The sequence below is a fragment of the Triticum urartu genome, chromosome 7A (assembly GCF_056163025.1).
Source record: "Triticum urartu cultivar PI428250 chromosome 7A, HENAU_Tu73, whole genome shotgun sequence".
NCBI lineage: Eukaryota > Viridiplantae > Streptophyta > Magnoliopsida > Poales > Poaceae > Triticum > Triticum urartu.
In genome coordinates this window covers 140642664-140714752 of record NC_141879.1, presented here as the reverse complement: position 1 = coordinate 140714752, position 72089 = coordinate 140642664, and the positions used below count along the sequence as shown (strand labels likewise).

General features: G+C 47.5%; 1 protein-coding gene across 1 annotated transcript; it reads right to left on the bottom strand.

The window, feature by feature from the left end:
* Positions 1-15320: 15320 nt before the first annotated feature.
* On the bottom strand, positions 15321-59468 carry LOC147958609 (uncharacterized). The gene is made up of 3 exons (XM_087532213.1): positions 59322-59468; positions 38014-38663; positions 15321-15327 (listed from the first exon to the last, which is right to left on the bottom strand). Exons 1-3 carry the CDS (start codon positions 59466-59468, stop codon positions 15321-15323), a joined length of 804 nt encoding a protein of 267 aa, XP_087388339.1.
* Positions 59469-72089: the final 12621 nt, after the last annotated feature.

Genomic DNA, 72089 nt, shown 5'->3' with positions numbered 1-72089 from the left:
CTGCAAGACTGTTTGCTAAGGCTTCAAAGCCAAAATTCTCAGATGCTGCACTTAGACTTATTGCTTCTAAGCCACCCTTGAAGATGTGGGTGGTTAAGAAAGCTTAACTCTCTTTTGCAGGCAAAGGTCTCCAGCAGAAAAACAAAATCTTCTGATGCTATTGCTGGGGACCTTAAAAATCTTGTAGGGCGCAAGATAAAATGCCCGAATGGCATCATTATGTACTTCGTTCCTGAATCGCTTGCTACTCTCCCTATTAGTCCTAATCTGGATCTAAGTTTTCATAACCCACTGGTTCGTCAAATGTTTTTGCTTCACAATTCTCTTCGTGAAGCCTATCCCCCTAACTGCACTGTAGGGTACGACACCAGCGTCTTCAAAGTCTTCAGAATGGATTATTGACAGTGGGTGTACAAATCACATGACTGGCAAAAGAAGCCTTCTTATGGACTCAACCTTACGGCCATCCGACAAGAGCCACATCACATTTGCTGACACTGGTAAAAGTAAGGTATTGGGTCTAGGTAGAGTTGCAATCTCAAAGGATCAACACATGGATAAAGTCATGCTTGTTGAATCCCTTGGCTTCAACTTAATCTGTCTCAATGCTTTGCGATTTGAACATGATCGTAATGTTTGGAAAATATCGTTGCCTAGTACTAATGGAATCTGACAAGTCTCTAGTGTTTGAAGGGTATCGAAAAGATGATCTGTACGTGGTAGATTTCTCAGCAGGGCCACAACTTGCAGTATGTCTTCTTTCAAAAGCTTCAGAATGCTGGCTTTGGCATCAGAGGCTTGGGCATGCTGGCATGAGGAACCTCCACACCCTTGCGAAGAAGAAGCATGTCATATGCATCGAGGGCGTCAAGTTCAAGAAAGATCACTTATGCGGTGCCTATGAAGCAGGGAAGATGACAAGGGCAAAACATCCTTCGAAGACAATCATGACTACTACTCAACCCTTCGAACTGCTCCACATGGATCTTTTCGGTCCCACTCACTACTCAACTTTTACTACTACTGCTTGCCTCTATGGCTTTGTCATTGTTGATGATTACTCTAGATATACTTGGGTGCACATAATCCTTTACAAGACTGAAGTGCAGGATGTCTTCAGACGCTTCGCCAATCGAGCTATGAACAATTTTGGTGCCAAGATAAAGCACATCAGAAGTGACAATGGCACTGAATTCAAGAACACTGACCTTGATACATATCTTGATACCTTGGGCATCACACATGAATTCTCAGCTCCGTACACGCCACAGCAGAATGGCGTCGTCGAACGCAAGAACAGAACACTCATTGAGATGGCCAGAACAATGCTAGATGAATACAAGACTCCAAGAAAATTCTGGACTGAAGCCATTGACACTGCATGCCATACAATCAATCGTGTTTATCTTCACAAGCTTCTGAACAAGACATCTTATGAACTCCTAACTGGCAAGAAGCCAAATGTCAGTTACTTCAGAGTATTTGGCGCAAGGTGCTGGATCAAGGACCCACACCACACCTCAAAGTTTGCACCAAAAGCACATGAGGGCTTTATGCTTGGATATGGAAAGGATTCGCACTCCTATAGAGTCTTCAATCTCTTTCATTATAAAGTGGTTGAAATAGTGGATGTGCGGTTCGATGAGATAAATGGTTCACAAAGAGAGTAACTGCCAAATGTGCTAGATGAAGTTCCAGCTAGTGAATCAATCAAGCTTATGGGAACTGGAGAGATTGTACCTTCTGAAGCTCATCCTGAAGAAGAACTTATCATCTCAGCACCTGATCAACATGAAGACAATGCTCAGCCTAAAGACATTCCTCCCAACAACAACACAGATCAGCAAGAGCAAAGTCTTCGCCCTGTACATCCTCGTGTTGCCAATGAAGTGCAAATTGACAGAATAATTGACAGCATCAATGCACCTGGTCCACTCACTCGTTCAAGGGCAACTCAGCTAACAAATTTCTGTGGGCACTTTGCATTCGTATCAATATCAGAACCCAAGAAAGTTGAAGAAGCCTTCATGGAACCTGAATGGATTCAAGCTATGCAAGAAGAGCTTCAACAGTTTGAACTGAATAATGTATGGGAACTGGTCAAGTGTCCTGATCCACGGAAGCACAACATAATAGGCACCAAATGGATATACCGCAACAAGCAAGACGAGCATGGTCAAGTTGTCAGAAACAAAGCTCGTCTCATTGCTCAAGGATATACTCAAGTGGAGGGCATTGACTTCGATGAAACATTTGCTCCCGTGGCTAGGCTTGAAGCCATACGCATTCTGCTGGCCTATGCAAATCATCATAACATACTTCTATATCAAATGGATGTGAAAAGTGCCTTTCTCAATGGCAAGATTGAAGAAGAAGTGTATGTTGCACAACCGCCTGGCTTTGAAAATCCAAAACATCCTGACATGGTATACAAGCTCAACAAGGCACTGTATGGCCTCAAACAAGCCCCTAGGGCCTGGTATGACACACTCAAATACTTCCTGAAGAGCAAAGGCTTCATACCTGGTTCCCTGGATCCCACTCTTTTCACGAAGACATATGATGGTGAACTGTTTGTGTGCCAAATATATGTGGATGACATTATCTTCGGCTGCACCAATCAGAAGTACAGTGAAGAGTTTGGATATATGATGCAAGAGCAATATCAGATGTCCATGATGGGGGAGCTGAAGTTCTTCCTTGGTCTTCAAATACGACAACAACGCAATGGCATCTTCATATCTCAAGAGAAGTATCTCAAAGATTGCCTGAAGAAGTTCGGTATGCAAGACTGCAAAGGCTTCACAACACCAATGCCAGCCAAACATCATCTAGGTCCTGACGACAATGGTAAAGAGTTCGATCAAAAGGTATACCGCTCCATGATTGGTTCTTTGCTTTATTTATGTGCATCTAGGCCAGATATTATGCTTAGTGTTTGCATGTGTGCTCGATTTCAAGCGGCACCAAAGGAGTCGCATCACTTAGCTGTGAAGCGAATTCTTCGATATTTGGCTCACACCCCAACTCTAGGATTATGGTATCCAAAGGGCTCAGAGTTTGATTTGGTTGGATTTTCGGATGCTGATTATGCTAGTGACAAAGTTGATCGCAAGTCTACATCAGGCACATGTCACTTTCTGGGACGATCACTTGTATGTTGGTCTTCAAAGAAGCAGAACTGTGTATCTCTCTCCACTGCTGAATCTGAATACATTGCTGCTGGATCTTGCTGCGCTCAGCTTCTCTGGATGAAGCAAACACTCAAGGACTATGGCATTCATCTGAAGCAAGTGGCACTTTACTGCGACAACGAAAGCGCCATCAAGATTGCCAACAACCTAGTTCAGCACTCGAAGACAAAGCACATTGAAATTCGTCATCACTTTCTCAGAGATCATGTTGTGAAGGAAGACATTGATATCATACACGTCAACACTGAAGAGCAATTGGCAGATATCCTCACCAAACCCTTGGATGAGAAGAGGTTTTGCAAGTTACGGTGTGAGCTAAATATCCTGGAATCCTCAAATGTCCTGTGATCAGGCACACATCCTAACACTTATGCATATGATGACTTAGATGTGCAACACACAAAGTAAAGTATATCTTCAATCAATGAAGACATACATTCTAAGTGTGAATACATTAATGTGGAATTTGACTTCGGAGCGCCACGATAATTGTGCGCCGTGTCTGGGTCTAATACTTCCTATACGGTGGGTAACGCCACCACCAAACGTTCCATTTTTGATGTGTTTCACTCATGGCGTTACCTTGCAATATCTTCACATTTGGTTTGGCTTCGAACTCAACATGTCTTCATGATTATCTTCACTATGTTGATTATATAGATATATATATATACTAGTGTTCTGTCCTCTACATCATTCACTTATAGCTATGTCTTTCTTGGTTGAATCTTTTGAACTAAGTGAATGTGATCGGACCCTAATCTCTCTATGCTTTATATCTCAAATTTTATCTCTCCAAGTCATATGCATTCTATTGAAACTGTCGAATGTCTTCAATGTGTCCTTGTCAGCAGAAGATATAGAGACAACCATAAAGTCCGTTTTTAATGCTCATTCCTCCACATAAAATCCGGAGAAGCAGGAACGACCGCCCGACAATCCAGGCGTGCGTGGGACGTGGAACAGACCCAAAACTTCCACAAACTGGCCACGCGTTCCTCAGATGCGAATCGCCAGGGGCACCTGTGTAATAGCACAGTGCCGCCCCTGAGCCTATAAATTCACACTTACCGCGGTCATTATCTCCTTCTTCTACCCTCGCAAGAACCCTAGCGCCACCACTAGCACTCAACGACGCCAGCGACGAAGCGCTTCGCTGCCGCAACCTCTCCGACACCGTCCTCACACCGACCGCGGACATTGTTTCTCCGCCGTCGCCGTAGGTGTCTTCCGTCGCCAAGTTAGGGCACGGAGGACTGAACTGCTCGGCATCATCTCCCACTTCCGTCTAGCAGTTCCAAGTGTGGTAAATAAAACTTCTTTTTACAGCCCCGTTTGATCTCATGGTTCTGTCACTTTCTACCATAAGAAGTTTATCTTCACACAAGTTAGATCTCTCAATCTGCATCTCATAGCATGCCTAGTATATTCACTTGTGCTTCATAAAGTAGTTAGATTCCTCACTTGTACTGATCCATGGGTTCGTACAAATCTGGAACCAACTTCTTATCTATGAGTGAATGTCTTCGCACGATGAGGTCAATGTCTTCTAAACTGATTAATCTTCAAAACCTTCTGAGAATGCATATGACCTCTTCCCCTTCCCTCGCACCTTAATGCTGTCACAGGTACATGTTCGTGGGAGAATCCTTCGGTTCTCATAGTCTGCATTCATTTGCATAATTCCTACAGCATCACATAAACTCTCCTGAAGCCAGTTCCTGTTGGTCCAGCAAAAGAAAGCCTTTGAAGCCTTTGAAAGTCTTGAAGCCTTTCAAGTTAAAGTTTATGGCTTCAGAAGCAGCAACAAGGAAGGGGGGCAGACAGAGACGTGAAGGGACTTCCAAAGATCTGCCTGAAGACCTGGCAGAAATGTACAAAACAGATCCTGAAGAGAGTTATGGGCAGCGCAAGACCCGAATCCAATGGATTCGACGCTATTGGGCAGAACAATAGTTCAAATACCGCTTCGTCACCCAGGAGTATGCTGAGAAATGTGCCATCAAGAAACCATGGGGGGACATCCTTTACAAGAATCTCGTACCCAGGACCAGAGATGAAGCCATTGCTCAAGGCTTCTACCCATGCATGGTCCGAGGACCACAACCTGATGATGCGCATCCGTCGTCACTCCTCTAGTGTCGTGACGACAATCTGTTCAAGCGCAATTTCCAGTTTGCCCAACAATCCGTGAAGCTGAACAAGAAGAAATTTGGGTTAGACTTCAACCCTGGTCCCTCCGCACCAAGGGCAGATGGCACACGCGACGCAGAACCCAATATCATCGGTCTGTTTGCCAACCTTGAGGGCCTCATCACCCACATCTTAGTCCAAGGGACTGCCGTGAATGACCCTCCAGCTGACTCTGAGTCTGATGAAGCTCCTGCTGTACCGAAGCCAAAACAGACGAAGAAGCCAAAAGCTTCAAAGCCGGCCCCTGCCTCAAAAATCTCAAGGGCGAAGCCATTGGCAACTGCACCTCCTGAAGACAGTGTGCAGTCTGAAGACGTATCCCACGTCTCCAAGCCCCAGAAGGACAAGGTGCCTCAGCCACACACCGGCAAAGAGCTCACAGCTGCTGCCATTCTGCGCAGCGAAGCCATTGATCTATCAAGTGATGAAGATCTTGGAGATGACGCTCTAGAGCAGCTCATCAAGAGCAAAGAAGAAGCTGAAATCTTCAACAATTTGCCTCTCTTTGATGTCGCCATCATCCATAACTTCATCGACGAATGGTTTGCCACGCCAAACATAAGCTTCGAAGATCTGCAGTTGCCCGTTGGCCTCAGTGTCGCATTCCAAGGCGCTATTGCTTCAGAACTTGCTATTGCCTAGCGCATAGTTGAACTGAAGCAGAAAATTGATCATGAAAAGGCTCAGTTCAAGAAGCATATGGCCAGGCTCAGTGTGCAAGAAGTGAAGAGCTTCAAGACCATGTTGCATGAGCTCAAGGAAAATTTTCTGAAAAAGCGTGCAGAAGCTCAGGGCTCACGTGAGCGGATGAAGTCTTTGGCTGAACGATGTGTGAAGGCATACAATGAGGCCGAGAAGCGCAAGGCACTTGGGCGTCCTGGCATCGACCCCAAGATGGCCGCGAAGAAGAAGAAGCCTGCTATGGCTGAACCAGAGGCACCTAGGCAAAAGCAGTTCACATTGTCTTCCCAACTGCAACAACTGGCTCGAAGCCAAAGAGCCGGTCAACAGCTTCTGAGCTCAAGAAGACAAGAACTGCTGAGGCTGAAGCCAGGAAGAGGAAAAGCTCTGAAGCCTCTCCTACTGCCCCCAGCAAGAAGAAGCGCAAGACCAAGAAATCTCGGGCTGCTCCCACAGAGCCCTTGATAGTTGAACCTATCTCAATGGTTCACCCCAACGCCGAACGACAACTGACAGTTCATGAGCCTGCTCCCACAGAGGCTCCTGAAGCTGAAGATATTCCAGCAGCCGACCCCATCGCTGCTGAAGACATTGGTCACCAAGACAATGTACAAGATGATGCAGCCCTTCCTCAGTGCGAACAAAGCGAGCTCATCAGCATTGGTCGTCCTCTGACGCCAATTGCACAAGATGCGTCATGGGCGGATCGCCCTCAAGAGGAAGAAGACAATGAGGCCCAGCCCACTCCAACCCCACAGGCGTCGTCTGCATTCCGCAGGCTTCGCAGAGGTCCAAGGCCTCAAGTCTCTACTGAAGACATTCCGGCTGCATCAGCCGAAGAAGAAGCAACACAAGAGCTCCACCAAGAAGCAGTTCTCCAGGAGAACGTGCTTGTGACTGACCCTCCAGCTAGTCAAGCGGAGGCGGCAAATGTTGAGGCTGCCACAACCAACACTGAAGCCAATGTGGAGCCCTCCCCACCAAAAGCTTCAGCAGACAGTGAAGCTACTGATCAAGACACTTCTGTTCCTGAGTCTGCTGCAGGTCCTCAATTTGATTACCATGTTGAGCACATGCCTCATGTCCAGAAGCCAGTCCCAAGGCTGCCAAGGTTCCTAGGTCCTGCATCAGCACCTGACTCCTTTGACATCAACAGCTTCAAGACAGACAATACGTTCTTCAACAGCTCCAAGAACCCCTATTCAAGGGAAAGGATTGTATCAGATAGGTTCTGGAGCTATTCTCAGCGCAGCTACTATTCATGCATCCTATACAACCAAGGTCGCATCTTCCCGCACAAGCGCCTTGATATTGAAGCCATTGCTGGTCTGCCCTGTCTAGAGGAAGCTTTGGATTGCTTTAAGCAAGTGGGTCTGCTGCGGTTTGTCGCTGATGAAGAGCACTGGAATGAAGAGCTTCTGCTTCAGTTCTATGCCACCCTCCATATTAAAGGATACAACAGAGATCCGAAGACTTGGGTCCTGGAGTGGATGACCGGCAATGTCCATCATGAAGCCAATGCATTTGATATCATTGAGCTCACCGGCCTGCCCACTCCTGGCGAATTCTTCGAGGAAGGCTGTCAACTACATGCTGAAGCTATTGAGAGCATATTCCAGAGGCCTGAACCAAATATGAGTCAGATGCTCTCAATGATGAAGCCATTTCCTCATGATGCACCCTATCCAACTGAGTTCTTCGTTGAAGACCTTGAGTACCTGCCCAGGACCATATATCACATCATCCGACGGACTCTTTGGCCCATTAAGGGACACTCTCCACATGCCAAGATTGAGGGTGCAATGAAGACTCTCATATTCTATATCCTTCATGGAAAATGCTTCAACACACAGGATTTCTTCATACGCCAACTTGCAGCGTCAGGCTCAGATTTATTTGGTTTCAAATTCTATGCTCCTTGGGTGATGAGGCTGATCAAACTGCACTCTACGATCTCGTATCAGCCCTCAGGCCGCAACCATCGGATCTTCTTACCAGATGTGGATACCTCCACTGAAGCTATATATCCCGAGCCTGCCAAGCAACCTTTAAGTCTTCAGAATGCAGAACACCAGAGCTTCACTCAGAATGATGAAGGTGTTGAAGCCATATCCAGGGTGTATCCGTTGGCTGGCACTACACGTGCACCACGCCCAGCATCTACTGAAGCCACAGACAGCACAAATGCTCAAAGACCCAAGAAGCGCGCTCGTGCCCTCAATGACCGAGAGCTTCTTGTGGCCCTTCACCAAAAGCAAGATAAGCATCACGACTGGCTAAAGCGTCAGATGAAAAGCCTCTTGGTGGATGTCAATCGTCTTCGAAACCTTGCCACCAAGAATGCTTTCGTTACACATGAAACCTGCCGTCGTACATGGAAAGGGCTCTCAATGATGTGTACTGAAGCTGAACTTGAAGAGGATGGCTTCACTGAGCGCTTCAAGTTTGACACCACACCTCCTAGAAGGGCTGTGATGCGAAACACACCATCACTTGAAGACTCTGAGTTTTCTTCATCTGCTGCCACAGTCACTGCCAGAATAATTGATGAAGAAGATGATGCTACATCACCGCCACCTACTTCAGCACCTCCCAGCTCTTCTACACCGCCAAACAACTCCAACGACCCTGCTGCTCCTGGAAACGAGTAGACACTCTATGTCTTCAAACCTTTTTGGTCCTTGCTGACAAAAGGGGGAGAAGCATATGGGTTGATAGTCTTCAAGCAGGTCCATATGGACGGGTGCTTTATGTTTTGCTATATTTTTCTTCGTGTTTACAACTCTCGTTTTTGCTTCATTTGGTTCTTTGAGTTGTAACACTAAAACTCGATGGTCGTCTGCTACTCGTTTGCCACCCTGTATGCGAAGATAAATTCCGCATGTGCGACGATAAATTCCGCACTTATCTCATTCTGCAGGCGTCCATTTTCCATTATGCATGTCATTATCTTCATATACTTTCACATGCATAGTGGATTGTCATCATAAGCTGAAGTGGATCTCCACAAGTACAACCTGCCATGTGCATTTGCATTCCAAAAGAAAATTAACTTATATGCACATCTTCAGGGGGAGCCCTTGCAACTTATGAAGACAATTCCTTATCCTTTACAATTTCACAGACTATATTCCCCGTTGAAAACTTCAACTAGTTTGTCATCAATCACCAAAAAGGGGGAGATTGTAAGTGCATCTAGTGCCACCCCTAGTTGGTTTTGGAGTATTGACGACAAACCTAGTTGAGGGACTAATGTGTTTGTGAGAATTGCAGGATAACACAGGTAGAAGTCCCTCATTGATTCGGTTTTACTACCAGAGATGATCCCTAAAAATGTATGAAGACATTGAAGACAAAGGTGGTATATGAAGATATTCACATTGAAGACTATGACAAGAGAAGACACGTTATGAAGCCTATGGAGCTCGAAGACTTAGATCTTTCGTAGTTCTTTTTCTTTTGTGTTGAGTCATAGGAACCACCGTACTGTTAAGTGGGGTCCAGGAGAACCAGTCAGAATGACTGAAGTGATGCCTAAATCAAAAACCTATGTCTTCGAGTGAAGACAATGAGAGTGAATCTTGTCCAGAGCCGGACAAGTCAGCTTTGCTTGTAGCCCAAGTAAAGTTGCCATGAGAGTTTGAAATTTGACCGTTGAGACACGTGTCAGTTCCTTAGTGACCTAGGGTCATTTCGGACAAATCAGGTCGGGTTGCCAAGTGGCTATAAATAGCCCACCCCCTAAAACCATAAACTGTTGGCTGCTCAGATTTTAGTGCACGGCTTTTGTCATTTGAGAGCAACCCACCTTGAAGACTTTGAGATAAAATTCCTAGCAAGGAGAAAAGCCCTAACCACCTAGAGCCAGAGAACATTGGGCATCACTTAAGTCTTCTTGTCTGTGTGATCTGAAGACTTATTACACTTGAGGACTGTGAATCCTCCAGACGGTTAGGCGTCGCGTTCAGAGCATCCAAGAGACATTGTGGATTGCCAGTGAACGAAGTTTGTGAAGGTTTGGGAGTCTACCTTGAAGACTTACCAGAGTGATTGGGCGAGGACTATGTGACCTTAGCTCAAGGAGAATACGGTGAGGACTTGGTGTCCTGAGCTGCGTGTTCAGGACTGGGTGTCCGGGACTGTGTGTCCTAAGGTTTAAATACCTAGCCGCTCCAACCAGACGTACAGTTGTCACAGCAACTGGAACTGGTCCAAACATCATTGTCTTCAACGAGTCACTGGTTTCATCTTCACTTCCTTTTTCTTACTGTTACTCATTGTGAAGCTATTGCATGCTTGCTCTATCTTTTGTCTTCACAACGTGAATGTATGATCTGTTTGGCTTCATAACTTCTTCCTACCTGATCCTTATTACACTGCAGCCGTTTGTCATTGTGCTCTCACTCTATTGAATACTTGACCATGGCTGGCCTAGTGTAATCTAACTTCCGCTGCATAGTAATAGGCATAATCTTTGCTGTTTGTCTTCATAACTCCCACGTTTTGTAGACTTTCATAAAAATCGCCTATTCACCCCCCCTCTAGTCGATATAACGCACTTTCACTAACTCGGACATTAGGATCTCGTGATCACATCTGCCCGGAGAGCCTCTTATTTCAGATGATCGCCTGCTGCATCAGAAGATTCTGAAGGTACTCTACGATATTCTCTCGTGACTTTGTGCCTGTTGCCTTTGCAATTCCTTACCACCGAAATATCCTTATGGATAACTACACACAGTTACCAATCTTACATTATATCCCATTGATCTTGTTATTACAAGATACCCTGAACTGCTCTCCTTTTTCCGAGAATCCTTTGAGCTTACTGCCTTGCTGTTCCTTGTCGTCTGGATACCCCTACGAATAACTTTGTGCACCTATCGAGTATCCGCTCATCCTCAGTTGATTCTTGTACTTCACAAAAGTCTTCGTAATACCATTCGTTCTTGTGAAAATCCTCAACAGTCTATTGTTCTTGGATTTCTTGCTTGCTTGCATTATGGTTAATACCATAAGTCTAGTAATCTTATTGTCAGCCTTTGTCATTATTATTTTGAGTCCGTTGATACAATATGTTGCGAATGCTCGCAATCCTCAATCAGATCCTAGAATTCATCCTTCGAGAAAGTTGCGTGTTTGCTATGCTAGGGGGAAAGTTGCGTCATTCTAACATGTGCTGATTCTCGATCAATCAAATCGTCATCGATTGTACCCCTAAGGCTATTCTACCTATCCATCCCTTATCAGAGCATTGCTTCCGATCCCTTGTCATGGAATTCATAATTCCTTTGCAATTGAGCTTTGAGTTAGTCAGTTGTTTCTATAATCTGATCTCCTTGCATTCTTTCTTCCTCTGGTTGAATATTGATGCTCACTTCAGATCCCTTGTGGACCACCAGACCCCTCTTTTTTTGGATTTTATCTGACAACGTCCTTCATATTCAATAAGCTTGTGAGCCTTTCCTCGGATATGTAATGCTTTTGGTAAATTGTATCCTCCGCTTTCACAAGCATGCTCTACTACCGAGCTTGTGTTATTATTCTTGAAATCTATGATATATGTTCCTAAGATGCCCCGATGGGTTGAACCTATGCTTTCCCTAATCTGTGTGAACTCGAAAGTTATGCGGATTATACTCTACTGGCTTTCGTCAAATAAAATTTAAATACTGCAGCTTCACCAAGAGCGAGAAGTAAAATGAAAGGTTATGCATTGTAGAAGTGGGAGTCGACCCTGAACCTTGTGTTCATGCCCACGGACACGGTGTGGGACTTATCATGAAAGCTTCTTGCAAGGATATTTAATCTGCTGAATATTCTTCCGGTACCGTAAATTGGATCCCTTGCAGTTATGGTCCCGACCATATTTCCTCCTTGATCCCATTTACTGGGTAAGTTACAATTACTTATCCTCTGCAAATCATTCCCCCGTCCAACCTCTACTCCGATTTTCCTTCTGGCATTACACCTAGTACTTGATACTGGGAAGCTTTATACCCCATCACATCATTCCTAGCCTGATCGGCTATATTTTTATCATCTCAACTTTTTTTTAACTATGCTATCTGGTCCTTATGCCCGGAGCAACTTCCGATGATGAGCTAAGCTTACGTCGATCTTCTTCATCTTATCATTTCACCTCAAACAACAAGCTTGATTTTGAGCTTGTGTCGTATCCGTGGTTCCAATAGCCTTTCACTCCATCCTTCTTGTTGCTTGATGACATCGCCTCTCGATGGCATCTTCATAGAGCCTCTCGACGAATGCGTCGTGATCAGCATCAACATTTTGACTTATGTTAAGATGACAATTGAATTCATGGTGAGAAAACCATCCTTGACCTTCGATGATTTGAGTTATCATCGACAACCCCCTTGTCTTCTTTCCAACACATGTTTGATCATGTATTGGTTATACCTTGGGCTCCTTGCTATTCCTGCAATTGTTCCTTGAGTATTTCTTGTGATCTTCAACTCCAACCCCTACTTGGAACACCATGTTAATGCTACCTCGAAGCATGACTGAGGTATTCCGGATATCAACAAGAACATTGGGAGCACATTGTCGAATGTTTCTTGATCTACAATCCAAATACCGTTGTATGGGTAATGTCATGAAATTTTCCTCCCCCTTACTGAAATGGTTTTATACTTCTATCCTGTCATGGATATCATGCTCTGCTTGTCCTTGGGAAGGATATACCCCTGAAATATGTGTTTAAACACATTTTCCTTTCCATTCTTTTGTTTAACCTTTCCGGTAAACTAACTTATCTCAGTAGAGATAATTTCCTGCTTAGGTAAGCACCTCGTTGTATCACTCTATCAGTAAGACCCTGTTACTATTGTTGATGACATTCCAGTAGCCACCGATGGACGAGAACTTTGCCTAATGGCCCGCCTCGTTCAACGAGCAGGGAAAATGGTTCTCTTCGTCCCTCGCCCTTGGTACTGACGTTGTTGCCGACATAACTGACAAGATACACTCTAACATGCCTTGCTAACATGACCGTACAAGATGTCAGCACCCTTCCTACTTTTTAACCCACATGGTGGGCCCATAACCCACAGTTCCATAGGATCAGAACCTGACTCACCTGTATATCCTATATTCCGAAGTATCAATTGCTCTTGCCTTTGTGTGTTGTCACGAGCCACCGTCCGAGAGATGATCTATTCCCGATGCTCTGAACCCCGTTCTCACACTATGTTCAGGTATCAATCGTTTGTCCATTGTCTTGAAACTTCCTATGGTACCTCCATATTTTGCTCTCGATGTTTTCTTAAGTTTCAACTCGAGAGACACTTCTGCCACATTCCCCGAATTATTCACCAGATAATTAACCCTATAAGGGTCAGTTCTTCCGAAGTTACTCTTTACTTCCGCACTTAAATCTCGGGACGAGATTTCTTGTAGTGGAGGAGATTTGTAACACCCCCAGTGTCATGCTACAGTAACCCTCTATGATTAAACTAATCATTTTCTAAACAGTTCTTAATAACCTTTGTTCAATACCCATCTGGAAATTCCAGTCAAATCAAATTCAAGCGAAGTTTGAAGTTGCCCAAAAGTTGCTGGAAAAATGTTCATCATTTGTCAAAAATTCCATAACAATTATTTGTTAAGGAACACAACATCACTCTTGTGCAAAGATGAGCATTAGTAATTAAAATAGCACTAATTCAACATTTTTAAATGCTATCCTACTTATGGAACATACCAAAATAATTCTTCTGGTCTCCAAAATATTTTTGGCACTGTCTATAATCACCAGGAATTTAATGGGACACCTCCCAAAATTTTGCTAAGTGATATAGTTGGCCAAATAATTCTCGTTCGCTCTCTGTTAAAAAAAAGGGAAAAACCAGAAAAGGAAATGGAAAAGGAGGAAAAGAAAAGAGGAAAGGAAGCCCCTGCCTCCCTGGGCCTTGGCCCATCCGGACCAACCGGCCCAACCCACCAGGCCGGCCCACCTCTCCCTCCTTATCCCCCACCCCCACCAAACCCTAACCGCACACCCCCACTATCCCACTCCCCTTGATCCCCACTCTCCCCACCCCTCCTTTGTTCCTCTCGATCGGGATCGAGGAGATCAGTTGCCCCACCGATGAACGCCGCCCCACCCTTGGCGCGCCGCCACCTCGCCCCGCTGCCCACCTCGACGGCGCCCCCTTCTCATCCCGCATGGCGCCCGGTCCCCTCTCGACCCGAACAAGATCGGGATCAACCCCGCGCCGCCCCAACGCCCGCCGTCACCGATCGCGCCGGCGCCGCCTCACCGCAGGACTGTCTTGTCCCCGGCTCCTCCCCAAGCCCGCTGCCATCCCCCTGCACCGTCCGTGAGCGCCTCCCCTTCTGCCTCTCGCTATTGCACGCCGCCCACCCCGCGCCCGAGCTCGCACTCCACCACGGCCTCTGCCTCCGACCATCGTCGTCGGCGTACGCGTCGCTGCCAGCGCCCATGCCTCCGGTCCGCGCTCACCCCGCCCCTACGACTCGCTCACCTCGACCCCCCCTGTGCGCCCCGTCTCTGCTAGCCGCACCCAGGGCATGCCGTGGTTGCTCCCGCGGCTGCCTGTGGCCGTGCTCCTGCCACCTCCACCCCTTGCCCCCCTGCCGCATCCCGGCCCTCGAGCAACCACTGTGCTCACCGTCGCTCACTCCCCCATGGCCCCAGATGCGCGCTACTGCTACTGCGCCTCGCTGCTGCATCCACCGCACCGTGACACTCGCTGCCGCACGCTCCGGCTCCGCCCCGACAATCATAGCCCCGCCTCCCCTCTTGCCTGCAGCTGGCGTGCAGCCTTCCTCGCCGGCGCTGCTTGCGCGCCTGCGGCGGCCGCCCGAGTTCGCTCGTTAACGGGCGCCCACCCGTCGCCCAACACCTGCTGCCCGCACGACCCGCTAAGGCCCCCCTTAGCCAATGACAGTGGGGCCCCATGCCCAGAACGTTTTTTTAAAAAAGAAAAATAAAATAAAATGAAAATGTAATTAATAAAATTATTAATTAGTTAATTAATTAAATAGTAAATTAATTAAGTTAATTAATCATGTTTAAATCAATCTAATTAATTAGTTAATTTAATTAAACAGTAATTAATTAGCTAAACCCTAATTAAACTAAACAGTGTATGACATGCGAGACCCACACGTAGTTGACCCAGTCAACTTCATAGTTGACTGCTGACATCAGCATAATGTCATGCTGACGTCATCTTTTACTATTCTGGATAATGTTGAAATAAGTAATTAAATTCTAGAAATTAATAAAAACTTTAGAAAATTCATAGAAATTAAACCGTAGCTGTAGGGACCCGACCTCAGATGGTCAAGTCTCTGTGCTTCAGTGCCATCCCTGGATCGGTAATGCTGACACACACAATACTCGAAGGATTTATAACAGAGTAGCAATCACACACTTATTACATCGAATGTCTCAAGAGAGAACTTATTACAATAATATGGCTTAAGGCCATCTAATACGATAACATCGGAAGGCTTGGAAGATAAAGTGAGTCCATCAACTCCAACGGCATAGCTGAGCTGCACGACAACGAACTAACGAACCTTACTCCTCGTCGGAAAAGTCTGCAACATAATACGTTGCAGCCCAAAAACAGGTCAGCATATGGAATATGCTGGCAACATAACACAGTAGAGCAAGAACAAAATAATGCTATCACTATATGCATATATGGCTGGTGGAAAGCTCTATGGTTTATAGTTTTTGCGAAAAGCCAATTTTTCCCTACAACAAAGGAATAGATTTTAATTTTACTATCATGGTAGTTGAAACATCATTGAGAAGGTTCCTCCAACTCAATCCCAATTAAAGTGGTTAAGAACCCAACAATATTAATTAAACATGATGAGATACATGTGATAACCCAAGTACTAGATACTCAAGAATTGTCCATAACCGGGGACACAGCTAACCATGATTAGATTGTACACAGTGCAGAGGTTTCCGCACTTTTCCCCACAAGACTCGATCTCCTCCGTTGGATTTCTCGCACTACAGGGTGTTTGAGAAACGGATGACCGAGACACAGTCTTTCAGAAATATTAACTCTCTACTCCGGACAGACCATACCAAACCTACATCCCACTACCTGCTGATCTTCCTCTTCAAGAGCTTCACGTAACTTACTCAACTATGCTAGAGCCCATAATAGCTTGTGGCTGCACACGGAAGTTTCTAGCATGAATCATCTCAGTTCCCTTTGAGCCTGGTGGCGGTCCATAGGAAGATCACACGGGTACTCCGAGATTTCCAAAAAAAATACAGGCAACACTGGGTACTCCAGGTGCCTCAGTCCACCCAGTTGTTTGATTAAGTTGCCACCTTAAGTTGAACCATTAATTTAACAATCTCACATCTGTCATGGATTTCACTCAAACTCAAACCACGTCTACGAGCATAGCATAGCATAGTAATATAAGCAACACGTAGAGTAAGTCCCAAGGGTTTGAATGTAACAGGGCAATAGGTTCTACCTCATCAACTACTTCCCAACCCACAAGTTAATGACATCCTAATCATGCAATGTTTGAGGATTGGAACTAATGCATAAAAACTAGGTGATGAAGGGTTTGATCAAAGTGTTACTTGCCTTGCTGACGATCTGCGAAACCTAGGGACTCGTAGTAGCACGCTTCGCACTCCGGGTGTTCTATCGCAAGCAAACAATAGCATACATAAGTAACAAGCAACGATGCACAAGCAAAACTCAAATAAAAGAGGTCGACCAGAAAGGTCAAATTAAGAACTCCGGTTCGCAAAAAGAATCAAATCAAACGGAGCAATGAAACTCAAACGGCGAAAGAAAGAAGTTTCGTTTACTAATCTAAAAGTAGGTCAAATTTTACAGTAGAGAAAACTTGTTTGAGTTAGCTAAACGGAAAGAGGGTTTCGAGATGAAACTCTAGGCGCTTGAATCGCCTGATTCCGACTAACGAGCAAAAAGATAAACAGAAACTAAGATCGGATCAGAAATCGCGATCAGAGAAAATCGCGGAATAAATCCGATAAAAGAAAACTGACGAACAAACTAACGAACGAGCGTTCGTTAGCTGTATCTAACGGGCGAAGAACCGTTCGTTAAAACGAACGTTCGGACAAACGTTCGCTAACTAGAAGAACCGAGAAAAACCGGCGGATCCGAAAAAAATGGATCTAGGGTTTCAAAAAAAATGAACGGTTTTATATAAAAAACCGGCGGCGGAGTCCGGCGACTACCTCCGGTGAGAGGTCCGGCGAGGCGGCGGAGCTGCAGCTCCCGGGGCGCCACGGCGGTGCTCGGCTGGGGCTAGGCGCGGCGCGGGCGGCGGGGCCAGGCGGCGCGGGCGGCGGGGCTTGGCGCGGGGCGGCGGTGGTTGTGGGGGTGGGGGGCTCGGGCGGCGCGTATATAAAGGGGCGGGGCGGGGCGGCTTGGAGGAGGGGCCAAGGCGGCGGCGGTGGAGTCCGGCTCGGACTCCTCGTCCGAGTCGGCGGCGGCGGCGGCCTGGCTCGGCTGGGCCTTAGGCCCAGTCAGGCGCGGGAACTTTTAAAAAAAAAAATAAAATAAAATTTCGCGGACCGAAATAAAATCCTAGAAAAAAAAATAAAAATCTAAAAATGCCAAAATAAATTTTCACCGCCTAAATAAAATATTTAGAACGGGATGAACATTTTCTTGGCCCTAAAATGCAATTTTGAAAACGTGCAATTTTTCTAATGCAAACAAAATTGCAATAAAATCCAAATAGAACAAATATTTGATTTTAATATTTTCCTCCAATATTTCATTTATTGGAGAAGTCATATTATCTCCTCTCTTGTATTTTAATATGAAATATTTTCGGAGAGAAAAATAATTAAAACAAAAATCCTCATTTCAAAATTTGATAAAAGAATCAAATATGAAAACCGGAAAATCCCCAACTCTCTCCGAGGGTCCTTGAGTTGCTTAGGATTTCGAGGATTACGGAATGGAAAAGCAATAAAACATGATATGCAATGATGATCTAATGTATAACATTCCAAATTGAAAATTTGGGATGTTACAAACCTACCCCCCTTAAGATGAATATCGCCCTCGAGATTCGGGCTGGCTAGAAAATAGGCGCGGGTGGTCTTTGCGGAGATCATCCTCTCGTTCCCAGGTGGCTTCATCCTCGGTATGGTGGCTCCACTGAACTTTACAAAACTTGATAACCTTACTGCGGGTGACTCTGCTGGCAAACTCAAGAATCTTAACTGGTTTCTCCTCATAAGTCAAATCACTGTCCAACTGAATCGCCTCCAGGGGTACTGTATCTCTTAGCGGTATATCTGCCATCTCAGCATGACACTTCTTCAGCTGTGAAACGTGAAACACGTCATGAACTCCTGACAATCCCTCGGGTAACTCCAACTTGTAGGCAACTTCTCCCAGCTGTTCCAAAATACGATACGGTCCTACAAATCTCGGGGCTAACTTTCCCTTAACTACAAAACGTTTCACTCCTCGCAAGGGTGATACTCGCAGATATGCTCGATCTCCAATTTCATAGGTTACCTCCTTGCGTTTGAGTCAACATAACTCTTCTGCCTGGACTGAGCAATCTTCAATCTGTCACGAATCAATTTAACATTCTCCTCAGACTCCTTGATCAAGTCTAGTCCAAACAACTGTCGGTCTCCTACCTCGTCCCACATTAACGATGTTCTGCACCTTCGTCCATATAGGGCTTCAAACGGTGCCATCTTCAAACTGGCTTGATAGCTATTGTTATAGGAAAACTCTGCGTATGGCAAATTGTCATCCCAACTAGATCCATAATCTAGCGCACAAGCTCTCAACATGTCCTCCAAAATTTGGTTGACTCTCTCTGTTTGTCCATCCGTCTGCGGGTGAAATGTTGTACTAAACTCCAATCTCGTTCGCAGGGTCTGGTGCAACTGGTGCCAAAACATTGAGGTAAATTGTGTTCCTCGATCTGATACGATGGTCCTCGGAACTCCATGCAGACATACGATCCTGGACATATATATCTTGGCCAACTTTGCACTCGTATAGGTGGTTTTCACTGGGATGAAGTGAGCTACTTTGGTCAAGCGATCAACTACTACCCATATGGAATCATATCCTGCTTTGGTCCTGGGCAATCCAGTGATAAAGTCTATGCCCAGTTTATCACACTTCCATTCGGGTATCGGCATAGGCTGTAACAGTCCTGCTGGCTTCTGATGCTCTGCCTTCACGCGTTGACATACATCACATACGGCTACATACTCGGCAATATCCTTCTTCATACCGGTCCACCAGAAACGTTCCTTCAAATCCAAATACATCTTGGTGTTTCTGGGGTGTATCGAGTATGGTGAGTCATGGGCCTCTTGAAGTATTAACTTCCTGATCTCCTGGTTATTGGGCACATAGATTCGGTCCTCAAACCATAAGATATCATGCTCATCCTCACGAAAACCTTTGGCCTTTCCTTTGCCCATCTTCTCCTTTATCTCGGCAATCTCCTTGTCCTCCTTCTGAGCTTCCCGAATCTTGTCCAGCAATGTCAACTGGACCTCCATTGTTGCAACGGATCCTCTAGGAACAATCTCCAATCGAAGTTCCATGATATTCTCTGCTAATTCCTTCGGCAGTCCCTTACTTTCAAGGATATTAGCATAACTCTTCCGGCTCAAAGCGTCTGCTATGACATTGGCCCTTCCTGGATGATAGTGTAGCTTCATGTCATAATCCTTTATAAGTTCCAACCATCTCCTCTGTCTAAGGTTCAGTTCCTTCTGGGTGAAAATGTACTTCAAACTCTTATGGTCCGTGTACACATCACATCGGTTTCCAATAAGGTAATGTCTCCAGGTCTTCAATGCATGTACTACGGCGGCTAACTCCAAATCATGTGTGGCATAGTTCAACTCATGAGGTTTTAGTTGTCGTGAGGCATACGAAACAACTCTCCCGTCCTGCATAAGCACACATCCAAGTCCTAAGCGTGAGGCATCGCAGTACACTTGGAACTCCTTATGTACATCTGGCAGTGTTAGCATTGGTGCTGTAGTCAAACGTTTCTTCAATCCCTGGAAACTTGCCTCACAATCTTCTGTCCATTTAAACTTAGTATCCTTCTTCAACACTTCAGTCATTGGCTTTGCAATCTTGGAAAAATTCTCGATGAATCTCCGGTAGTATCCCGCGAGTCTAAGAAAACTATGGATCTCGCTAACTGAAGTGGGTGCCAACTATTCAGTGACTGACTGAATTCTGCGGGGGTCTACTGCTATACCTTCTCCCGATATAACATGTCCAAGGAACCCGACTTCCTTCAACCAAAATTCGCATTTGCTAAACTTAGCATACAACTGGTGTTCCTTGAGTTTCTCGAGAACTAAGCGCAAATGCTCCTTGTGCTCCTCCTCGTTCTTCAAGTATACCATAATATCATCAATAAACACCACCACAAACTTGTCCAAATACTCCATGAACACCTTGTTCATCATGCTCATGAAATAGGCAGGGGCGTTAGTCAGTCCAAATGACATGACCGTGTACTCGTATAATCCATATCATGTTGTGAACGCTGTCTTCGGTATGTCCTTCTCTCGTATCTTCAACTGATGATACCCCAATCGCAAATCAATCTTCGAAAGCACTTTAGCTCCTTGCAACTGATCAAACAGATCATTGATCATCGGCAGTGGGTACTTGTTCTTAATCATCACTTCATTTAATGCTCGATAATCAACAACCATCCTCAGGGATTTATCCTTCTTCTCAACCAAAAGTACTGGGGCTCCCCAAGGTGATGAACTTCTTCGGATGTATCCTTTCTCCAATAACTCCTTGATCTGCTTCTTAATTTCTTCCAGATCATTTGCGGGCATCCGATAGTGTCTCTTGGATATTGGTCCTGTACCTGGCAACAGCTCTATCAAAAACTCAATGTCTCTATCTGGTGGCATGCTTGGTAACTCCTCTGGAAAAACATCCGGGTAATCCTTCACTACAGGCACTTCCTCCTGAACAACTCCCGTAAGGGCATTCACTTGACTCCTAGGCACATGCCTAGATACATACTTAATCCTTTTTTCCTTCCAGGGTGGTGAGATAAATCGACTTACTAGCACAGTCAATGCTTCCTCGAAACTTTGACATCCAGTCCATACCCAATATCACATCCAGTCCTTGTGACTCCAAGATAATTAGGTCGGACGGAAAAACATGTGTACCAATGGTTAAGGGTATCTGGTCACACCATCGGCTAGCCATATACTCTGCTCCGGGTGAACTTACTAAAAGAGGGGCCCTAAGGGTTTGGGTTGATAGTTTAAACTTATCCACGAATCCCCTTGATATGTATGAATGCGATGCACCAGTATCGAAAAGAACAAGAGCGATAAATGACTTAACCAAAAACTTACCTATTACCGCGTCCGGCTGCTCTTCAACCTCCTCCACGTTAACGTGGTTCACTTGTCCTTTGTTGAATGGATTTGGCTTCTTCCCAGCGCTCCCATTTCTATTTCCATTCTTTCCTTCCGGGCACTCCATGGCGTAGTCTCCAGTCTTCCCGCACTTGAAACAAGTAACCTGACTTAAGTCCCTTTTGGCGGGTGTGGCTGGGTTGGGGCGGTTATGATTATTGTTGGTTCTGTTCCCATTCCCATTCTTAGAACCATTGTGGTTATGCGATCCTCCTCTAGTGTGGTTGTGACCTCCATGGTTATGAACAAGTCCTCCCGAGTTTGGGGTTAGGCGAGTTTTCTGCTGAGCTCCTGAGTTATACTTCCCCTGCCCATACTTCCTCTTTAGGCTCTCAATCTGCTGCTGCTTCCCTTCAATCATAAGAGCCTTATCTACCAACTCCTGGTAGTTGTTAAAGGTTGCTACCATCAACTGCATACTCATCTCATCATTCAGCCCTTCCATAAACTTCTCCTGCTTCGCGGCATCTATGGCCACATCATCAGGGGCGTAGCGAGATAACTTGCTAAACTCATCCACGTACTGAGCCACAGTACGGTTCCCCTGGCGTAGGTTGCGGAACTCCCGCTTCTTCATTTGCATAGCTCCAGTGGAGACATGGGCTGTGCGGAAAGCTTGTTGAAACTGGTCCTAAGTGACATTGGCTATAGGAAAAGTGGCTGTGTAATTCTCCCACCATGAGGCTGCTGGTCCATCCAATTGATGTGCGGCAAAGCTCACTCTCTCAGCATTTGTGCAACCTGCGGTGGTCAACTCCCTTCCAATACGGCGTAGCCAATCGTCCGCAACTATGGGCTCGGTGCTACTGGAAAACACCGGTGGCTGTAACCTTAGAAAATGGGCTAGGTTGTCCACGGGCGGCGGGTTGTTGTTGTTGTTGCCCTGATTCTGAACTGGCAATTGCATCAACGTATTCTGCCGTTGGATCAATTGGGTGAGCTCCGGTGGGAAGGCAAAACCGGTGTCACGTCTCGGAGGCATCTGAGAGGTTTAGATGGAAGAGATTAGAATAGAAAAGAGGTCTAATGAGAAAACACTACCCATATGCACATGAGACAAACACAATCATTTCACTCAATCAATCAAGCAAGGGCATACAAAGGATCTAGAACTATCGCACAAGTGTTCAACTACTACTAAATACATGGGGGAATACTAGTGATATATGGCAGTCATCTAGAAATTTTGATCGGTGGAAGACTCCATGATGTCTGCTCCAGCTTCGCCTTCATAGTCATCATCACTAGGATCGGAATCGGTGTCGTCGATAATGATGTAGTTGTCCGGGCAAGTGGGATCTTTGTCTTCGTCTCCCGGTGCTGGTCCTCCCATGAATACTCCGATCCTCTTGACTAGGTCGTCATTCTTCTCCAGTAGTGTCTTGATTTCCTCGTCGTATCCATCGCGTGCAAACTTGAGTTCTTCCTCCAATTCGATGATCCTAGTCTTCGCTTTCTTCAAGTCCATCATGTCCGCGCACATCTGGTTTTCCTGACGTCGGATGTGCTGGTTTAACTCCTGGATGAAAGCTGCAATGGATCTATCCTTCTTGGTGCTGATTACTTCCCATTGCTCGTCTCGGCGCCCACATATTTGGTAAATAGTGTCCTTAAGCTCCCTGTTGTAAACTTCTCTAATGCGTCCAATGGTAATGTGGGCTGCCATGCTCTTGCCTAGACTCCAGGTGGGTGCTTCGAAAGAATACTCTATGGGTTTAGAAGTTGGCAAGAACGTCCTTCCTGGAACTTGTACTTGAATCATCCAGCGCTCCTCTTCAGGTAAAGTGGCGTTGTATGTCCCGGTGAAGCTTGGTATTCCAATGTTCAAGTACCTAGTGACTTCCTTCAAGTGACGTCCAAAAGGTGTGTCTTCATCCGGTTGTGCAAACTTGTTCTTCATCTCCGTCATCCTAAAGAGTAGAAAATGGAGAGGAGTCAGAAATGAGAAGAGATATGTGACCTAGGGTTTATCTTAGTGATCATGTCCTACACTCAACGTGTGCTCTGATACCATCTTGTAGCGACCCGACCTCAGATGGTCAAGTCTCTGTGCTTCAGTGTCATCCCTGGATCGGTAATGCTGACACACACAGTACTCGAAGGATTTATAACAGAGTAGCAATCACACACTTATTACATCGAATGTCTCAAGAGAGAACTTATTACAATAATATGGCTTAAGGCCATCTAATACGATAAGAGCGGAAGGCTTGGAAGATAAAGTGAGTCCATCAACTCCAACGGCATAGCTGAGCTGCACGGCAACGACCTAACGAACCTTACTCCTCGTCGAAAAAGTCTGCAACATAATACGTTGCAGCCCGAAAACGGGTCAGCACATGGAATATGCTGGCAACATAACACAGTAGAGCAAGAACAAAATAATGCTATCACTATATGCATATATGGCTGGTGGAAAGCTCTATGGTTTATAGTTTTTGTGAAAAGCCAATTTTTCCCTACAACAAAGGAATAGATTTTAATTTTACTATCATGGTAGTTGAAACATCATTGAGAAGGTTCCTCCAACTCAATCCCAATTAAAGTGGTTAAGAACCCAACAATATTAATTAAACATGATGAGATATATGTGATAACCCAAGTACTAGATACTCAAGAATTGTCCATAACCGGGGACACAGCTAACCATGATTAGATTGTACACAGTGCAGAGGTTTCCGCACTTTTCCCCACAAGACTCGATCTCCTCCGTTGGATTTCTCGCACTACAGGGTGTTTGAGAAACAGATGACCGAGACACAGTCTTTCAGAAATATTAACTCTCTACTCCGGACAGACCATACCAAACCTACATCCCACTACCTGCTGATCTGCCTCTTCAAGAGCTTCACGTAACTTACTCAACTATGCTAGAGCCCATAATAGCTTGTGGCTGCACACGAAAGTTTCTAGCATGAATCATCTCAGTTCCCTTTGAGCCTGGTGGCGGTCCATAGGAAGATCACACGGGTACTCCGAGATTTCCAAAAAAAAATACAGGCAACACTGGGTACTCCAGGTGCCTCAGTCCACCCAGTTGTTTGATTAAGTTGCCACCTTAAGTTGAACCATTAATTTAACAATCTCACATCTGTCATGGATTTCACTCAAACTCAAACCACGTCTACGAGCATAGCATAGCATAGTAATATAAGCAACACGTAGAGTAAGTCCCAAGGGTTTGAATGTAACAGGGCAATAGGTTCTACCTCATCAACTACTTCCCAACCCACAAGTTAATGACATCCTAATAATGCAATGTTTGAGGATTAGAACTAATGCATAAAAACTAGGTGATGAAGGGGTATGATCAAAGTGTTACTTGCCTTGCTGACGATCTGCGAAACCTAGGGACTCGTAGTAGCACACTTCGCACTCCGGGTGTTCTATCGCAAGCAAACAATAGCATACATAAGTAACAAGCAACGATGCACAAGCAAAACTCAAATAAAAGAGGTCAACTAGAAAGTTCAAATTAAGAACTCTGGTTCGCAAAAAGAATCAAATCAAACGGAGCAACGAAACTCAAACGGCGAAAGAAAGAAGCTTCGTTTACTAATCTGAAACTAGGTCAAATTTTACAGTAGAGAAAACTTGTTTGAGTTAGCTAAATGGAAAGAGGGTTTCGAGATGAAACTCTAGGCGCTTGAATCGCCTGATTCCGACTAACGAGCGAAAAGATGAACAGAAACGAAGATCGGATCAGAAATCGCGATCAGAGAAAATCGCGGAATAAATCCGATAAAAGGAAACTGACGAACAAACTAACGAACGAGTGTTCATTAGCTGTATCTAACGGGCGAAGAACCGTTCGTTAAAACGAACATTCGGACGAACGTCCGCTAACTAGAAGAACCAAGAAAAACCGGCGAATCCGAAAAAACGGATCTAGGGTTTCTAAAAAAACAAAAAACCAGCGGCGGAGTCCCGCGACTACCTCCGGCGAGGCGAGGGGCGGCGGCGGCGGCAAGGCGGCGGCGGCGGCGCTCGGCTACGGCTAGGCGCGGCGCGACGCAAGCGGCAGGGCTAGGCGGCACGGGCAGCGGGGCTTGGCGCGGGGCGTCGGTGGCTGTGGGGGTGGGGGGCTCGGGCGGCGCGTATATAAAGGGGCGGGGCGGGGCGGCTTGGAGGAGGGCCAAGGCGGTGGCGGTGGAGTCTGGCTCGGACTCCTCGTCCGAGTCGGCGGTGGCGGCGCGCGCGCGGGGAAGGCGGCGGCGGCGGCCTGGCTCGGCTGGGCCTTAGGCCCAGTCGGGCGCGGGAACTTAAAAAAAACAATTCGCCGACCGAAATAAAAATCCTAGAAAAAAATAAAAATCTAAAAATGCCAAAATAAATTTTCACCGTCTAAATAAAATATTTAGAACGGGATGAACATTTTCTTGGCCCTAAAATGCAATTTTGAAAACGTGCAATTTTTCTAATGCAAACAAAATTGCAATAAAATCCAAATAGAACAAATATTTGATTTTAATATTTTTCCTCCAATATTTCATTTATTTTGGAGAAGTCATATTATCTCCTCTCTTGTATTTTAATATGAAATATTTTCAGAGAGAAAAATAATTAAAACCAAAATCCTCGTTTCAAAATTTGATAAAAGAATCAAATATGAAAACCGGAAAATCCCCAACTCTCTCCGCGGGTCCTTGAGTTGCTTAGGATTTCGAGGATTACGGAACGGAAAAGCAATAAAACATGATATGCAATGATGATCTAATGTATAACATTCCAAATTGAAAATTTGGGATGTTACAGTAGCTCGGATGAAAATATTTTCTACATGAAAGTTGCTCAGAAAAACGAGACGAATCCGAATACACGATCCGTTCGTCCGCCACATGCCCCTAACTACCTGATCATTTCACTTTTCCCCTTGTTTCATCTGTCTGAAAATGCTAAACTTGGGGAAACATTCCCGGATGTTATCCCCCTTCACCGGTAACGTGTAGCACCGCGTTAGAACATGTCTAGCTCTGTGTGTTGTCCTGTTATGCTCTTGCTTGCTATGTATTTACTACTCCTTCCCCCTCTTCTCTCTGGTAGACCCCGAGACTGCCGCTGTGATCGTCTACGTCGACGACGACCCCTTCTTCTTGTCTGAGCAACCAGGCAAGCCCCCCCTTTGATCATCCCGATATCGCCCATTCCATTCTCTCATGCTTGCACTAGATTTTGCTACTGTTATTGTTTGCTCCTATTCTGCTGGATAGCCTGTTTATTGTAACCTGCTATTGTTACCTACATGCTTATCCTAAACTGCTTAGTATAGGTTGGTTAGAGACACATCAGTGACCCCCCCACTTGACCCGACTGCCTCGCTGGATTATCAGAAGACCCGATCAACGGGATCAAAGACCAGGCCCTGACACCTCACGTCACATCACGCCCCTTTGTTGCTCGACTCTGCAGAGTTACCATCAAGTGCCGAGGGTGGAACCTCATACGTCACTCTTGATGAGATCTCTGTAGAGTAGCTATTCGGTCCTGGTCATCGAGGGTGATTTCCTCCTTAACCACTTCCGATACGACTCTGTCGTGCAACCCCTCAAGTGTGAACCTCGAGGGTGATTCCTCTTACGTTCACCTTGATGATTACATCTGTTGGAATTCATCGGGGGTGATTCCTCGGGTTTTCCCCTTGATGTTTGGACACACGGATACTTGGACTTTACCACTGTTACTTGGAAAGATGGGTCGACCCTGAGGGGTACCCGCGCGAGCTTAATTGCGAGTGATGTGGAGTCGGGCGGACCTGAAAGGTGCCCGTGAGATAATTACGAGGAGTGGCCAGGCATTCCTAGCTCTTGCCGCAAGTCCTCGAGACGGAGCAACGGGGTCACATCTTTCGTGAGTCTCTGCTTGTTACCGCGCGTTCCTAATCCACTACGATTTGGATATTTGATCCGAGGGGCCTCTGGCCTGATAACACTAACCATCACGTGGGCATAGTATGGGCATTCTGCGTCGTATACATCAGCCGAAGCTTAATAGATGACAGCGACTGAGCGGCGCACGCCGGGTTGGACTGGTAAGCTCCTGCCTTTTTAGGGAGGTAGCTAGGTCTGCTCACCGGCCGCGTTTGCAACATGCAGGAGTTCCCGGGGAGATGGCCCATGACCCCTGGGGGCATAGGTTTAGTCCGGCGTGCTGGCCTCTCTATTAAGCCTAGGTCGGGTTGCGGCGTATTGTTTGGTCGAGGTCGGGCATGACCCAGGAAAGTGTGTCCGGCCGGAGTTAATCGAGCGTGGTGGGTAAGTTGGTGCACCCCTGCAGGGAAGAAAACATCTATCGATAGCCTGTCCTACGGTAACGGACACTTGGAGTTGTATCCCGATCGATACAACTAGAACTGGATACTTGTGATGAGAACTTGATGGTGATGAGAATTGGATTGTGATGATAACTGGATAGTATGGCTCTGGGATTGCTTTCTCGCAGGGTGTCGAGAAAGGATCTCTGGCCGAGGTTGATAACACTACTACTACTTTACTTTATGCTGCTATACTCCATCCTATTGCTGCAAGATGGTGGTTTCCAGAAGATGCTAGTCTTCGATAGGACTAAGCCTTCTCCCTATTCTGGCATTTCTGCAGCCCAGTCCACATATACAACCCATTCCTTTGATACAGATGCATACTTAGTTTAGATCTGATGTAAGTCTTGCGAGTACTTTGGATGAGTACTCACGGTTGCTTTGCTACTTCTTTTTCCCCATACCCGATTGTTGCGACCAGATGACGGATCCTAGGAGCCAGACGATGCCATCGATGACTACTACTACCCGGAGGATGCCTACTACTACGTGAAGACCGCTGACGACTAGGAGTAGTTAGGAGGCTCCCAGGCAGGAGGCCTTGCCTTTTCGATCGATGTTGTTTTTGTGCTAGCCTTCTTAATGCAAACTTGTCTAACTTATGTCTGTGCTCAGATATTGTTGCTTCCGCTGACTCTTGTGTTATCGAGCTTATGTATTCGAGCCCTCGAGGCCCCTGGCTTGTAATATAAAGCTTGTATTATTTTAATTTGTGTCTAGAGTTGTGTTGTGATATCTTCCCGTGAGTCCTTGATCTTGATCGTACACATTTGCGTGTATGATTAGTGTACGATTGAATCGAGGGCGTCACAGTAGGTTTAACACCAATATAAATAAAGAATGAGTTCATTACAGTACCTTGAAGTGGTCTTTTGTTTTCTTATACTAACGGAGCTTACGAGTTTTCTGTTAAGTTTTGTGTTGTGAAGTTTTCAAGTTTTAGGTAAGGATTCGATGGACTATGGAATAAGGAAGGCATCCCCTCTTTCGTCTTCGTTCATCGGTAACTTTACTTGGAGCTATATTTTTATTCGCCACATGATATGTTTTTTGCTTGGAGCGTCAATTTATTTTGTTAGGATTTGCTTGCTGTTATTTATAACAATGTTTTGCATCTTTTATTTCAATAAAAGTGGCATTGATTGCCTTTACTATGCCTATTGAAAACAGAAAGTTTACCGCTGTTGCAATAATTCCCTAGAAAAGTCAGAATGTGATAAAATGTCGAAATTTTTTGCATATTAAGCTCTGATATATTTACTAGAGTGGGAATTTTCTTTCATAATTTTTGGAGCTAGGGAAGTATGGATGTTGCTGCATTCTTTACAGACTATCCTGTTTAGGGAGATTGCTGTTATGTTTGCATTGTTTGCATATGTTTGCTTCTTTAATGATTCTATTTGAGGTTAGGACTATTAAATATGCAGAGGCATTTATTATGCAATGTTGAATAATAATTTTATTGATTTTCTACAGTAGAGTATGATAAGGTTTTGGCAATGGTTTATACTAACTTATCTCACGAGTCCTTGTTGAGTTTTGTGTGTATGAAGCTTCTGAGATTTAGGGAGACCTTGATATGAGAGGAATTATGGAGACACAAAAGCTCAAGCTTGGGGATGCCCAAGGCACCCCAATATAATATTTCAAGAAGTCTCAAGCATCTAAGATTGGGGATGCCCCGGTTGGCATCCCACCTTTCTTCTTCAACAATTATCGGTTAGTTTCGGTTGATCCTAAGTTTTTGCTTCTTCACATGATGTTTGCCATTCTTAGAATGTCATTTTATTTAGTTTTTGCTTGCTGCTTGAATAAAATACCAAGATCTGAAGTTATTAAATGTTAGAGAGTCTTCACATAGTTGCATAATTATTCGACTACTCATTGATCTTCACTTATATCTTTCGGAGTAGTTTGTCATTTGCTCTAGTGCTTCACTTATATCTTTTAGAGCACGGTGGTGGTTTTATTTTATAGAAATAGATGAAATCTCATGCTTCACTTAGATTATTTTGAGAGTATTAAATAGCATGGTAATTTGCTTAAAATCCTAATATGCTAGGTATTCAAGAATAATAAAATTCTCTTATGAGTGTGTTGAACACTATGAGAAGTTTGATACTTGATAATTGTTTTGAGATATGGAGATGGTGATATTGGAGTCATGCTAGTTGAGTGGTTATGAATTTGAGAAATACTCGTGTTGAAGTTTTTGATTCCCGTAGCATGCACGTATGGTGAACCGTTATGTGATGAAGTCAGAGCATGATTTATTTATTGGTTGTCTTCCTTACGAGTGGCGGTCGGGGACGAGCGATGGTCTTTTCCTACCAATCTATCCCCCTAGGAGCATGCGTGTCAGGACCCCGATTCCAAGTCACATCGATCTAGCCGGTAACACCTCATATCACTTTGCGGCCTCACGCACGGTACCCCATGGGTGTCGCCTTACCATGGCCCGGGACCGTTTGCGCCTTTTGGCTCATGTATATGATAGTGTCGCTAGCATCCATATGACAGAGAACCCGGGCCGACATGGCTAGTCGTGAACCCAAAGCGGCACAGACCTATGGAGACAGGCATACATGAATCACATCGAGCATGTCGGTCATTAGCGAGTGATTCCGGGCTGTAGCACTGGGCTAACAGGACTCCGGGGAACCCGGGCTGTAGCAGGCTAGGCAGGACTCCGGAAATCACTGCGTGACATTTCCCCGAAGGGACAGACATAGGAACGAAGTGAAACACATGCCGGCCAGTCAAGTGTCCTGAACAGTAGTGCTGGGCTAGCAGGACTCCGGTGAACCGGGCTGTAGCGGACTACTATGGCTCGAGGAGCACTAGACTACATTTCCCCATAAGAAAGACTGCCAAGGATAAACAACTAGATTGTCGGATCCCACTCATACCAAGCATTTCAATCATACACACAATATGCCCAATATGAGTACATACAACATGGCATCACAACAAAACTATACAATTCAAGTACATTATTTAAAGGCTCCAGGGAGCCATACATAGCATGTTCATACAGATAGGGGTCACATGACCCGAAACTCAAGTCATACAAACACACAAGCACATGCGGAAGCAGCTATTCTGAGTACAGACTCTAGAAAGAAAGAAGGCTTCTCGAAGCCTGTCTATCTACATAGGGCCCTCCATGGCCAGGATCACCACCTGGGTGGCTAGTCACTCGTCGACGTCAAGGTCTACATAAAACCCATCGGAGGGGGCGGTGTTGTCGTCTGAAAACAGTAATTAAGCAAACATGAGTACAAAGGTACTCAGCAAGTCTTACATCAGAACCTACTAAACATGCTTATTCTCAAGAAGGTGGTGGGGTTAATGCAGCAAGCCAGCTTTGACTCTTAGCTAAGCTATCCTACGGAACTTCACCAGTAAAATAGTTTTCGCACACGAGTCCACTACTCACCAACACAATACACCACCGTGGATCCTCCCTCGTCATCCTATGAGAGGGCCATCCTCGATACTCACACTTATCTTGAGTCTTTTAGTAGTATCCATTAACTTGTCTATGAACTGTATAGGCAACCAAGTAGTCCTTTACCGCGGACGCGGCTATTCGAATAGTTTTATACCCTGCAGGGGTGTACTTCGTCATACACGCTTTCACCACTTACCGCCGTTTACACGACATGTACTCGGCAACCTTCAAGCGGAAGCCCAACGAGGGTGTCGGCCACGGCCTACCTAAACACTTAAGCCTCTAGTCTAGGTTTATCGCCTATCCAGGTTCCATCCGCAGGGAGTCCGGCCGAGGTTTCCACATACGGCCCCGAACGATGTGAACAGGGTTCCCAAGACACCAAACGGGTGACTCGGCACACCGTGCCACGGTGTATCTACCATAACATAGCCCACCCCGAGGGTCAGCGCTACGCACGACCGCCAACACATAACCTACAAGCACCAGAAACTATTTGCAACTCCTGGACAGAGTACTAGGGTGGTTAAGAAGCCGAGAGGGTCAATTAAGGATCCCAATGCATGGTAGTAGCTGAATCTTAAATCACACATACAGATTTCAGTTCTTAGGGACGGCCTCAATGAAACAACCCACCATGTACTCCTACATGGCCTCTCATCGATACCTTTACCAAAACATGTTCCACGCATCCCTCACATTACCGACATAAGCATTTCACTCTAGCCCATCACCCAGATGAACCAGACCTGACACAACTCTAAGCATAGCAGGCATAGCAAGGTAGGAATCACATACATGGCTCAATCAACTCCTACACATGCTAGTGGGTTTCATCTAGTTACTGTGGCAATGATAGGTCATGCAGAGGATAAGGGTTCAACTACCATAGCACACAGCAGTTTGAATCGCGTTGTCTTAATGCAGTACACAAGAGCAGAAGCGAGAACATGGGTTTGTATCGGAATGATCAATGGTTGCTTGCCTGATGGAGTGGTAGCGGGATACTGCCCTTCAGTTGGATACTCGTGAATATCCTCGGAGGCAGAACCTACCACGAAGAACACATCGGAATACAATCAACACATGACGATATGCAACAATATGATGCATGCTATGACATGGCAATATGATTGTGTCTTGGCCTAATGCAAGTTATATTAGAAAGGAATGAACTCATTTGAATCAAAGATTCAAATATTAGCTCATTAAACATGGCCTTAATAGTGCATTTCCTTATTCTGCTTAAACAGCAAGGTGAACTTGTTTTGTCATGCATGAAACCATTACAGATGGATAGATTGAATTTTTCTGATAATTTTTCATATATAAATTATTTCATTTGGAGTTACGGTTGAATTTCTATGATTTTTAGAAGTTTTAAACATTTTCTGGAATTTCCTGTATAAAAATAAATCCAGAAAATGCATTACTGCATTAGCATTGCGTCATGCTGACCTCAGCAGGTCAAAGGCGCCAGCCCAGGTCAAACCTGACTAGTGGGCCCCTGCTGTCAGCCTCTCAGTGCACTAACTACGTTTAGTTAGCCTAATTACTAGGCAGGGCCCACTAGTCAGTGACTATACTAATTAAACTAACTAATTTTTAGTTAGAAACTAATCTGGATAATTAGCAGAGGGGGGGGGCCCACTTGTCATTGACTCAGGGGAGTCAACTGGGCCCACCCAGTCCACGTCAGTGGTCAAATCCGCCGGTCAACAGGGCTAATCCCGCCGGCGTTGAGTCGCCGGCGAGGCCGAGACGGCGGAGGGCTTTGGAAAACGCCCTCAGGCGACCAAATCGACGGCGGAGACTATCTACGGATAGCTGGGAACGAGCCGCAGCATTTGGAGGTGGTAGTTGGGCTCGGGGTGGCCGGAAACGTTGCCGACGACGAGCTTGGCGGTCGCCGGAGTCGGGTGAGGACGGTTTCGAGGCTACGGTGCACGGGAGGAAGAACTTGTGGTGGCTACGGGTTCCTGGTGCTGCGCTGAGCACGGTGAGGCGCTCGGACGCGTGCTTGCACGGCCGTAGCCACGACGACGACATGGCCGGCGGCGAGGAGCTCTCGGGTGCGGTGGAAACGGTGGCTACAAGGGCCAAAAGAGCACGGGGGCTAGGGGGAAAGGAAGAGGAGCTCACAGCGGAGTCGGAGAGGGGGTCAGCGAGCTCGGGGAGGTCTTGGCGGCGGCAAATCGACCGGAGATGGCTCGGGTGCCCGAGGTTGAAGACGAGGGCGAAGGCGGCGAAGCAGGGCTTCCGGCGAAGCGTGGCTTGGTGGGGAGGACGAGGGAGTCGTGGCGGAGCTAATGGGCTCGTCGGAGGGGCGAGGGAGTGGCTGTAGTGGCAACTACGACGATCGGCGGCGAGGGACGTGCTCGGCCGTCGCGGGGGAGAGTGAGAGAGACGAGGGGGAGAGTGCGAGAGGATGAGAGGGAGACGTGGGGGTCGCGTGGTGTCCTCTGGGCGTCTCCCGGTGTCGCAGAAGCAGGAGGTGGCCGGCGCGTGGCCGGCGCGCGGCGAGCACGCGCCCGTGCCTCCTGGCGCGAGGTAGGGGGTGACTGGCCGAGCCAGGTGGCTGGGCCGAGCCAGGTAAGGCCCAGGTGGGCTTCTTTCTCCTCTTTTTTTTGATTTAGTTTCTGTTTTCTATTAAACTGCAACTGTTTAGCTTTATTTAAAATACTAAAACATTTCCAAAAATCCTGAAAATAAATGTGGCCTCTGTTTAGATTATTTCCAACATGAAACATTTATTCCCAGAATTATTTGAGCATTTAGATTATTTTATAGCATTTAAATGCCCAAATTCAAATACTTATGATTTAATTCAATGACCTTCTATTGACCTAGAAAATTGTGCACCAATTTTGCCAGAGGTTCTAACCTAAGACAAAGAGGGTGAACTTTTTGGAAGGGCATTTCAGGTTCATGAAAAATATTTCTAGTAAACCCTAGTTGTTTCCAGGGGGGTGTTGGGGGTTCTGTCTTCCCCAATTCAAATTTAAGAAGAATTGAAACATGATGCACATTCTAATGCTTGGACTAGCTAGGGTGTGACAACTCACCCCCACTCAAAAGAATCTCGTCCCGAGATTTAGGATCCTCTGGAAAGAAGGTGGGGTACTCAAGTCGAAGATGATCCTCCCTTTCCCAAGTGGCTTCTTCCTCGGAATGGTGTGACCATTGAACCTTGAGAAACTTGATATTACGACGTCGAGTGGTACGCTCGGCTTGACCAAGGATACGAACGGGATATTCCTGATAAGAGAGGTTATCTTGTAGATCAAGCGTTTCGTGGTCCACTCCACGGATAGGATCCACGAAGCAACGCCTGAGTTGTGAAACGTGGAAGACATCATGAACTCTGGAAAGATGCGGAGGTAGTTCCAGTTGGTAGGCAACTTCTCCTCGTTTGGCAAGAATGCGAAAGGGTCCAATGTAACGAGGAGCCAATTTGCCTTTGATACCGAAACGATGGGTTCCCTTTAACGGAGTAACCCGAAGGTAAGCCTTCTCGTCGACTTCATAAGTCATAGTCTTATGTTTATGATCATATTGACTCTTTTGACGAGATTGGGCGGTTTTCAATTTCTCACGAATAATGCGAACCTGCTCTTCTGCTTCCTGAATCATATCCGGGCCAAAGAGTTGTCTTTCCCCGGTTTCTGACAAGTTAAGAGGCGTTCGACATTTTCGTCCATAAAGAACTTCGAAAGGAGCTTTGTCTAAGCTGGCTTGATAACTATTGTTATAAGCAAACTCCGCAAATGGAAGGCATTTCTCCCAACTCATTCCGAACAAGATGACAGAAGCTCGGAGCATATCTTCCAGAATTTGATTGACTCGTTCCACTTGACCACTTGATTGAGGATGGAAGGCGGTGCTAAAGGAGAGACGAGTTCCCATAGCATTTTGGAAACTTTCCCAAAATCGAGAGGTGAAGAGACTCCCACGGTCTGAATTAATTTCCAATGGAACACGATGAAGAGACACTATTCGGGAGATGTATAAATCGGCTAGCTGGCTAGTGGTGATACTCTCACGAACAGGTAGAAAGTGGGCTACTTTGGAAAGTCGATCGATCACGACGAAGATGGCATTATTCCCTCTCTTGGTCCTGGGAAACCCAGTGATGAAATCCATACTGATTTTATCCCATTTCCATTCGGGAATAGCCAAAGGTTGAAGAGTGCCAGCAGGCCGTTGATGCTCTGCTTTAACACGACGACATACGTCGCAATTAGCAATGTATTGAGCGATTTATCTCTTCATCCTAGTCCACCAAAACCTCTGGCGTAGGTCTTGATACATTTTATTACTACCGGGATGAATGGTGAGAGGGGATTCATGAGCTTCCTTAAGGATCAACTGACGCAGATGTTGTTTCTTGGGAACCACCAAACGGTTCTCGAAGAAAACAACACCTCGCTCATCCATGGAGAAACATTTAGCAACTCCGCTAGCGATGTTTTCCTTAATCCGGGATATGCCCTTATCATACCGCTGGGCGGTTATGATTTGATCCATAAGGGTAGGTTTCGCCACCAGGGTGGATAGGAATCCTTGAGGAACAATGTGAAGATTTAGCTTACGAAATTCCTCATGGAGAAGTGGTTGACTTTGTTGTAACATCAGGTTGTTACAATAGGACTTACGGCTTAGCGCATCAGCCATGACATTGGTTTTGCCTGGGGTGTAAGTTATTCCTAAGTCGTAGTCCGAGATCAACTCGACCCAACGTCTTTGCCTGAGATTCAAATCTGTTTGAGTGAAGATATATTTCAAACTTTGGTGGTCGGTGAAGATCTCGCAACGATTACCGAGAAGGTAATGTCGCCAAGTTTTAAGTGCATGGACTATAGCTGCAAGCTCTAGATCATGTGTAGGATAATTTTCCTCATGTGGGTGTAATTGCCGTGAAGCATAGGCAATTACCTGACGATCTTGCATGAGTATGCAACCTAGTCCTTGTCGCGAGGCGTCGCAATAGATAATAAAGTCCTTGGAGAAGTCTGGTGGTACCAGTACGGGGGCATATGTCAGGCGTCTTTTCAGTTCTCGAAAACTGACCTCGCACTGTGGAGTCCACTCGAACTTTTTATCTTTCTTGAGGAGTTCAGTTAGAGGTTTAGCAACCTTGGAGAAATTTTCGACGAAGCGGCGGCAATAGCTCACTAAGCCAAGGAAGCTCCGAACTTGCTTAACTGTCTCAGGTGGAGTCCAATCAAGGACGGCTTGAACTCGCTCGGGATTGACAGCAATACCCTTGCCAGAGATTACATGGCCTAGATAGGTCACTTCTGGCAACCAAAATTCACACTTGGAGAATTTGGCATAAAGGCGATGCTCTCGAAGTTTCATCAATACCGGCCTTAGATGTTCGGCATGTTCCTCTTCATTCTTGGAGTAGATGAGTATGTCATCGAGGTATACTACGACGAATTTATCCAAGTACTCCATGAAGACTGAGTTGATTAACCGAGAGAAGGTAGCCGGGGCATTGGTTAAACCGAAGGACATGACGGTGTACTCGTATTGGCCATAACGAGTAACAAAGGCCGTTTTGGGTATGTCCCCGTTTCTGATTTTGATTTGATGGTAACCCAACCTCAAATCCATCTTGGAGAAGACTGAGGATCCAGCGAGCTGATCATACAGATCGTTAATCCTGTGAAGCGGGTATTTGTTCTTGATGGTGACCAAATTGATAGGTCGGTAATCCACAACCATTCGATCCGTTCCATCCTTCTTAACGAAGAGGACGGGGCAAGCCCAAGGAGAGGAACTAGGACGGATGAAACCCTTCTTCAAGGACTCATCGAGTTGATTCTTAAGCTCGGCTAGTTCTAAGGGTGCCATCTTGTAGGGTCTTCTAGAAATTGGAACGGTTCCTGGAACAAGGTCTATCACAAACTCAACATCCCTGGCAGGTGGAACACCTGGCAGTTCTTCTGGAAAGACATCCGGAAAGTCTCGGACTACCGGAACATCCTCAAGGTCTGGAAGGGGGTTGGCATTTAGGGAGTAAAGTTGGCGCTTGGCCACTTGAGTTAAGACATTAACTTTCTTGCCCGAGGGGTGAGTAAGTTGAACGGTCCTAGTGGCACAATCGATCTTAGCATAATGAGCTGACATCCAGTCCATACCCAAGATGATATTTATGTCGGAGGACTTGAGAGCTATTAAGGATGCAAGGAAGACAAGTCTATCGACAAGAATTTCGTTCCCACGGCTTACTCTAGAAGTTTGCCATTTGGAACCCGGAGTTTGAATTACCATGGAAGTGGGCATGTCGCAGAATGTCGTGTTATGCAATCGAGCATAGTTCTCGGATATGAATGAATGAGATGCTCCAGTATCGAAAAGAACAGATGCCGGATGGCAGTTAACAAGGAGCGTACCAAGGACGACGTTGGGATCCTCATGAGCCTCCTCGGCTGAAACATAGTTGACATGGCCACGTGCAGTGGTGGCCGGCTTGGCGTAGAAAGTCTTCCCCGCTGGCTTACCACGGCCAACGGACTTTCCAATTTGATTGGGGTTGTTGTTCTGGGGACACTCTCGGCTATAGTGACCCGGCTCTCCACACTTGAAGCATGTCACCACATTGGGGCGTGGAGCAGCATTAGCAGCGGGGCCACCATAGGGCTTGGGCGGTGCAAATTGTTGGTTGGGACGAGGCGCCTCAAAGGATGGCCTCGGGATGAACCTGGGTGGCAGTGCCGTGCTCGGAATCCACACCCGGTGCTTCTGAGTTCCAGAGCCGGATGAAGAGCCAAAATCACGGGAGTGCTTGCGTGAAGCATCATAATCAGTCTGGCCCGTCTCAGCACTGATGGCTTTATTGACCAACTTCTGAAAAGATGTGCACTCGTGCAGACGGAGATCGCGGCGAAGCTCAGGGCTAAGTCCCTTGCGGAACCTTGCTTGCTTCTTAGCGTCAGTAGATACCTCTTCGGGAGCATAGCGTGCCAGATTTCCAAATTCACGACTGTAAGCATCCACGGTCAGTCTTCCTTGGGTGAAGTGGCAGAACTCCTCCCTCTCGCGATCCATGAGACCTTCCGGAATGTGATGCTCACGGAAAGCTTCACTGAATTCAGCCCAAGTAGTGATTTGGCCGACCGGGCGCATAGCTTCGAAGTTTTCCCACCAAAGGCTAGCAGGGCCTTCGAGGTGATTGGTAGCATAAGTAACCTTGTCGGCTTCGGCTACGTTGGGAAAACGTAGCTTGTGGGTGATGCTGCGAAGCCAGTCATCCGCGTCGAGGGGCTCGACGGAATGGTTGAACTTTGGTGGGTACAGCTTGATAAAGTCATTGATTGACACCAAGTCATTTCGCGGGTGGCGTGCGGTGTTCTGCTCAATCCGCTCCAGCAGGCGGTTAGTCTCACGCTTGTTTCTTTCCGCCTCTAGCATCTCTTCGGCCAGAGAAGGCGGGTGAGGCAGATTTTCACCCCTAGCTGCACTGGCTTCCCCCTGCTCCGGGGCAGCAGGGTTGCTGCGGGTGTTGACCATCCTAGGAGAAAACAAGACAACGGTTTAGACAAGGATGGCTCAAACTTAGCATGGAAGTGCAGAATGTAATGGATAACACAGAATGCCGAGATGTTCATCCATATGTCATGGTAATATAAAACTGCCATATATATACCAACGGTCATACACATCATACATAGTTCAGTACAAGCCCAGGCTACAGTACAACTATGATGAAAGACATTACATCTCATCGGAGGCATTCCAAGCTCCTATACATTATTTGTCTACACCTCCGGAATTGACTACACACTAAGTCGTATTCCACAAATCACGCAGGACAGTGGAGATACAACTACTACAGTACTAGTGGTACTACTACTAACTTAGACAGCTCCGTAGTAGTTCTCATAGAAGTCACCTCCGTAGCCTGGAAGTTCAACATGACCATTCGGGAACAGACAGTCCTGAGGAGCCTGTGGACCAAAGGGACTAGGATGAGGTCTTGGACCAATGAACGGTGTCCTGCGGGGACCACGGGGTGGGGTGATGCCTCCCACATCGTGCCAATCCACCATGTCTGGCAGAGCTCACAGGATATAGATCCCTTGTATCCATACATCCAGCTTGCACCGCAGGTGCAAACCAAGTCAATGTGGCCCAATGATCAGCACGGGTATTGAAAAGCTCCAGCCTCAAGGCCCGATTCTCTCGGTCCTTATCTTCGAGCAACTCGGCAGTGGTACGAGTTAATGAGTCCTCCTGAGTGGAGTCAGCATAGATAGCCTGAAGATACCCTTGCGCTCTCAGAAGTGAAGCTGGCATGTAACGGAAGTCGGTGTTCCGTAGCAGGCCAGTCCGGACTCGCAAAATGGTCATCATGGAATAGGCAGCATCCTGCACAGCCATCTCAATAGTAACCCCGAGCCCATAGGAACAGTGAAGGGGCTCGGTAGACCCAGGATAAGAAGGAAATATCCTGACGGTGCAGAGATATTGGCTTTGATTAAAATCGCGGAACTGCTCTTCGACGGTGTATTCGGGATACCAATGGTAGCCCGTCTCGATCATTACCCGGACTAGCATAGAGTATGACCGGGCACGTCGAGGCACCGGGTCAGGCGAACCACTTGGTTTTGAACATGGTTGGCCATCTGAAAGCACAACCACAATGTAAAGACATCAGAATTTCTAGGGAAAATCGGACAGCATAACAGCTGTAAATGCTCAGAAAAAGATTTGAGACATCCACAACAGTTCGGAGTACCACTCAACAACATCATATCAAGGTTCTGATTCAATTAGCAACATCCTAAGAATAGTAGAAACTGAACTTGGACTTGTAACAACAATCCTATAAGATACTATGGGTTAGTAACATGTGAACCTGATAGAGGAAGAGAGCCTAGTCCTTAACCCACGTTGAATGAGGAGAGAATGACTCAGATCAGAGGCATAGGTAAAGGAGTAAAAGAACCTTACGTTCCCTCCCACAATCAATTCCCCTACATATAACTAAGCATTTCTAGACTCGACATCGACCAGTTTGGCTCAATGAACCTACAGGCAGTCCGGCTCTGATACCAACGCTGTCAGGACCCCGATTCCAAGTCACATCGATCTAGCCGGTAACACCTCATATCACTTTGCGGCCTCACGCACGGTACCCCACGGGTGTCGCCTTACCATGGCCCGGGACCGTTTGAGCCTTTTGGCTCACGTATATGATAGTGTCGCTAGCATCCATATGACAGAGAACCCGGGCCGACATGGCTAGTCGTGAACCCAAAGCGGCACAGACCTATGGAGACAGGCATACATGAATCACATCAAGCATGTCGGTCATCAACGAGTGATTCCGGGCTGTAGCACTGGGCTAACAGGACTCCGGGGAACCCGGGCTGTAGCAGGCTAGGCAGGACTCCGGAAATCACCGCGTGACATTTCCCCGAAGGGACAGACATAGGAACGAAGTGAAACACATGCCAGCCAGTCAAGTGTCCTGAACAGTAGTGCTGGGCTAGCAGGACTTCGGTGAACCGGGCTGTAGCGGACTACTATGGCTCGAGGAGCACTAGACTACATTTCCCCATAAGAAAGACTGCCAAGGATAAACAACTAGATTGTCGGATCCCACTCATACCAAGCATTTCAATCATACACACAATATGCCCGATATGAGTACATACAACATGGCATCACAACAAAACTCTACAATTCAAGTACTTTATTCAAAGGCTCCAGGGAGCCATACATAGCATGTTCATATAGATAGGGGTCACATGACCCGACACTCAAGTCATACAAACACACAAGCACATGCGGAAGCAGCTAGTCTGAGTACAGACTCTAGAAAGAAAGAAGGCTTCTCGAAGCCTGTCTATCTACATAGGGCCCTCCATGGCCAGGATCACCACCTGGGTGGCTAGTCACTCGTCGACGTCAAGGTCTACATAAAACCCATCGGAGGGGGCGGTGTTGTCGTCTGAAAGAGTAATTAAGAAAACATGAGTACAAAGGTACTCAGCAAGTCTTACATCAGAACCTACTAAACATGCTTATTCTCAAGAAGGTGGTGGGGTTAATGCAGCAAGCCAGCTTTGACTCTTGGCTAAGCTATCCTACGGAACTTCACCAGTAAAATAGTTTTCGCACACGAGTCCACTACTCACCAACACAATACACCACCGTGGATCCTCCCTCGTCATCCTATGAGAGGGCCATCCTCGATACTCACACTTATCTTGAGTCTTTTAGTAGTATCCATTAACTTGTCTATGAACTGTATAGGCAACCAAGTAGTCCTTTACCGCGGACGCGGCTATTCGAATAGTTTTATACCCTGCAGGGGTGTACTTCGTCATACACGCTTTCACCACTTACCGCCGTTTACACGACATGTACTCGGCAACCTTCAAGCGGAAGCCCAACGAGGGTGTCGGCCACGGCCTACCTAAACACTTAAGCCTCTAGTCTAGGTTTATCGCCTATCCAGGTTCCATCCGCAGGGAGTCCGGCCGAGGTTTCCACATACGGCCCCGAACGATGTGAACAGGGTTCCCGAGACACCAAACGGGTGACTCGGTACACCGTGCCACGGTGTATCTACCGTAACATAGCCCACCCCGAGGGTCAGCGCTATGCACGGCCGCCAACACATAACCTACAAGCACCAGAAACTATTTTCAACTCCTGGAGAGAGTACTAGGGTGGTTAAGAAGCCGAGAGGGTCAATTAAGGATCCCAATGCATGGTAGTAGCTGAATCTTAAATCACACATACAGATCTCAGTTCTTAGGGACGGCCTCAATGAAACAACCCACCATGTACTCCTACATGGCCTCTCATCGATGCCTTTACCAAAACATGTTCCACGCATCCCTCACATTACCGACATAAGCATTTCACTCTAGCCCATCACCCAGATGAACCAGACCTGACACAACTCTAAGCATAGCAGGCATAGCAAGGTAGGAATCACATACATGGCTCAATCAACTCCTACACATGCTAGTGGGTTTCATCTAGTTACTGTGGCAATGACAGGTCATGCAGAGGATAAGGGTTCAACTACCATAGCACACAGCAGTTTGAATCACGTTGTCTTAATGCAGTACACAAGAGCAGAAGCGAGAACATGGGTTTGTATCGGAATGATCAATGGTTGCTTGCCTGATGGAGTGGTAGCGGGATACTGCCCTTCAGTTGGATACTCGTGAATATCCTCGGAGGCAGAACCTACCACGAAGAACACATCGGAATACAATCAACACATGACGATATGCAACAATATGATGCATGCTATGACATGGCAATATGATTGTGTCTTGGCCTAATGCAAGTTATATTAGAAAGGAATGAACTCATTTGAATCAAAGATTCAAATATTAGCTCATTAAACATGGCCTTAATAGTGCATTTCCTTATTCTGCTTAAACAGCAAGGTGAACTTGTTTTGTCGTGCTATGTGTTTGATCTCTCTCTCTCTCTCTCTTGTTCTTGATTTGGCACGATCTTGAAGTATCGCAAGGTTTGCTATTATAGTTGGATCTTATGTTTCTCCTCCCCCTCTACTCTCTTGTAATGAATTGAGTTTCCCCTTTAAAGTAATCTTATCGGATTGAGTCTTTAAAGATTTGAGAACACTTGATGTATGTCTTGCCGTGGATATCTGTGGTGACAATGGGATATCACGTGATTCACTTGATGTATGTTTTGGTGATCAACTTGTGGGTTCCGCCCATGAACCTATGCATAGGGGTTGGCACACGTTTTCGTCGTGATTCTCCGGTAGAACTTTGGGGCACTCTTTGAGGTTCTATGTGTTGGTTGAATAGATGAATCTGAGATTGTGTGATGCATATCGTATAATCATACCCACGGATACTTGAGGTGACATTGGAGTATCTAGATGACATTAGGGTTTTGGTAGATTTGTGTCTTAAGTTGTTATTCTAGTACAAACTCTAGGGCTGTTTGTGACACTTATAGGAATAGCCCAATGGATTGATTGGAAAGAATAACTTTGAGGTGGTTTCGTACCCTACCATAATCTCTTCATTCGTTCTCCGCTATTAGTGACTTTGGAGTGACTCTTTGTTGCATGTTGAGGGATAGTTATGTGATCCAATTATGTTATTATTGTTGAGAGGACTTACACTAGCGAAAGTATGAACCCTAGGCCTTGTTTCCACACATTGCAATACCATTTATGCTCACTTTTATCATTTGTTACCGTGCTGTTTTTATATTTTTAGATTACGAAAACTATTATCTACTATCCATATAACACTTGTATCACCATCTGTTCGCCGAACTAGTGCACCTATACAATTTATCATTGTATTGGGTGTGTTGGGGACACAAGATACTCTTTGTTATTTGGTTGCAGGGTTGCTTGAGAGAGACCATCTTCATCCTATGCCTCCTATGGATTGATAAACCTTAGGTCATCCACTTGAGGGAAATTTGCTATTGTCCTACAAACCTCTGCACTTGGAGGCCCAACAACGTCTACAAGAAGAAGGTTGTGTAGTAGACATCACCTCCCAACTACACACTCATGCTCCCGTGCAACTACACACTCGCACGTACACAGAACGGGGGACCTCCAACTATAGCACATACGTCTTGGCCGCTACACACAGATTATCGCGCGCGAGAGAGAAAAACTTGTGTTGCTCGATCAAGACCTCATACACTACCACGCACTATCACAATGACTTGCGCATATGCAAGATTCTCGATAACTATCACACACCACACATACAGGTGCAGGGTAGTGAGAGACTCACATCGATCGATTAAACGGGTTCTCTGTAATGTGAAACCAGACTCATGCACAACAAGGGCCTCTAGAAGCGCTCGAGCATTGATTGATCGGGGCCCGCAAAATCATAAATTCAAAAGTACTCTAAGCAACTTCATTTCTCCTTGCTCCTGAATTTATTCAACCTCGGCAGCCAGAAAACATATCCTTAGAAGAGTACTATGGAGATTTCACTCGCACCACTCGTCAGCTAGGTTCCATGGTTCCTGTCGTGGAATTGTCACGACAGATGTCCTAGCAGAAGAACTTAGTCGTGGAGCCATCGCAATTAGGTTAGCTTAAAGGGGTTAAACGGGACAAAGGACATAGAGAGTTTATACTCGTTCGGCCCCTTGCAGTGAAGGTAAAAGCCAAATCCAGTTTGAGGTGGTATTTCTTGGGTTTCGATTACCAGGGAGCGAATACGCTTGACCTAGTTCTCGATCACTTGTTTCTTTCCCTAAACCGCCACCGGGTCGTCCCTTTATATACTCAGGTTGACGCCCGGCGACTCACGGAGTCACGGCCAGCTCATACACAACGTGTCCGGCTCGGTGACTAATTACCCATGCCTTATAATACAAATCATACATATATGGCGGTTTACACCTATGGTCCTCATGTCGCCTTTGGGTTTCGGGCCTTCAGCAAGCCTGCTTCGTGAACCGCCATGTTCAACATCTTCATGGGCTTTGTCATGATGAACCGCCAGTGGTATGACCCGGCCCCTCCTGGGCGGGTCATACCCAATAGTTATATTCCCAACATTAGGCCCCAGGTTGATGTGAACTTGTTCATATCAATCTTTCAATACTTAGAAAAAAATCCTTCTTCATTCGCTCTTGCAATATCTTGTAACCCGCCATGACGTCATCTCCTAGGATTGTGGTTACCCGCCATGACGTCACCTGCCATTAATATTACGCAAGGCGCAAATCTTAATATACCTTCTCTTTTAATGAACCTTCAAAAATCGAGGCGTCTGCGCCGTCACATATCCATTTTTTAGCCTCCTCGATTCCCACGCATGCCATTTATCTTACCAGCCTTATAAATAGGGCCAGGGGTCCTTTTTCACTTTCCCCCTTGCCTCCTCATCTTTGTCTTCTACCTCGCGTCGCCTCAGCGCCCGAGCTCCGCCACTGCCGTCGACCTTTGGCACTGCCTCGACAACGGCCGCTGCATCAACTTGAATTGACCAGAGTTCGTCCGCGTGCCTCCGCTGTTCAACAACTCTGGTGAGTTCTCCTCCTTCCTTTTTCCATATATGCCATTAGGGTTTCCACAAGTTCGTCGGAGTTCATCTTTGCTATTCACTATAGCTTGTGATTTTTGATTCAAACTTGGTACTCCTCCTGCGCGGCGGTAGTCATGGTACTCATTTTTGCTATTAGAGCATCTCCTTTTGCGCAAGAAATCCAATTTGGACACATGAACTACTCAAGTACTGCAATTTAGGTCTAAATATTTTCCATTATCTGAAGTGCCGTAGATCGAAAATCATAGCATCAATCTGTGAAATCTGTTTTTCCAACACTTAGCAATTTTTCCATTCTCAGATCTGTAAATCAATAATTGTGTGGGCGGCTTAACTCAGAAACCGTAACCCGCCAGGTACCATTAGTCCCCTCTTAAGCCGTCAATAGCTCATCTTTATAACTTCAATGCCATCCTCTGGTTTAACACCTATGCATGCTTCATTATTATTTGCCTTTAAGCCAACAGCCGGCTTGACCATATAATCTTAAACTGGCATAATCTTCCTTTCAGATAATCAAAAAAGGCTAAGACATACACTGCTTGCAACTGGGTCCAATCCTGGGTCACTGAAGAAGACCTGAACAACTTCGTTGCAACTGGCGCCCTAGCCAAAAAAGAAGACATCCACTTGAGGGTCCCTAGTGAAGAAAATCCTCCTAAACCCAAAGACGGAGAAGTGATTGTTTTCACTGACCACCTTAGTGGGGGGTTCAGCCCGCCCAGCTTAAAGTATTTCTGTGACGTGCTTCATTTTTTCCAACTTCACGCTCAAGATATTGGGTCCAACTCTGTATCCAATATTTGCAACTTCCAAGTTTTCTGTGAAGCTTATCTTCAAGAGGAGCCCACAGTTGAATTTCAGAGAATTTTATTACTTAAACCGTCAGACAGAGTTTATTGACGGGCCCAGCTTGGAACTCAGTGGGATTTCAATTCAGAAGAGGAAAGAAGTCAACTTTCCCTACGCCAAGACGCCGAGTCATCCCAAAGATTGGAACCAAACTTGGTTCTATTGTCAAGATACTTCTCCATCAGACGAGAATCCTCTGCCAGGTTACCGCGACCACCGGCTTAGCAACACACATCCGCTTCCCCCACAGATCAACACGAAGGAGCGGGCCAAATATGCACCAGCTTTTTCAAAGCTTAGATCCTTCATTGCTAATGGCCTAACCGGCATTGACTTTGTTCGGTGCTAGGTGTCATGGAGCATCTTGCCATTAAGCCGTCGCCCCGGCTTAATGTGTGAATACACTGGCGATTTAAAAGATCCCTAGTGCCACTGCGACATTCAACTGTCTGAAGCAGAAATTACTGAAGCCACCAAGAAATTGCTGAACGAACCTTCAAAGGAATGCATTAAAACATGACTTAGTCCTTTCTGCACCTTTAACAAGCCGCCAGCTGTAAGTGTTGCACAGCTTCCGCTCAACCATATTTGCAATAGTTATGCCTACTTATGATCTTTTTGACCTCCATAGTCCGATTCTCCCTTTTGGAAGAAGAAGCCACAAGATAAGCCGGCCAAACTGGCTCGTACCAAAACCAAGGCCACCAAGAGGCCTGCCAAGAAGAAGACCACCGAACCCGCCAGGTTAAACATTGATGATGACGACGATGTTGATGAGTCAGAGGTAGAACTTGACTCTCTTGGCTCATTTTTTATACTCATTGACAATGATTGTTATCAGGACGATGCAGAAGCCAGTCGTGTAGATTTCGTAGAGGTAATTATTCTTTCCTCCGGCTCAGAACCTCTGCCAACACAGAAAACCTGACAAGCAAGCCGGAAAGTAAGCTTTTCTCACCCTCTAGCTCACTTGGATCCCAACTTTCTTTTGAAGAAACAACAACACGAAGCTCGCCGCACCACCCAGCATAGTGGTGGTGTGATTACTTCTTCCGGCTTACCAAACACATCGGTTCACAAACGCTGCCCAGAGGTCTTACATATTTCTGATATAATTTATCCCAAGGTGGGTCATTTCCGACAACCTCTTAACCCGTCTAATTCAAACTATCAGGGGACTTCTCATTCTCCCAGCTTTTAAGACTGTACCTGGGTAAGAGTATATTCAATCATTGAAACCTTATGCCTGATCATTATACTGGCCTCTTTATGCTTCTTATTTTTAGGGGCCAGGCCAAACCCAGCAAGAAGGCAAAACTGAATAAGTCGTCGACGATTCCAACCCGTCTGAACCAGAAAAACAATAGTCAGAACCTTCTCAGCCAATTGCTGAAGCCACCCTTGATGATCCACCACCACAAGACCATGAAGCCTCCATAGATCATATGGACATTGAACTAGCTATTTCTAAGCTGCCAAGCCCAATTAAGCCTGCTGAGGAAAAGACTAATGATGTTGTCGTCACTGGGTTTGGATTCACAGCCCTGGGTCACCCTACTATTTTATCTAAGCACATCACCAAGGAAGAAATTTCTGCTGAAGATAAAGGCAAGTGGAAGGTAGACTTGGAGAGCTACGCCCAGTTCAATGCCAAAGACATCCACTATGGTTATTTGAACCGTCTGTACACCAGTCGTGACTTCGAAGCCAGCGAGGTCAATTTGATGAAGGAACGCTATGAGGTATTTAATCACCATTCTCTTTCATAATTATCTGACTGTCAGTCGCCAAGTCTATAGGATATGATAGAATTTGAATATGTTGTAGACTTTCCAATTGCCATAAAGAACCGCACAACATCACTAGTAGCCCCCAAGGGCCGGTTTAAATAATCATGTTAAGCTGGGACTTTAAATAGTAGTAATGAACTTTGCATCCGTAGCCCCCAAGGGTCGGCTTAACTAGTATGTTAAGCCGGGACTTTAAGTAACAAAAATCAACTTTGCCTTCGTAGCCCCCAAGGGTCGGCTTAATCAGTGATGAATAAGTCGTGTCACAGCCCTAGAATTGTTTGCAATTAGTGGCACAAGCATTCATGCATCTTGTCTAAATTACTTCTTTAATTTGAAATGGGGGTTGGTAAACCCTAGCACCAAATGAAATTCAAATAGGTTCAAATAAAATATTTTTCAATGACCGAGAATGCCCTTTGGAAATGTTCATGATTTTTGATAAAGGTAAAAAACCTCTTCCAAAAATGATGAACACAATTATAGGTCATTCCTAGATTTTTGAATTAAATCTTAAACTATTTGACTTTGGGCATTTAAACACTATAAATAATTTAAATGCTCAAATAATGTTGGAACTGTTTGTGGGCCACTGAAATAATTCAGAAAGTGCTCATGAATATTTTCAGGACTTATAAATTGATTTGGTTTTTAAAACTGGATCAAAAACAAACAGCAAATTAGAAAAACAAAAACAAAAATAGAAAAAGGGTTAGAACTCACCTGGCTTACATGCGCAGCCACCAACCGGCCCAGCCCACCACCACCTCTTTACCTGTCATCTTCCTCCTCTGCCAGGAGGACGGGCGCGTGCCCGACGCGCGCGCACCGCCATGCGCCACCTCCTGCTTGCCGCCGAGGGCCTGGACGCCTCCACGACGCCACACAGCCTCCCTGGTCTCTCTCTCACTCTCCCCGTGCTCCTCCCCCTCCTTTGTCTCGATCTCTCACGCACACCCGAACGCGGCCGTCGCCACCAACGACGATCACCGTGGCCACCGGCCAACCTACCCCTGTCCATACCATCCTACGGCTCCGCCACGACGCCCTCTTCCTCATCGCCAAGCCACGTGACGCTGGGAGCCCCGTGCCGTCGTCCTCGCCTTTGTCTTCTTCCGCGGGATCCGATGACAACCGCCAACGATTCGACGCCGTCCGACCTCCCCCGAGCTCGCCATCTGCTCCGCCAACTCTGCTGTGAGCTCCTCAATCAAAACCCCCCTCTTCTCCGACTCATTTGCACGCCGTAGCCGCCGCCCCCTTGCTGACCGTAGCACGCCGCCGCCTAAGCTCGCTGCCGGCGTGACTCCGGCCACGCAATGGCTCAGCCGTCACGTCCATCTTGCTCACCGCGCCTCGTAGAGAACGTAGGTGCTCCGCACGAGCTGCCCCGGCCGCTGTAGCGTCGACCCCGAGCTCATCCGAGCTCCGGCGACCACCAAGGTCGACGCCGATGCCGACTCCGGCCACCCCAGGCCCAACCACCACCACTACTCTACGCGGATGAGTGCCCGCGTCACGTAGATGCCCTCCGACGGCCATTTGGTCGCCGGAGGAGGAATCCCGAGCCCCTCCGCCGTCTCTGGCCCTGCCGGCGATGAGCCCCGGGTCAACTCCGGCGAGTTTGACCCGGGTTGACCCAGTTGACCTCCCCTGGGTCCGGACAAGTGGGCCCAGAGCCCTGCTAATTTAGTTTAGTGCTAATTAACTTTTAGTTAACCAGCTAAGTCACTGACATGTGGGCCCACGCCCTAATTAACTTAGGTTAGCAATTAACTTAGCACTAATTAACTCCGTTAATTAGGTGTGACACTGACACGCGGACCCCACCGGTCAGATTTGACCTGGCCGACCCAGTTGACCTGCTGACGTCACACCTATGTCATGCTGACGAAGTAAAGCATTTTCTGGATTTAAATTTATTCAGCAAATTTCAGAAAATGCTATAAACTTCAAAAAATCATAGAAATTAATCTATAGCTTAGAATGAAATAAATTATATATGAAAAATGATCAGAAAAAGCCAATCTATCCATCTGTACCATTTGCATGCATGTTTGGACAACCTAAGGTTGCTGTATATGGCAATTTGCATAATTTGCATTTAAATAAGCACATATGGAGTTTGAATTTGAACCCTTGGTTCAAACCAACTTCATTTAATCTGGTTTCTAGTTGAATTAGCTCAAACCACAACATATTGCCATGTCATGATCATGCATCATATTGTTGCATTGCATTGATTGTGTTCTTCCTTGTTTGCCGGTATTTGTCCCCTCTCAATAGACGAAGTTCCGACGATGAGTTCAATGACACCGATGAAGAGCTATATTATCTTTAGAAGTGCCAGGCAAGCAAAACCCCCTTGTTCATTCCCATACAATCCCACTCTCTTCCTCCTGCTCTCTTTTACTGCATTAGGACAACAACGATTCAACTGTTACATGCTGCGGTAGTTGAACCCCTTTTCCTCTGCATGACCTGTCATTGCCACAGTAAATAGATGAAACCCACTAGCATGAGTAGGAGTTGTTTGAGCCCTCATGTGCCTACTCATTCATGCTTGTTTGTCATGCCTGCTACTGCTTAGAGTTGAGTCAGGTCTGATTCATCGGGGATGAATTGGAATACTGATGAACCTGTCCTACTGTGTGTGAGCTAAGTGTGTGAACACGATTTGGTAAAGGTAGCGGTGAGAGGCCATGTAGGAGTACATGGTGGATTGTCTCATTGAAACCGTTCTCAGAAACTGAGTTCTGTGTTTGTGATCCATGAACAACTACTACCACTCATTTGGATCCTTAATTGACCCTCTCGACTTATTAACTGCCCTAGTCCTCTGTTCAGGAGTTGCAACTAGTTTCTGGTGTTTATAGGATATGTGTTGGCGGCCGTGCATAGCACTGACCCTAGGGGTGGGCTATGATGCGGTAGATACACCGTGGCACGGTGTACCGGGCGCCCGTTTGGTGTCTCGGGAACCCTGCACACATCGTTTGGGGCTGTGAGCGAAACTCCGACCGGATCTCCTCGCGGATGGAACCCGAATAGGCGATAAAACTGGACTAGAGACTTGTGTGGTTAGTCAGGTCGTGGCCGACTCCCTCGTCAGGCTTCCGCTTGAAGGTTGCCGAGATACACGACGTGTACATGGTGGTAAGTGGCGAGAGCGTGTGTGAAGGAGTACACCCCTGTAGGGAGACGGGAGGAGATCCATAGTGGTGTATTGATATGGTGAATATGTGGACTCGTGTGCGCCACCTCAAAAGAGTTGCTTATAGTCGTAGTTTAAGATAGCCACCGAGTCAAAGCTGGCTTGCTGCAGTTAAACTCCACCACCCCCCTCGTTGATACCGATGCATATGTAGTTAGTTCTGATGTAAGTCTTGCTGGGTACATTTGTACTCACGTTTGCTTAATTTATGTTTTGCAGAGAGACGTCAGTCTCGCTAGTAGTTCCATGTGGACTTCGACGTTTAGCTTGATACCTCAGCTATGATCTTGTGCCCTCGGCAGGATCTGGTAGATAGTCAGGCTTCTCAGCCTTCTTCATTTGTAGATGTCTGTACTCAGACAAGTTAAGCTTCCGCATGTGCTTGTTGCTTGTATGCTCTGTATGTTGGGTCATGAGACCCCATGTTTGTAATACTTCGCTCCTCGGAGCCTAATGAATAAATACTCTGAGTCATAGAGTCTTGTTGTGATGCCATGTTGTATTTGCACATATCGAGCATATTGTGTGTATGATTGAAATGCTTGGTATGTGTGGGATCCGACAACCTAGTTGTTTCTCCTTGGTAGCATCTCTTACGGGGAAATGTAGTCTGGTGCTTTCACTGAGCCTTGGTAGTCTGCTACAGCCCGATTTATCGAAGTCCTGCTAGCCCAGTACTACTGCTCCGGAACACTTAGACTGGCCAGCATTTGATTCACTTTGTTCCTGTGTATGTCCCTTTGGGGAAATGTCACACGGTGACTTCCGGAGTCCTGCTAGCCTTCACAGCCCGGTTTCCCGGAGTCCTGTTAGCGCAGTTGCTACAGCCCGGATTCACACGCTGATGACCGGCATGTTCGATGTTGTTTCATGTATGCCTGTCCCCGTAAGTTAGTGCCACTTTGGGTTCATGACTAGTAATGTCGGCCCGGGTTCTCTGTCATATGGATGCTAGCGACACTATCATATACGTGAGCCAAAAGGCGCAAACGGTCCCGGGCCAGGTAAGGTGGCACCCGTGGGAATACCGTGCGTGAGGCCGCAAAGTGATATGAAGTGTTACAAGCTAGATCGGTGTGACTTAGGATTGGGGTCCTGACAAGTCGGGACTAATCATCCTGTTTGAAATCAATAATCCAATCTGTAGTCGTTATAAACCGTATCACATCATGTGTCCGGGTCAGCCAATAATTCTGTCTTAACAAAGAGCAATATGCATTAGCCCCCATGTGCCAAGTATAATACTTGTATTGTGCTTGGGACTTCAAAACAAATCTTAAGAGCAATATACATTAGCCCCCAAGTGCCAAGGAAAATACTTGTATTATGCTTGGGACTTTAACAATAATCATACTCATAATATCTGTCCATGCTTATACCACAGGCTGAACTTTTTGAGAAGGACTCGCAGCTCAATGATCTGAAGGCCAATATAAAAACTCAACAATCTGAAACATCCAAGGCCAAATCGTAATTGAAGACTGTTTAGAGAACATTGAGCAGCTCAAGCAAAACTTCAACACTGACAAAGATGGATGAGAAATTGAAAAGGCAGCTCTCTTGAAGAGATCGGAAGATGCTGAAGCCGCACTTAAACCGGTGATTGAGGAGTTGTCCGGCTTAAAGCAAGAGATCAATATCATGTCATCAACCATCTTCGGTAAGAACATGTCTCCCTTGCACCATAATAATCATATTATAAACGCCCGCCGGCTTACCTATAACTTTACAGATATAGGTTCTCGGAGCGCTAAGTTGGGCTCAGATATGTGCGTCCGGCTTAAAGCTGTCTACACTCTTGTAGAACAGTTATACACTGGTGCCCAACAAACCATTGCTGCTACGCTGCACAAGAAATCTCCATCGACACTTATCAAAGATACACTGGAGTAGTTGTCCGTGCTACCCCGAAGGATTGACGACTTAAAACGGGGAGCTGCCAGAGCCGGCGCCTTGACTGCCTTAAGTCGGGCGAAGGCATGGCAAGCAGATCTTGATCCTGAAGATTTGGCCAATGGCTGCCCCAACATTAAAGAAGACGAAACTGCCTTCAGTGTTGATGACTTTGCAGAAATAGCAAGAGCAATGCGCCCCTTAGCGAGTAAGCTGGCTGATGAAACCAATCTTGCCACATACCAAGCAGCTTATGACGCTGAAAACAAGAAAAATGAAAGCACCGGTTCACCAGCCAACATACCTCATCCCGCCGATTCGTAAACATACATTCGCTCCTGGCATTGATCCATCAAACCTTATTCATGATGAAGCTATGTTTAGAGCATTGACCGGTATCAACTGGGCTGCGCCTGACTTCCAGCTGATGCATAAGCAAGGAGCTGAAGATGAACAAGAGGTGCAGGATGACCCGGAGGCGTGAACCCGCCAACAACCATAAGTCGATTTATAAAGCATAATACTTTGCTGTGTTGATATCTCAAAACACTTATCCTCGTTGATCCATCAGATGCCTTGTAATAGGCTAGTTAAACTCTTGATTTGCCATGCCATCGTGCATGTTTTGTTTTGCATGACACTGCTAATCTGCCAATTGAAGATCTGCCACTTATGCTCATGATTTCATCAACTATGTGTACCAGATTTATTAGTTTACCCGCACAAACAGATCACAAGTACATTGGCAGTTTACCCCAGGTCGGGTCATAATACCCTATAAAAACCACTGGTGACTAAAAGCAGTCCATAACCAGGGCCGGTTCAATCATAATCTTATATAACCATAACAAAATATCATACCTGTGATATTTTCTCACACTGCCAGCTTATCATACCTATGCAGTAAGGGTTACCACCCAAAAGATTGAGCGCACAATGCCCTATTCAATTGACATATACCGCCGGCTTACAACGTCGTATGCAGCAAGGGGTAATATCCCAAAACTTAGAGCACAACGCTTCCAAGTATATAAGATCATCATACACTGGCGACTTATAGTCCAAAGCTAGGCCGAGTTAATAAACTCCAGATAGATTCATATATGAACCATAAGGCATCATAGCCCTCATCGGTTTTCAACCATGTATTAACATGTCACAAGAGATGAACCTCAAAAAATGCTCAAATCAAATATAAATCAAAAGACAAAAAACAAGGCTTTCATAGGCTGCCAAACCTTCAAGTCAAGTGCTTTCAAAGGGCCGCACAATCGCTGAGTTAAACCTTCATGCAACCATATAAGCCGGGCCTCACATGACCAATCGTCGTTTTAACTTTGACAAGTTCAGGGTCTGCATAAGATTGACTGTCAAAAGTACGGCGAGTCATTCTAGTCAATCTGGGCAGAGTGGCAGACTTAAAAAGGCTGGATAGCCCAGGTTTTCAAGCCTGGCTTCCAAGCCTATTATAAGGGTCATAAAAACTCTTGTCCGTTGAACAAAGAGCCCCCAAGTAATATCTCATTCCAGGCGTACAAGCCGGATGAGTAGGGTAATCATAGCTATGCTCAACGAGCAGGAAGCCCCCAAGTATTTTGCAATCATGGCGTAAAAGCCGGATCAAAAGGGTAATAATAGCTATGCTCAAGGAGCAGGAAGCCCCCAAGTGACCATATGAAGTGATAATAAAGGCTCATTATTCTCAAAAATGAAACGATAGAGGCCCTGAATTATTAGGGATGCCAACTTTATTATATTCATCATAATATATACAGTGTCAAAATATGTACATCACAAGAGCCAGTGGCTCAAGTATAGTAAGGCCGAAGATGAGCAATATTCCACGGCCAGCGGTTCTCCTCCTCTGACATGCGTGAGTCCTTGTGGCCTCGAACATCGATAGGGTAGTATGACCCATTGTTCAGATTTTTGCTAACCACAAAAGGCCCTTCCCAAGGTGGTTATAGTTTATGCATATCAGTCTGATCCTGGATAAGCCGGAGCACCAAGCCGCCTTCTTGAAAGGTTCTGGTTTTAACCCAGCGGCTGTTATAATGGCGTAAATCTTGCTGGTAAATCGCTGAACAAGCCGCCGCAAGGTCACGCTCCTCATCCAATAGGTCAAGTGCATCCTGACGTGCTTTTTCATTATCAGCTTCAACATAAGCCGCCACCCGGGGCGAGTCGTGACGGATGTCACTAGGGAGAACCGCCTCTGCTACGTAAACCATGAAGAAAGGCGTGTAACCCGTAGATCTGTCGGGGGTACTATTGATACTCCATAACACTGAGGGCAACTCTTCCACCCAACAACCTGGCATCCTTTGCAAAGAAACCATAAGCCGGGGCTTGATGCCTCTCAAAATCTCTTGATTGGCTCTCTCAGCTTGACCATTGGACTGGGGTGAGCCACTGATGATACATCAAGTCGATTATGCTCTCGTTGACAAAACTCTTTCATAGCACCCTTGGAAAGATTAGTACCATTATCAGTTATAATGTTGTGGGGAAAGCCAAAACGGAAAATCACCTTTTTGATGAAATGAACTGTCGTCGCCGCGTCACACTTACTAACCGGCTCTGCTTCAACCCACTTTGCAAATTTGTCAACCTCCACCAAAAGGTGGGTCTTTTTATCTTTGGACCTTTTGAAAGTCCCAACCATACCAAGCCCCGCGATTGCAAACGGCCAAGCAAATTGGAATCATCCTCAATTCTTGAGCCGGTACATGAGCTCGTTGTGAAAATTTCTGACAACCATCACATTTACTGACCAAATCCTCTGCATCAGCATGAGCCGTCAGCCAATAAAACCCATGACGGAAAGCCTTGGCTACAAGAGACTTAGAGCCGGCATGATGACCACAATCTCCTTCATGAATCTCTCGTAGAATCTCACAGCCTTCCTCAGGAGAAACACGGCATTGAAACGCCCCTGTGACACTGCGATGATGCAACTCTCGATTGATAATAGTCATTGAGTTAGACCGCCGGGTTATCTGCCTGGCCAAAGTTTCATCCTCAGATAACTCGCCCTGGGTCATATAAGCTAAATATGGAACTGTCCAATCAGGAATAAGATGAAGAGCCGCTACCAATTGTGCTTCCGGGTCAGGAATAGCAAGATCTTCCTCTGTAGGCAATTTGACTGAAGGGTTATGTAGAATATCCAGGAAAGTGTTAGGTGGCACCGTCTTACGCTGGGACCCTAACCAGCTCAAAGCATCAGCCACCTCATTTTTCCTGCGATCAACATGTTCAACTTGATAACCTTTGAAGTGACCAGCAATAGCATCAACCTCTCAGCGATAAGCCGTCATGAGTGGATCCTTGGAATCCCATGTGCCAGAAACTTGCCGAGCTACCAGATCTGAGTTGCCGAAACACCTCACCCAGCTTGAGTTCATCTCCTTAGCCATCCGAAGACCATGGAGCAAGGCCTCATACTCAGCTGCATTGTTAGTACAAGGGAACATCAACCGGAGAACATAAGAAAATTTATCACCTCGTGGGGAAGTCAAAACAACTCCAGCCCCTGAGCCCTCCAATTACCTAGATCCATCAAAGTGAATTGTCCAATATGTGTTATCCAGCTTCTCCTCAGGCATCTGCAGCTCTGTCCAATCATTTATGAAACCCACCAGTGCTTGAGACTTGATGGCCGTGCGAGGCATATACTTCAAACTATGAGGCCCAAGCTCGATGGCCCACTTAGCTACCCGACTTGTGGGTTCTCTATTTTGAATAATATCCCCTAAAGGAGAAGAACTAACCACAGTGATGGGATGACCCAGAAAGTATTGTTTGAGCCTTCGACTAACCATGAACACCCCATATACAAGCTTCTGCCAATGTGGATACCTCTGCTTGGACTCAATAAGCACCTCACTGATATAGTAAACCGGCCACTGAACCGGATGTTCCTTGCCTGATTCCTTCCTTTCCACCACAATGGCTACGCTAACAACTCGGCTATTGGCAGCCACACATAACAACAAAGGCTCTTTATCAATGGGAGAAGCAAGAACCGGCAGCTCAGCCAATTGTTTCTTCAAGGCCTCAAACACCTGCTTAGCAGCATCACTCCAAATAAAATGGTCTGTCTTCTTCATCATCTGGTAAAGAGGGATAGCCTTTTCACCCAACCGGCTTATTAACCGGCTTAAGGCCACAATTTGACCCGCCAGACGCTGAACATCATTAATACACACTGGCTTAGCCAGGGAAGTGATAGCCTTAATTTTCTCCGGGTTAGCTTCAATACCCCATTCAGAAACCAAAAATCCCAAGAGCTTGCCTGCTGGCACATCAAAAACACATTTGGCCAGGTTAAGCATCATCTTGTAGACCCGGAGATTGTCAAAGGTCTCCTTCAAATCATCTATCATGGTCTCCTTCTTCCTGGACTTCACCACAATATCATCCACATAAGCATGAACATTGCGCCCAATGTGATCATGAAGGCATTTTTGCACACACCGCTGGTAAGTCGCCTGGGCACTCTTGAGCCCAAAAGGCATAGACACGTAACAGAAGGCTCCAAAGGGAGTGATAAAGGCAATCTTCTCCTGATCCTTAACTGCCATCTTGATCTGATGATAACCAGAATAAGCACCCAAAAAGCTCAAATGTTCACAGCCTGCCATAGCATAAATAATCTGATCAATACGGGGGAGAGCAAAGGGATCAGCCGGACATGCTTTGTTTAAGTCCGTGTAATCCACACACATACGTCAGGTACCATTTTTCTTAAGTACCAGCACCGGGTTAGCCAACCACTCAGGATGAAATACTTCAATGATAAACCTAGCCGCCAAGAGCCGGGCCACTTCTTCACCAATAGCCTTGCACCTCTCTTCATTGAAATGGCAAAGGAATTGCTTGACCAGTTTAAACTTTGGATCAATATCGAGAGTGTGCTCAGCGAGTTTCCTTGGTACACCCGGCATGTGTGAAGGCTTCCATGCAAAGATGTCCCGGTTCTCATGGATGAACCTGATGAGCGCGCTTTCCTATTTCGGATCCAGATTAGCACTGATGCTGAACTACTTAGATGAATCACCAGGAAAGAAGTCAACTAGCTTAGTGTCATCTGCCGACTTAAACTTCAACAAGGGGTCATGCTCCGTGGTTGGCTTCTTCAAGGATGTCATATCCATCGGGTCAACATTATCCTTGTAAAATTTCAATTCCTTGGTTGCACAAATAGACTCAGCGTAAGCAGCATCGCCTTCTGCACACTCCAAGACTATCTTGCGACTTCCATGCACTGTGATAGTGCCCTTGTGACCCGACATCTTAAGCTGCAAATAAACATAACAAGGCCTTGCCATGAACTTAGCGTAAGCCAGCCACCCAAACAAAGCGTGAGGGCTCTTGATTTTAACCACTTCGAAGGTCAACGTCTCAGATCTGGAATCATAATCATCTCCAAAGGCAACCTCCAAAGATATTTTGCCCACTGGATATGCCGACTTACCAGGCACCGCACAGTGAAAAATAGTGTTCGACGGCTTAAGATTTTTATCAGTTAATACCATGCGACGGAAAGTATCGTAGTAAAGGATATTGATGCTGCTGCCTCCATCCATGAGTACTTCAGTGAACTTGTACCCTCCAACCTGAGGCGCCACCATAAGCGCCAAGTGACCCGGATTATTAACCCGGGGCGGGTGATCCTCCCGACTCCAGAGAATAGGGTATTCAGGCCATCGCTAGTAATGAGGAATTGCCGGTTCAACCATGTTTAATGCCCTTTGATGGAGCTTTTGATCCCGCTTACACAGACTTGTGATGAAAACGTGGTACTGCCCACTATTCAACTGCTTCAGATTACTTTGATAACTAGACTCCTGCTGCTGATTCCCCTGACCAGACTGTTGATTATAACCACCCTGATTGCCTTGTCCTTGAAGACCGAAATTTGAACCACCACCACCATAACTCGGACCGTGAGAACCGGATCCTGAGCCACCGTCCGGCCCATGATTGTTCTGGAAAAAAATTGACTTTCTGTACTCCTTCATAATGAAGCAATCCTTCCAGAGGTGAGCGGACAGCTTTTCCCGTGTACCATGCTTTGGGCAGGGCTGAATCATCAGCTCCTCAAGATTGAAATTCGGCCCTCCAAACCGAGGAGGTGGCTTTCCCTTACGATGCTGACCATTATTCTGCGTATTGGTGTTAGCCACAAAATCCAGATTACTATCAGCTTTGCGCTTACCATTGCCCCCTGACTCGCCATGTTATGCTGCTGCCCTTTGGTGTTGCTACTCTTCTTTCCCTTTCCCGGCCTTTCATCATCAGACTCGTGGTCCTTGGTACTATAAGAGTCGGTATACTTGACCAGAGCCGCCATTAGCTCCCCCATGTCACAGCAGTGGTGTTTGAGCCGCCCCAGCTTCTGCTTAAGAGTCATAAAACGACAGTTTTTCTCCAACATTAGAACTGTTGAACCGGCATTGATACGATCTGATGAGTGCAGGATGGCTGAGTGTCGGGGGAAATCGACACCTATGGGATCACCGAGATCCCTTATACGGTTGGCGGGCGCGGGGTTGTGGAAAGAGCGGGTCTGACAGGAAGCACACGGATTGTTTACCCAGGTTCGGGCCGCGAGGATGCGTAAAACCCTAGTCCTGCTTTGGTGGATGTATTGAGAGTGTTCTTGTGTTCTTGAGCTAGCTACGGGGTGCAAATTTGCCCAAAATTTCCGAACCCCCCTCCTGGTCGCCTCGGGCCTCCTTTTATAAGAAAAAGGGGCTGCCACAGTGGCACACAGGAGGTGGAAAGGTGTACAGTGGATGAGCCTATCCTCTAGCACCATTGGACAAACACATTTAATGCGCTGCCGACGTGCCCCTCTCACTTTATCGGGGACGGCAAGGAAGCACGTCCCAGCTGTCGCCGCCACGCCTGGCTTCGACACGCGTCTAAGCTGACGAGGCGTCGTGGCACCACGTTGGCTGGCTGCTGGGCTGGCGCGATGGTGGAGCCTTCAGGAAGACTTGCATGCCACCACGCAGGTGCTTGCTGGGTCAGTGTAGAGGCCGCTCGTCGCCACGCAGGTGCCTGCCTAGCTGGTTGAGCTAGGAGCTGCTTGGGGACGGCGGTGGAGCTTTGTCAGACGTGGGCCTGGCTGTAGCCCTGCTGGTGTCCTCGGCAAGGGTCTTGCCGGGCCCCCGGCAAGGGTCTTGCCATGGTGTCGCGGTCGTCCCCGGCAAGGGTCTCGCCGGGGGTCGTCGTCTTCTGGTCCTCATCTGATCTTGCGTGTTCATGATCTTGACAAAGATCTGCATGTCACCATAGAGGTGCCTCCCGAGCCTTGGTTTTAATGTAGTTGTTGGTGGTGTCTAGAACTCCTGGGCTCAAGGGCGGCTCGCTCTGCTGGTGTTGGGCAAGTTGCCCCGACAAGGCTCTTGCCGGGGCCGCGGAGGTCGCCACGGTAAGGGTCTTGCCGGGGGAGTCCACCTTGCTCCGTTGTTCTTCAATGTTTCTGGCCTTGGCGTTGCTCCGGCATCCCTCCCCTGCCCTGCTTAGTGTGGCTGTGGGCGCGGCTCTGACTGCCCGTGCACAAGTTAAGGGGTGCAAAAGAAGAGCCCCTACTTTTGTACACCGATAGGAGCCCCTGGGCCTGGGCCACTCATAAGCGCAATGTGTTTTTGGGCTAGGCCCAAAACGGTGCGCGGGGAGGTGGGACGGATTTTTACCGTAGTAATTTCCCGTCCGCTGCGCTTCCCCATGACCCGCGTTGAATGCACGGCATGGCGGGTCATGCGTGACGTGGGGGTCGTGCGTGGGGTGGTTTTCGCACGCATGCGTCACGTCGTGGTAAAGAGGTGTGGCCCGCGCCTTCCACGTAAACATGAACGACCGCGGGCGCGCTGCTCATTTACCCCCTGTATCTTCTCCAATCTCGGAACCGCCGTTCCTTCCTTCTTCCTTCTCAAGCCCTCGCTCTCGCTCGCCGCTGCTGCATTTTCACTGCCCTTCCCCCTCCACCTTTGGCAGCCGCCATGGCACCCAAGACTAGCAAGGGCAAGGGAGCTGGCAAGGACACCGGAGGGACAGAGCCACCGGAGAATGAGTCGGCGGCGCGGCGGACGCAGCTCGCTTATTTTCCCTCGATGGTCGACGCGGTCCACCTCTGGGACAACTTCAAGCCTCTGTGGGGGGTCAAGACAGGGGGAGAGAAGATGGGGCATCTCGCCACGCGTGTCATCCCTGCGGATTGCGCCAAGGCCGCCCCGAATCGGTACCCATTCTTTGTCGACTACTTTTCTTGCGGCCTCTATCCCCCTTTCTCCGATTTCTTCAACGACATCATGCACACCTACGGCTTTCACCTTCTGGATTTTACTCCAAATCCCGTGGCATGTATGGCTCTTTTTTCCCATCTCTGTGAGGGCTTTCCCGGAGTGCTCCCCAGCACGTCGCTCTTCCGCCACTACTTTTACCCTCGGATCCAGAGGGGAGGTGCCATCTCTGGTTGCGTCACTTGGATCCCAAGGGCCCTGGAGAGGGGGGACGTATCCAGAGGGCGCCCAGAAGGAGAGGTGGGAGGAGTGGCGGAGCCGGTGGTGCTGGATTGAGGAGGCGGACCCACAGGAGTTCTGCCAGGTTTGCCAGGCGCCGCCGGCTCACAAAGATGACTGGAGCGACGTTGATGCCCAGGATAAGAAGCTCACGGTCGTCACCACCAGGGTCCACCGCCTTGCCACTGCTGGGCTCACCCTGGAGATGATCGGGGCGGATTTCATCCGCCGCCGCATCGCTCCTCTACACAACAAGGGGAGGCCGGCTTGGCTTTTCAGCAACGCGACCGACATCATGCGGCTCCGCCCGGGCCTGAACCAAAACTTCACGGTGTTGGCGCATGCTCACTTCTGCCAGCGGCTCTTTCAGCTTGACGTGAGCCGCGACGGCAGAGCCGAGAGGTCCGATAAGGCCGCGAAGGCCGGCAAGGTCGCCAAGGGGCCCTTGTTTGGGTTGCCGGCGGGGGTAGTCCCGCTGAGCAACAATTCTCGCCAGTCCGGCATCATTGCCATGATGCCGGACTTCAACGCGCATGGCCTCAACCCGAATTGAGCCGAGCCGGAGGAGGAAAAGATGCAGGAGTTCTTCGACAACTTGGTGGAGGGGTATGTCCGCACCGAGCCGCTGCTCATCCAGGACACCACCCAGGCGGAGTTGGACTACATCGCCGCCAGGGTGGCGGAGGCGGAGCTCGCTAGGGAGGCCAGCAGCGCTAGCAGCGTCGACGAGGAGGCCGCGACGGCCGCAGAGGAGAAGGTGCTCTCCCAATGGGCAAACTCCGTTGGGAAGGCCAGCAGCGCCGACACCGGAGCCCCTCTCATTGATGGTGACGACGACGAGCCGTCAGAGGAGGAGGCTGAAGCTGTCGAGCCCCCAGCCTCGGGGAGAGGGCGTGTCCTGTGGCGGGCCATGTACGGAGAGCCGGTCCGGTCTGGCAGGGCCGCACAACCGCAACAAACTCTGGAGGCGCCCCTACGTCAGACGAGGGCCGCAGCGGCGGCGAAGGCGGTGAAGGTCGCGATGGCGAAGAAGAAAGCAGCTGCCCCTTCTCCGTCCAAGAGTCCCCCAACTCCACCTACTTCCGCTCCTCCCGCAGGTGACGACATGGTGGTCTTCTTCGACCTCGGGTCCCTTAGCCTGAGGAGGAAGAGGAAGGCAGCGGAAGAAGAAGCGGAGGATGAGTAAGTGCCCCGACTTTTGTCACCTCCGTCCCTTCGGACCGTGCCACTTTTCTTGATTTGTCTTAATGCTCGCAGGGACAGGGTGACGCTGGCCCAGAGGGTGGCGAAGAGGGTCAAGGGCTCGGCGGGCGGCCAGCCCCCGGTGGGCACCTCGAGCACGCCGCTGGTGGTGGTGGAGAGCAGCCCCCGGCGCAGCCCCAGCGTGCGTTCATCACTCGCTCCCCCTCGACGTGGGCTGGGGCACAGTTTGCCGGTGCTGACCTTGCTGTGGATGCAGGAGGAGAATGGCAGCAGGTGGAGCCACTTAGGGCCACCCCCAATGCGCCACCCCCATCGACCATGCCACCCCGAGGGGGTCCCCGGCAAGGGCGCCAAGCACCGAGCCCACGCACACGGAGGAGGAGGTGAACCCGGGCACCGGCGGCTCCACTCCGACATGGAATGCCGGTGGGAAGGGAGCCACTTCGTCCCAGCTTGGCGCAGGTAAGTTGTTTGCCTCCCGTTCCCGCTCATTTTCTTCTTTCAAATCTTGGTCTTGGCTTCGCCTCATTCTCCATCTTGGTATCCAGATCCTTTCTTGGTGGGACCGGGAGGACGTGGACACTATCATTGATGATGCCGCCAGAGAGGCCGCGACCAAGGCCGACAAGATCGCCTCTGAGGAGGCCGCCAAGGACGTTGCCGAGGACGCTATTGAGGGGTCCGCCGGGGAGCCCGGCAAGGCCGCTGCTGAGAAGGCCTGCAAGGGGCTTGCTGGGGAGGCCAGCAAGGCCGCTGCCGAGGAGGTGGTCAACGACCAACCTTCCTCCTCCGCCCCCTGGCTCGGGCAAGTATCTCAAGGTGGGCGACTTGTTCGTCCACCTCCCATGGACGGCGAGCACCAGGGCGCCCGCCGAGGGGGAGGTGTTCGACGACGAGGTGCTTGGCACCGCCGGGCTTGAGGTCGTCGACGGACCGAGCGTTGACAGTGGCGGTTCTCAGGAAGAGCGGCTCCTCCAGAGCATGAGCGCTAGCTTCCACAAGCTCCACGCACTTCACTGTGCCTGCTTGGGCAAGGCCAAGTCCAGGATGGCAGCGGTGGACAAGGCGGAGGCGAACCATGAAAAGCGCGTCGCCGAGGCGTAGGCTTGGTTCCACCAGGCTTGTGAGGAGTTCAAGTCCGCCCAGGTCTAGCTGACCGAGTGCAAGCTGAAGCTCGTCATGAAGCAGGTCGACATCGATAAGGTCCAGGAGACGGCGAGTCGACAGGCTGCCAAGGAGGAGGCCGCTCGGCTCCAGCCCCAGGCCGAGCTGAACTCCCAGGAGGAGGACCTTGCCGCTCGCGAGGAGAATCTCGCTGCGACACTCCATGGTAAGGACGAGGAGGTCCAAGAGCTCGTTGTGCAGCGAACCCGAGAACTAGAGCAGAGGCATGAGGAGGCCCTCAATGCTCAGGTCCAGGTCCACGTTGGCAAGGTGAACGAGCTGGAGGCGGAGCGTGACAGGCTGAAGCGGCAGGCCCAGGAGCTAGCAGGGGAGAGGGACGCGGCCAAGGGCGCTTTGGCTGACGTGCAGGCCGCAGTCCTTGAGAAGGCCGAGCTACTCTCCACGGCCAACAAGTCCATCAAGGACATGAAGCTGAAGCTGGAGGACCTCGAAGGGATGCTCTCGGAGGTCAGCGCCCGGGAGGGGGCCCTTACCAAGAGTCTGGAGGAGGAGAAACAGCTGCAGAAGAATGGCGCCACCAGCCACACAGAGTTCGTGGAGGGCGAGAAGCTCTGGATTAGCCGTATTGCCGATGTCGCCGGCAGGATCACCACGCAGCTGGCTACCATGGGGATGCCAAACGTGAGGTACGTCCCAGAGCCTAACGTGAGCCCTAACGCCAGGCTGAATCTGTTCTTCGAGGGTGTTCTCTAGGCCTTGGAGCGGTTCCACTCCAACAGGGCGGCCTCTCTGGCCGAAGAGGCCCGAAGGCTTTGCCGGGGCGCCATGACCAAGGTCCTCACCAAGATGGCATACTAAAACCCTGACCTCGACTTCGAAGCTTCGCTGGATAGCTTGCCGAACGGCGTGGACCCTGCGACGCTGGAGGAGGGCATCGAGCCCGCCATCGGCCGCATCGACGGAGTTCAAAGGGTACAAGGCCAGCGCCGGGACTAGGCACCCCATTTCTTATCACCGCTGCAGGTTCAAGACCAAGACAATTTTTATCTTTAGTTAGAACCGCAACGACAAATGATGTAATATAACTCTGCAGTAGTTTTGAAATGATGCATCTTATTTTCCTATTTTATTTCCCTTTGTATGTCTGCCCTAAGTTATTCGGGTAGGTTTGCCAGCAGGGAAGCCCAGGCGGCATCTTGAGGACGGATCCTCAATGGCATGCCGGGCATGCTTGCTGCCGGGTAAACCACCTCGCTGCTCTTGACGCGTCCGCTCGAGCTGTCGAGCGGACTCGAGATAGAACGAGAGCGTTGCCAATCGTAGAAGGTCGCCCTACCGTTCTTGACACAACCGCTCGAGCTGTTGAGCGGACTCAAAACCAAATGAGGGCGTTGCCAATAATGGTAGGGCCCCATTGTGTGCAGGTTTGCCATACATAGGGTAAGATCGTCGAGGACGAGAACTGTCGGGGATATACCCCGCGGTATGATCCGGCCGGAGTTATAACCCGACTGGGACTTAGTAAACCGGCAGGTGTTACGACAGGTGGTAAACCGGCAGGTGTTAAGACAGGTGGTAAACTGGTTGGTGTTAAGTCAGACGGTAAACCGGCAGGTTGTTAAACCGGCTGACAGTTAAGACAGACAGGTAAAACAGGCAGTTAACCCAGACGGTAAACCGGCAGGTTGTTAAACCGGCTAATAGTTAAGACAGAGTTAAGTCAGATGATAACTCAGCATACAATCATAAACCGGCAGACCATCTTAAACCGGCACCAGTTAACTCCTGGCAAGCAGTGGTAACTGGGTTGCTAGGAGTTATGAAGCCCGAGACGTTATGAAGCCCAAGATGTTAAGAAGCCCATGAAGAGAAGTTATAATAGTTAAGTCTTAAGTCCGAGTTGGACTCTACATGTAACTTGTCCCTTCAACTTATATAAGGAGGGGCAGGGATCCCCAAAGAGGGACATGTAAGACGGAACAATCTTAAAGGGTTAGGGTTAATTGGGAGAGCTGGTTTACGGCGACTCCCATATGATGATAATGAGACATAGCCTCAAACAACACGTAGCATTGTTACCGGATGATGTTTCCCGGGGCCCGAAGCTGTCTAAACCCTTGTCTTGCATTGCGTCTCTCGATTCCGCTCAACCCCTCTCAAGCTACCACATAGATGCGTTGGCCTCATGACTAAGTCCTCACACTAGGACATCTGCCGTGAAAATTCCACGACAATAACCATATATATAAAGGAATTACTCATGGTTTTGTATGACTTAGCTTTTTTGTCGCTTCGTGAGCGTTCGCTGCGTCTATCAAGGACGCCATTTGTTTGGTTGTTTCCTAGCTTGAAGTGACGACCACAATGAAGCCGTTGCTTCGTCCAGGCCAGATTCTCACAACAGCGCACCCCCTTCCTGGCGCGCCAAAGATGTTGGGGGAAATCGACACCTATGGGATCACTGGGATCCCTTCTACAGTTGGCGGGCGTGGGGTTGTGGAAAGAGCGGGTCTGACAGGAAGCACACAGATCGTTTACCCAGGTTCGGGCCGCTAGGATGCGTAAAACCCTAGTCCTGCTTTGGTGGATGTATTGTGTCAGGACCCCGATTCCAAGTCACATCGATCTAGCCGGTAACACCTCATATCACATTGCGGCCTCACGCACGGTATCCCCACGGGTGTCGCCTTACCAAGGCCCGGGACCGTTTGCTCCTTTTGGCTCACGTATATGATAGTGTCGCTAGCATCGATATGACAGAGAACCCGGGCCGACATGGCTAGTCGTGAACCCAAAGCGGCACTAACCTATGGGAACAGGCATACATGAATCACATCGAGCATGTCGGTCAGCAGCGTGTGAATCCGGGCTATAGCACTGGGCTAACAGGACTTCGGGAACCCGGGCTTTAGCAGGCTAGGCAGGACTCCGGATGTCACCGCGTGACATTTCCCCGAAGGGACAGACACAGGAACGAAGTGAAACACATGCCGGCCAGTGAAGTGTCCTGAGCAGTAGTGCTGGGCTAACAAGACTCCGGTGAACCGAGCTATAGCGAACTACTATGGCTCATGGAAGCACTAGACTACATTTCCCCATAAGAGAGGCTGCCAAGGATAAACAACTAGATTGTCGGATACCGCACATACCAAGCATTTCAATCATACACACAATATGCTCGATATGTGTAAATACAACATGGCATCACAACATAACTCTACAACTCAAGTATTTATTCATTAGGCTCCGAGGAGCGAGATATTACAAACATGGGTCTCATGACCCAACAATCATAGCATACAAATCAAGGCACAAGCGGAAGCTTAACATGTCTGAGTACAGACATCTACAAATGAAAAAAGGCTAAGAAGCCTGACTATCTACCAGATCCTGCCGAGGGCACAAGATCGTAGTTGAGGTATCAAGCTAAACGTCCAAGTCCACACGGAACTACTAGCGAGACTGAAGTCTCTCTGCAAAACATAAATTAAGCAAACGTGAGTACAAAGGTACTCAGCAAGACTTACATCAGAACTAGCTACATATGCATCGTTATCAACAAGGGGGGGTGTGGTGGAGTTTGACTGCAGCAAGCCAGCTTTGACTCAGTGGCTAACCTGAACTACGACTGCAAGCAACTCTTTTGAGGTGGCGCACACGAGTCCACATATTCGGCATTCAATACACCACTATGGATTCGCTCCCGTCTCCCTACGAGAAGGCCATCCATAGCACTCACACTTATCTTGCGAGTTTTAGAGTATCCACTTTTCACTTGTCTATGAACTGTTATAGGCAACCCAGAAGTCCATTACCGCGGACACAGCTATTCGAATAGATGATGTTAACCCTGCAGGGGTGTACTTCTTCACACACGCTCTCACCACTTACCGCCGTTTACACGACATGTACTCGGCAACCTTCAAGCGGAAGCCCAACGAGGGTGTTGGCCACGCCCTACCTAAACACTCAAGTCTCTAGTCCAGGTTTATCTCCTATCCAGGTTCCATCCGCAGGGAGTCCGGCCGAGGTTTCCACATACGGCCCCGGACGATGTGTACAGGGTTCCGAGACACCAAACGGGCGCCCGGCATGCCCGACCACGGTGTATCTACCGCATCATAGCCCACCCCTAGGGTCAGTGCTACACACGGCCGCCAACACATATCATATAAACACCAGAAACTAGTTGCAACTCTTGGACAGAGGACAAGGGTGATCAAGAAGCCGAGAGGATCCATTGGTTTCGGGCCCAATGCGTGGTAGTAACTGTTTCATGGATCACAAACATAGAACTCAGTTCCTAAGAACGGTTTCAACGAGGCAACCCACCATGTACTCCTACATGGCCTCTCACCGCTACCTTTACCAAATCGTGTTCACACACTTAGCTCACACGCAGTAGGACATGTTCATCACTATTCCAATTCATCCCCGATGAATCAGACCTGACTCAACTCTAAGCAATAGCAGGCATGACAAACAAGCATGGATGAGTAGACACATCAGGGCTCAAACAACTCCTACTCATGCTAGTGGGTTTCATCTATTAACTGTGGCATTGACAGGTCATGCAGAGGAAAGGGGTTCAACTACTGCAACATGTAACAGTTGAATCGTTGTTGTCCTAATGCAGTAAAAGAGAGCAGGAGCGAGAGAGTGGGATTGTATCGGAATGAACAAGGGGGTTTTGCTTGCCTGGCACTCCTGAAGATAATATAGTTCTTCATCGGTGTCATCGATATCATCGTCGAAACCACGTCTATCGAGAGGGGACAAATACCGGCAATAGAGAAAGAAACACAATCAATGCAATGCACAATATGATGCATGATCATAACATGTCAATATGCTGTGGTTTGAGCTAATGCAACTAGCAACATGTTAAATGGAGTTGGTTTGAACCATAGGTTCAAATTCAAACTCCATATGTGAGAGTTTAAATTCCATTTATATGAATTGGCCTAAACAGCAGCCATAAGTTGTTCTAACATGCATGAAAATGCCATAAATAGATTCCTTGAATTTTTCTGATAATTTTTCATATATAAATTATTTCAGTCTAAGCTACGGTTGATTTTCTATGAATTTTTAAAGTTTTAAACATTTTCTGGAATTTCCTGAATTAAATTAAATCCCAAAAATAGCTTATTGCGTCGGCATGACATCAATGTGACATCAGTAGGTCAACATGCCAGGTCCAGGTCAAACCAGACTGGTGGGACCCGCGTGTCATTGACACATGGACTAACCCCGGTCAAACCCAATGTTGACTGGGTTTGACCCTGCGGTAGGGCCCGCTGTCAGTGGCTGTTAAGGTGATTAACTAGTTGGGTTAGCGCCTAATGACGTCCACGTCAGCAGTCGTCAGAGTTTCACCGGCGACGAGCATTTCGTGCGGCGGAGGTCGTCGGAACTCCGCTACAGCCCATGGTTTGAGGCGGGGTTTGCTCCTACGTGCTCCTGGGAGCAAGCTGTGTCGACTAGTGGTGGTGGCCGGAGCTGCGGTGGCTAGGATCAACGGCGGCGACCGAAACGGTGGCGGCCGGAGCTCGGGCGTTGACGGCCTCGACGCCACAGTGCGCGGAATGGCCAGCGGTTTGCAGCTACGGGCTCTACGGGTGCTCACGAATCCATTGGACACAGTCGTGTGACCAACATGTCGCCGGAGTAACGTCGGCGACGAGCTCGAGCGGAAGTGAGATTCGGCCATGGCGGGGCAGCGGTTAGCGGACAAAAACCGAGGGGGCGAGCACGAGAGGAGGCGTACTAGCTCACAGGGAGGCAGCGAAGAGGGTCTGCGGGCTCGAGGACGCGTCGAGGAGGGCACACGGTCGCCGGCGATCTCGGCGGACCGAGGAAGAAGAAGGCGTCGGGGGCGGCGCTTCGAGGCATCCGGCGTCGCGTGAGTCGACAGAGAGGACGAGGTAGATGAGACGGAGCTTCTGGACTCGGGTGGAGGGCGAGGAGGTGGCTCCGGCCGCGGCAACAGCGAGCGGCGGCAACGGTGGTGTTGCGGGAAGAGAGCAGAGGAGGGGCAGGGGTTTCGGGAGAGAGGGGAGGAGCTCGAGAGAGTGAGCGGGAGGGTCTAGGGGGTCACGGGCATCTCCAGGCGCGGATAGGCTCGAAGGGGAGGCCGCCAGCACGAAGCAGGAGGTGGAATCCTCAGGTGCGTGTGCGGGCGACACGGTGTCGTCCTCCTGGCAGGAGCTAGGAGATGACAGGCAACGGGCCTGGTGGGCTGGGCCAGCGAGCTGGGCTAGCTGGGCTGCCAGGTAAGTGCCCAGGTAAGTCTCTCTCTCTCTCTCTCTTTTATTTCTGTTTTCTATTTTCTGTCTGTTTGTTTTGACTTTATTAAAAATGCGAGAGCATTTTCAAAAATCATGATACTTCTTATGGCCACTGTTTGGATTATTTCCAAGAGCAAACATTTCAGTTCATGAATATTTGGAAATTTAGAATAATATATAATATTTAAATGCCCAAATGCAAATAAGGTATGATTTAATTCAGAGCCCAAATATGTCATGGAAAAATGTGCATCACCTCTGGTACTGTTTACAGTATTTTCCATAAATGATGAACATTTTTGAAAGCCATTTGGATTTACTAAAAATATTTTAGGTGAACCTAGTGAATTCCTTTGATGCTAGGGGTTTAGGAAATCCCCATTTCAAATTTCTTTGGAATTTAAACATGATGGCATGATGAACAAGCAAAGTCAAGCAAGGGCTGAACTGGGGCTGTGACAGCTCACCCCCACTAAACAAGAATCTCGTCCCGAGATTCAAGCGTAGGGTAAGGTGAAGGGGGAAACACAAGCTAACTTAATCTTCATGATCCAGGTTGCACCTCATAAGGTTGTTGATTCGATCACCATCATTGTCTCGATGTCTTGCCCCGAGAACTCCAACTAACATGACAATGAGAGGAAAGAGAAAACTCTAGAAGGATCGATCTTATCGAAGATTGAACAACTCAAGATCAACTCATGGAGCGAGACGCTGAAACAACTCTCGAGCTGAGACACAAAGCATACGTCCAGAGGGATGGAGTGAAACACATGACAAAGGTTCACTAGGTAGGCAACAATTCCACACCTAAGAAGGTGGTGAACGGTTGTCAATGTAGCAAGGAGTTGAGTTGCCATGATACCATAATGAGACATCTTAAGGAAGGTGACTCGCAGAAGTATTCCCTTAAGTGGAAAAAAGAATTACTTTTGATACAAAGATCATTGAAATTCTTTATACCAGCCTAAGGCAATCACAAATGATCGTGTGAACGAATTCAAACGAATGGCATACCCATGCCAGAATGGATGATGTGGACTACCTTGTTGAAGACAACGCAATGGATGACTTTTGCTTATCACCGGAAATGGATGGGACCCATGACAGGACCACTTCTGAAAATGATCCTAAACAACAATTACTGAGAGGGCAGCTCATGGGAATTGGCACAATGGCGGTGCAAGCTGGGAACAAAATGCAAATGCTGGGAATGATTCTGGTAACTGGGAATAACTCAATGAGAGTGATTCCACCGTTTGGATGGTTATAGCATAATCGAAGAAACTGGGAGTACAAGGATCCGTAAGGAACAACTTCTAGAATATGTTGCACTAAATCCTCATGGAGAAGATGGTCAAATAGCTCAATCAAGATACTACAATGATAGATCTTTTGGCTAGGTGTGTCAGCCAACATCAACCTTGTTGGAACCTACATCATAGATCTTGAACTAGTTCCAACCATCATATCTGTCTGAGATTCAGATCTGGTTGGTAACAGGACATTTCAGACAGCATGTCTGGAAAAGAAAATTTGCAACACTAACCGAAGAGATGACGTTGCGGGATTCTCAGGAAAATGAACTACGATAGCATGCTCCAAACATGAGCTGGTTCTACTACAAACCTGTGAACACGCTGTCCAAGACAAGCATGACCACGTAGTAGTCTTATAATAGAACACTATCGAGTTCAGGTTAGGATCCATCATCAAGGATTTCGAAGTCTTTACGCGCGCTAGACTTTATTTCCTTGAACAAGTCAATTAGTGGCTTGGGTGTTAGGAATTACACATGGAGTGGAAGTAGCGAGCCTATCAAACCATGGAATACTTCAC

Coding starts and splice junctions, on each gene's coding strand:
- LOC147958609 (XM_087532213.1), bottom strand. CDS start 59,468: ATGGGGGAGCTAATGGCGGCTCTGGTCAAGTATACCGACTCTTATAGT. Junction 38,664..59,321: donor TGGCGAGTCAGGGGGCAATG/GTAAGCGCAAAG, acceptor CGGATTGAGCAG/AACACCGCACGCCACCCGCG.